The 64449-nt window shown below is 44.0% G+C and overlaps 1 protein-coding gene, 4 non-coding genes and 1 pseudogene across 5 annotated transcripts; 2 read left to right on the top strand and 4 right to left on the bottom strand.

The window, feature by feature from the left end:
* Positions 1 to 5448: 5448 nt before the first annotated feature.
* PRSS16 (serine protease 16) lies at positions 5449 to 12879 on the bottom strand. The gene is given in 13 exon segments (XM_017859978.1): positions 5449 to 5648; positions 5651 to 5660; positions 5765 to 5910; positions 6024 to 6203; positions 7943 to 8084; positions 8256 to 8543; positions 9024 to 9071; positions 9171 to 9248; positions 9480 to 9603; positions 11388 to 11517; positions 11667 to 11766; positions 12569 to 12735; positions 12810 to 12879. Coding segments are annotated over 13 exon segments (1683 nt in total).
* An 18594-nt stretch (positions 12880 to 31473) lies between these two features.
* Positions 31474 to 31556, bottom strand: TRNAL-UAA (transfer RNA leucine (anticodon UAA)). The gene has a single exon. It is a non-coding gene; the product is annotated as a tRNA-Leu (tRNA).
* A 4530-nt stretch (positions 31557 to 36086) lies between these two features.
* On the top strand, positions 36087 to 36161 carry TRNAV-AAC (transfer RNA valine (anticodon AAC)). The gene has a single exon. It is a non-coding gene; the product is annotated as a tRNA-Val (tRNA).
* Positions 36162 to 52676: 16515 nt separating this feature from the next.
* TRNAR-ACG (transfer RNA arginine (anticodon ACG)) lies at positions 52677 to 52749 on the top strand. Its single transcript has one exon. It is a non-coding gene; the product is annotated as a tRNA-Arg (tRNA).
* Positions 52750 to 55719: 2970 nt separating this feature from the next.
* On the bottom strand, positions 55720 to 56167 carry LOC108520550 (60S ribosomal protein L10-like; annotated as a pseudogene).
* Positions 56168 to 56225: 58 nt separating this feature from the next.
* TRNAS-UGA (transfer RNA serine (anticodon UGA)) lies at positions 56226 to 56309 on the bottom strand. The gene has a single exon. It is a non-coding gene; the product is annotated as a tRNA-Ser (tRNA).
* Positions 56310 to 64449: the final 8140 nt, after the last annotated feature.

The following is a 64449-nucleotide window of genomic DNA, read 5'->3' on the forward strand; positions in this document are numbered from 1 at the left end:
CTCTTCTTTCCTTGCAGGGAAGAATAATCCCCAAACGTGAAACAACCAAAAACAATTTTTAAAAATCTTCACATTCTTCCTATTGCATTCTCTTCATCAAGCACATAGGAAAAAGGAGAGAGAAAAGCTCAACATTTGGCCCAAAGAACCCTACTTCTTACGTGGAAAAGTAGTCTTTCTTAAACAGCCAATTCTTGACTGGGTGCGGTGGCTCACTTGGTCTCAAACAACTACTACCACTACCACTACCACTACCACTACCACTACCACTACCAACCACTACCACTACCACTACCACTACCTGATTCTGACCCGAAAAACTTCAAGTTCCCACGCAGGCTTCCTTCTCCCATCAGGGGAAGGCCCGGGAGCAAACGCCAAGCTGCTCCAACCCTGAGACTATGGCAAGTGGATCCGGGAAGCAACCACGAAGCCACCGCAGGGTTCAAAGGACTCGGCTCCCTTGGGCAGGGTGCAGGTTCCTTTTTACTTTTGGAGACCCTTACCCGGCAGGTGGGCTCTTTCCTGAGGCCTCAGAACCAGGGAATTTGCAGCCTCTCGCCGCCTGGCCTCTGGGTGGTTCTCCAGTCATCACGACCCTGAATGGTCCTACATGGGTGGGTTTTGTTTTTATTTATGTGTTTATTTTTTGAGACAGATTTTTGCTCTTGTTGCCCAGGCTGGAGTGCAATGGTGCGATCTGGCTCACTGCAATCTCTGCCTCCCGGGTTCAAGCAATTCTCCCCTTTCAGACTCCTGAGTAGCTGGGATTACAGGTGTCCACCACCGTGACCGGCTAATTTTCGTATTTTTAGTAGAGATGGGGTTTCACCATGTTGGCCAGGTTGGTCCTGAACTCCTGACCTCAGGTAATCCAGAGGGTGGAGTTTTAAAAACTGTATGGGACGGCCTGTCTCCAGAACTCTGAGTTCTCCCCATCTCCGGGCACAACCTAGACTCCCAAATCAATGCCATGAAGAACTCGAGGCCAAGGTGCATCCAGAGTCGGGGCATTTCCCTTGAGAGAAACATCAAAATTTGGGAAAAGCTGCAGGCATTGAGACTTAAGTTGGGTAAATTCACAGGAGGCAGGCAGGAGACACCTTGGCCCTGCCAGGTGCGGAGCAGCCTGGCCTTTTTCATTGACTATGGAGATAATGTTTAAAACTGCCCCCAGGCCAGGCGCGGTGGCTCACGCCTGTAATCCCAGCACTTTGGGAGGCCGAGGTGGGTGGATTACGAGGTCCAGGAGTTCAAGACCAGCCTGGTCAACAAGGTGAAATCCCATCTCTACTAAAAAATGCAAAAATTACCTGGGCGTGGTGGCAGGCACCTGTAATCCCAGCTACTCGGGAGGCTGAGGCAGGAGAATTGCTTGAACCCGGGCGGCAGAGATTGCAGTGACCTGAGATCCACTACTGCCCTCCAGCCTAGGTGACAGAGTGAGACTCTGTCTGAAAAAACAAAAACAAAACTGCCCCCCTGGGATGGTTGGAGGTGACTTCCAGTCACTGCAGAAAACTGTTTAATTCAGGAAGGATGTGTGTGTGTGTGTGTGTTTGTGTGTATAATTTTAATTTTAATGAATTTGATGTTAACAAAGGCATATACCACCAGGCAGGTTTCCTTAGGAAAAATGATAGTCTTGAATTTGGTTGGCAGAAGCATTAGTTAGGAATTTTAATTTTTGAGAGTGCTTGATCCAGTATCAAAAACTTCCTCCAACCTCTTTGTCCAACACACACACATATGCACACACATACATGCCATGTGTTCCAGGCCACATTATAGCCCTGGTAGTGAAATAAAAGCTTTGAACATAAATTTAGATGAGTAGGTTTAAATATGAGTTTTATTGCCTTTGTTTCTGTGAGATGCTCGATCATCTCTTGAGATTTCATTGTTCTCATCTGCAAACTATAAGAGTCTAGTTTTGTTTTTTTTTTTTTTTTAAGAAGGGGTTTCACTCTTGTTGCCCAGGCTGGAGTGCAGTGGTGTGGTCTCAGCTCACTGTAACTTCCACCTCCTGGGTTCAAGCAATTCTCCTGCCTCAGCCTCCCAAGTAGCTGGGATTACAGAGCTGGCCACTACACCTGGCTAATTTTCTGTTTGTAGTAGAGAGGGGGTTTCACCATGTTGGCCAGGCTGGTCTTGAACTCCTGACCTCAGGTGGTCTGCCCACCTTGGCCTCCCAAAGTGTTAGGATTACAGGCATGAGCTACCATGCCTGGCCAAGATCTTCTTGTTTTAACTGTGCTGTTTACTTAAAAATACACCAGACTCTATCTTAAAAGTAATTTCCCACATTCTACAAGTGCAGTACCTCACTTATCCCAGGTACAGGTAGGATTTTCATTTAAAGTCTCTGGAAATTGACCAAATTTCTACAGTGTATTGAAAATCACTTACTGAGTATTGGTAGAGACCATGAAAGTCTGTGGCACTTAAGCCAGGGTTTGTGCTCATCTCTCCCCTTTCCAACATGTTGTAGAAGTCCCACTCTAGACATGAAGGGTCGTCTGTGAGGACCAGTAACTCCCATTGCTCCTGTGAGCCCCACTCCTACTCCTTGACAAGGAAGTTCTGCTCCAACAGGGCCAGAGTAGGCCATGAGGACAGGAAGGACTGGTGGCTCCTATTCCCACTTCCCTAAAGCTTCAACTCTGTGTTAAAGAGGTTCTGCCCTAGTAGGTATGGCAAACCTTGATGACTGGCTGCTCAGGGCCCCTGTGTGAAGGGGTTGACTTTATTTGGAGCAGAACATGGAAAAATCCGGCCCAAGGGCAAGGTTGAAAACAATAGAGGTCACAGTGAAGAGTAATCAGGGAAAACTGACAGCTCAAGGATACTAACAGAAGCATACAAGTTAATATGTTTAATTTAGAAATCTACCAGAAATTTAAAAATGACATCTAGGTATGACCGAAGGGCACCCTACCCTTGTGCATGTGCACAGTCATCCAGACCACCCACTCATCTCTGGTGGTCTGGAAGACTGTACACATGCACAAGGGTGGGCTTGCTCAGAAAAGACCAGAAAGGATACTGTCTCTGGCTGAATGCACAGTAGACTTGTAAACTCCCTGAACTAGAGAGCAATCCCCAAGCCATATGAGATCCAAGATAAAAAGTTTGAGAGATTGAATATACAAATGGATAATGGCCAAACTAAAAGTAAAAATAGACCTCTGACCTACAACCTGCAGTAACCAGCCCAGAAAGCCAACCTACTATTATAGTAACCAGTCCAGGAAGTCAAGCTACTATCTGTAGCAAACAGTAGGAGAAGACAAACAATAATACCCCTGTTCCAGTTGGCTCCAAATGGCTAGCACTTAGTAAATATAATAACTCACAATTCCCTAATTTTTGACCTTGCTTTCAACTTAGGACCAATGAAGGAAAGCCATACATGTACTCCCAACCAATCACATATGATGCCCCTCTTCTAGTTACCCTGCCCACAGCTTCCCCATGCCATAGCCTCTAGTTAAGGCATACCAAGAACCTTCTCTTTTTTCCACTATAGTGCTTTCCCACTCCTCTGTCTGTTGTGAATCGCTGCCAAACACAAATAATGGTGGTGGATTGTCTTGGTACAGCAAGTTCTGAATACATAGCCTTCACTTGTTATCATTTGGGTGGTGTTATGGGTTGAACTGTGTCCCACCTTCTCCCCAAAAAAGATACAATGAACTCCTCACCCCCAGTACCTCAGTCTGTGACCATATTTGGAATCAGGGTCTTCACAGAGGTAACCAACTTAAAATCAGATCAATAGGCTGGGTCTAGCCCAAGATAGCTGGTATTCTCATAAAAGGGGAAATTTGGACATACGGATAGGCGCGTGCAGAAGGAAGGTGATGTGAAGGCACACAGGGAAAATGGTCATGTGACTGGAGTAATGCATCTACAGGCCAAGGAACACAGGAGTGCTGGCAAACACCAGAAGCCAGAAGAGGCACGGAAGCATTCTCTATTTGTCTTTCTAATCTCCTTCTGTTTCTCTGAATATCTTCATTTCTATCTCTGTGTTTTTGTCTCTTTCTCTGTTTGTCTTTCTGTTCTTCAATCTGTAATTTTATTTTTGACTCTCCGTCAGTGTCTTTGTCTCCCCTCTCTCTCTTGCTCTGCCCTGGCTATTTCCACTGCTCTATTTCTGACTCTCATTTTTGGTCAAGGAAGGATTAGAAGGCAAGGAAGGATTCTATCCTAGAGCTGTGAGAAAGAGAATGGCTCTGCTGACACCTTGATTTCAAACTTCTAGACACAAAAACATATAGTATATACTGCATGTTTCCATTTATATAAAGAACTAATCAGTAGTGGAGATTGACTCTGGTATGATAGCATGAGGAGGCTGCCTCTTACCAACAAGGAAAAATGAAACTGGGTAAAACTCTAAAACTACCATCTCTGTGCATACAAAGATGTACAAAAAGCTGAGAAGTATTTATTGTTCAAAACAATTGCTCTTTAGGAAAGAACAGTGCAAATCTATGGCAGGTTCTTGTCACAGCTAACATAGCCTAAGCAGGCACCCTTAGGATTAGCCCTATCCTCCCAGGCCCTGGAAGAAGGAGTCTCCACCAGAATGATGAATTCCTAGGGTTGGAAGCTGGAAGTACCAGGGAGTGATATTTGATTGTGGGAAGAGATGGTGAGCGAAGGGTGAAGGGTGTGGAAGGAAGACTAAATGAGAGAGATAGAGAAGGACAAAGATTAAGTGACAGGAAAAGAAATAGAGATACAGAAGAAGAGCATCAGAGACAGAAACAGAGCCTCAGGAAGACAAACAGATTGAGGACACAGCAGAGAGGACACAGCAGAGGAGAGAGAGAAATCATAGACAGAGAGTACAGTGAGAGAGAAATGTGGACTAGGAGACACACAGAGAACAAAAGATGAGAGTCAGAATAGAAAAGTGGGAAATAGCAGGGAGCGCAAGAGACGAGAGGTGAACAAAGACAGCTGAACAGAGAGTCAGAGGACAAAAAACACAGATTGAAGCAACAAAGGAAAAACAGAGAAATAGACCAAAAAACACAGACATAGAAATGAATGATATTGCAGAGAAACAGGAGATTAGAAGAGACCAAATAAGTGACAGGGGAAAGAGCGAGAGGAGAGGACGAGGGAAAGGGGGTTACAGTGAGGATAAACTGCGAAGCGAAGACACGGTTCAGGATCTAAAGTGCCAGAAAGGAGAAACTTACAGCAGAAGCCCCCCTAACCCAGGAGCCCTGGTAGTGGGAATTTGGAACCAGAACCCGTGATCTGATCAGCAGGGGGAGGACACCAGCATGAGGAGTCACAATTTGTTTGACATTTAACATTCAAGATACAATATTTACAATGAGAATAATCAGCTTAGCTTATATTTCCATAACTCTCTCGAGGATAAGCACTGAATTGGGGACTACAGATATGGTTGCGATAAAGGCCAGCTTACAGTGCAGGAACAGGTTCTGAATCCCATTTGGGAGTTTCTTCTTTCGAAAACAAGGTGCTTTTCTTTTGTTCAGTGAGTAAGTTGTCCAGGAAACGAGGGGCCAGGTGCCCATGCAGGGAGGTGGAAAGGGTATGAGGTTCAGACTCACCCTTCACCTGCGCGTGCCCCTTTGCGTGCCTTGACAGGGTCTGTAGCGCTGAAAGATTTTCTGGAGAATTTTGAAAGTCAGATTTCAGCACCAGCAAAAGGAAGGAACATGCAAGTGATTATTCAAATGAGAATGCAAATTATTCAGAGATGTTTTTGTCTTACCTGGCGCCCTAGGCGGAGGCTGGGGGAGTCTGAGGGCCTCTCAGGTGCCATGTCCAAGCAGTGGGAGCCAGTGCGGATAAGAAGAGCTGATTCTGAGGATCCTAAAGCCTGCGTTACACTTAGCACATGCCAGGGGTCTGTGTCCCCTGGAAAGAAAGGAGAGGATGGGGCTAGGTAGATGGGGGCTGGGAGAGGATGGGGCTATGTTGAGCTGGGGCTAGGTGGAGGCTTAGGAGACAGGTTTTGATATCATGCTCACCATTAACAAACAGCACTTGGCTAGCCCCAGGGGTCTGGCCACCGTAGTAGGAGTTTGTCTGAGCCACAGCCTGGGCTACTGACAAGGCTGAGAGCCCGAACACCTTCTCACATAGGTCTAGCTGGGAGGGCAGTGCAGGGAGTTGGGAGAAAGGACATCTGGGATTCTCACAGGTGACATCTGTGTAGGGAGATACCTGTAAGTGTGGGTATACAGCCAGCCCACTACTCTCCTTTAATAATCATTTTCAGAGCTTTCCTCAGTGATGACCAGAACATCTGTAATACTCCCTTCAAGGAGCTCACAGTCCTGGCAGAAAGACTCACACAGTCCCCCAACAGTGACAGCCCAGAGTGATCAGGGCTATGAAGGAAAAAGGCCAGACGGCAGGGATCCCAGAGGAAACATGATGGGCTCAGGGAAAGCATCCTGCAAAGGATAAGACCTTGAGAAATGAGTAGGACTGAGCCAAACAAAGATAGAGAGAGAAGGCATAATAAATAGAGGAAATAGCATGTGCAAAGGTCTGGAATGCTCAGAGCTCAAATTGCATTATGTCTCCCCTGCTTAAAATCCATAGCTCACTGTGCTTTCAGGGTAAAGCTAACCCATAACATCAGATTAATTCATCCCTTCCCTCCCTATTTGTTGACCACCTACCATGTGCTCAGATAAATGTTGTACACTATTGGACACACGGTGGCAATCAAGACAGCTCCAGGTTCTGCTGTCACAGGACTCAATCCAGGGGGGAAGACAGGCAATAAAAAATGTATGATGACAGGCTGTGTAAAATGCTAAAGAGAACACAGAGCTATCGAAGTCGGAGGTGGGAAGGCTGACTTATCTTGAGGGATCATGGCTTCCTGAGGGAGGGCATCCTGTTGAGACTTGAAGATGAATAATCTAAGCAAAGTAAACAGCATGTACATAGATGTTAAGGTGTTAGGAAGACTAATGTATTAAGAGGGTTAAAATATGTAAAGCCTTATAATAATAACAATAGCAAGGGTTTATGGAATACTTACTGTAGACCTGCATTATTCTTAGAATGTTACAAATATTACCTCTTTTAGTTCTTGAAACAACCCTGTGAGAGAAGTACTGTTTGTATTCCCACTTTATAGATGTGGAAACAGGCATAGAGAAGTAAGTCACTTGCTCAAGTTTGCCCAAGATCACGAGTAGAAAATGGAGCTGGAATTTGAACATTTAATTTTACCATATGTAGTATTTGGGAGATGCTTATACTAAAAAAAAATCTGTTGTATATCTGAAATTCAAATTTAACTGGGCATCCTGTATTGTATCTGGCAACCTTACCCTGGGGTCTTTGAGGAGCTGTGGTTTTGAGTAGAGGAGAGACAAGGTTATATTTACAAGGATCTCTGTGGATGCTATGAGAAAGCTGGATTGTAGAGATGAAGTGAAAACCATGAGACCAGAGTGGAGGCTGGGAAGGGATCCAGGCAAGAAAGGATGGAGGTTCCTAGCAGGACAGCAGAGGTAGGCGTAGAAAGCAGACGGGATGGACTACAGAGTTGTCCATGCAGAGTGAGGAGGACTCAGTAATTGACAGGCTAGCTAGAAAATGGGAAGGAAGCAACTAAAACAAGGCTCAAGTTTCTAGTCTGGTGGCTGGGGAAAGGGGGGCATCCCTGGAATGGGGACACAGAGAAAGAACAGGCTGAAGGGAAGATCACTCAAGTGGAGACCTCGGTGTGTGCGTGAAGGCATGTGAGGGCCAAGCACATGCGCACACTAGCATGGCTTCTACCTTCTCCAGCCCAACATCTACAGGTTACCCAATGCCTGAGAGCCGGGTCGAAATGAGTCCAGACCACCTGTAAGATGACTTCTCTGGGCACAGTAAAAACGTTGTTTGAGGGGACAAAGTTAGGGTTAGGCCAGTCACTTACAGAAGCCGAACTCGGTACATGTCTGGTACAACCACTGCCGGTCACCCACACCGGACAGTTGAGGTTCTGTGCTCCTCAGTTGTGCCACTGTCTCTGCTCGGGAAAAGCTTAAACACTTCTGGCCCAGGCTGTGCAAGACAATCTAGGGAACAATGTACATACATTAAGACATAAATTCCTCCTCTCTTCCCAGCAAGCCAGGGCCCAAAGGCGTATGTCCCCAGAGGTCAAAAGCCAGAAACAGAAGGATGAGTTCCTGAGTTCTCCTGGGAGTCAGTGCACAGTGGGTGGACGCCTGGGTCCTTGGGCTCACCTGCACCGCCCGACGAAGACCGCAGTAGGGCGTGGAGTGGGTGCGGTTGCCCCCGCCCCGGAGAAGTCCGCAGAGCTGTCGCACGCTTAGCGGCGCTCCCGCCTGCCCATCATACTGCACTGCACCTCCCACCAGTGCCTGCAGCGCCCCCAGCAGCTCTGCCTGGTTTTCAGCGCTGCCCAGGATACCACACGCGCTCAGCTCAGTACGCAACGCTGCTTGAGCCGCTCCACCCAAGCGCAGCCGCCGCTCCACTTCCGCGAAGGCGGCGGACACCGCCGCCCGGCACTGTGGGAAGCAAGAGGCGATGTCCGCCAATACTTAGGCTGGGCCTCGGCTTTCCCTTCCCAGGACCTGCCTCCTCCTTGGGTTCCCCACTTTCCTGCAACGAGACTCAGAGGGTGCAGACCCAGCTCTTGGCCCAGTCCCCGGCCCCAAGCCCCGCCCCAGACCTTGGACCCGCAGCCCTCCTCCTCGGGTGGTCCCTGCAGGCCCCGCCCTCCGATGTGGCCCGCCCCACCTTGAGCCTCACCTCCGGATAGGATCGTCCCTGCCAAACCCCGCCCTCTCTGGGGAGCGCTTCTTTTCTTGGTGCCCCGCCTCTTCGTCAGCTCACGCCTTCTTCCAAAACCTGCCTATTCTCCCGATCTCCGACCTTCCTTAGACCTCGCCACGTTGCAGGTTTCACCCTTCTGTGGCCTTCTGTTCCCTGGCATCCGAGGCCTCTTTTCCCTCCCAGTCCCCCTCGGACTAGGCCCCACCTCCTACCTCCAGGGACCCGCCGATCGCCGTGCTCATTAGGCTTCTGGATACCACCTGTGGTCGGACCGCAGAAGAAGGTATCGGAAGTGTCAAGGGTCTCTGTCCACTGGGACCCCCCCCCCACCCTCCGCACCTGCTGCCCTCCATCCTTACGTCATTATACTCGGAGAAATCCAGCACGGCCCGCACCGGGGCGGAGGAGGCAACGGACGCGAAAATGAGATGGGGGAACTAAGGAAGGAGAAGCCGTCAGCCTGCGGGCTGAGGGACTGGAATCGCATATCTTCCTGCCTCTGTGTCACTCCCTCGCTGTGTGATCTCGGGCTTTTGTGAGAACAGCTTGTGCAAAATTCTTGGGGGGGCGGGAGGAAGGTAGTGGTGGGAGGGTATTTCTATTATCTGAGACTGGGGCCCTGGAGTCCGAGTTCCCTCCCCCCAGCCCACCCGCAGGAGTCGCAGGACCTTCAGCCGGGCCCAGGCGGCCAAGGAGCCGGCATAGGAGCCTCCGAAGCAAATCCAGGGGCTGGAGGAGGAGACGTTAAAGAGGCGGGAAAGTGCCAGGCGGGCAGAGACCACATCAGCCAGCCTAGGGTCAGAGGGGGGACTCGGTCGGTCCTCATCGCTGAGAATCCCTGAAGATTTCCCCATTCTGGGGGAAACCCGGATCCAGATACATGAATGGGTGAATCTGGCCAGAAGCCAGGGCTGTTTTCTCATGATGTGTTTTCAAGGGTTCTCAAAGCCACATACACTTCCCAGAACGTGTGTGCCTAGGCCAAGGGAGACCCTGTCCTCGTCCACTTTCTAGAAAGCCTCCACCCTCTTTCCCTTCTCGTTTTAGGTAAGAGAGGAAAAATTTCCAAGTCAGTTTAGATGAAAACCTGATAAATGTAGGGAAGGGTTGAGGGCACTCAAGGAGGGTTACTCAGAGGAGAAGGAGGGATCCTAACCTAATGAGTTACAAGGTATTGGGAGAGGGAACAGACACAAAGAGAAATGGAAAGTGAAGTTTGGCTATGTCTAACATCCTCTTTCTCCTCCCAAAAGCTTTCTTTCTTCCCTAACATTTCTGAAATGGCCTGCAGTTGGTGCCATCCTGCTGTAGTTAGAAAACCGTGCCGGGCGCGGTGGCTCAAGCCTGTAATCCCAGCACTTTGGGAGGCCGAGACGGGCGGATCACGAGGTCAGGAGATTGAGACCATCCTGGCTAACACGGTGAAACCCCGTCTCTACTAAAAAATACAAAAAACTAGCCGGGCGAGGTGGCGGGCGCCTGTAGTCCCAGCTACTCGGCAGGCTGAGGCAGGAGAATGGCGTAAACCCGGGAGGTGGAGCTTGCAGTGAGCTGAGATCCGGCCACTGCACTCCAGCCTGGGCGACAGAGCGAAAATCCGTCTCAAAAAAAAAAAAAAAAAAAAAAAAAAAAAAAAAAAAAAAAAAAAAAAAAACAGAAAACCATTTAGCTTGTAGAAAAGATTAAGATGCAGAGAGAGACAGAGATAGAGACAAAGAGGCACATATGTAGATACAGAGACGGAGAAAATGAGACAGACAGGCAAAGAGACTGTTACAGACAGAAACAGACAGAGACACCAATGAGGAAAGAAAAAGCTAAGTGCTGTAAGAATAAAGCAGATGAAAGAAACAAAAAGCAGGTGAAGTAAAGTTGGGGGAAAAGTGGTGGGAGTTGTTAATAGGAGTGAGATGCACTGAAGGAGGCTAGGGTGGGAGCCATACAAATATCTGGGGGAAGGTCACACCATGCAGAGGGATGAGTTCAAAGGCTCAAGGCAGGAATGTGCCTGTAAGTCTGGAGGACAGTGAGGACCTCAGTGTAGCTGGAGCCCAGTGAATGTGAGAGAGTGGAGGTCAGAGTTAACTAGAGGCCAAAACCCATTGGACCCCATGGCCACTGTAAAAGCTTTGACCTTACTCCGAGCAATGCAGAAGACGTCTGAGGGACTTAAGCCAGGGAGGATCACGACCTGGTTTATGCTCTAACAGAATTACTCTGATTTTCACCTGGAAGTCAAGGGCAGAGCAGGGAAAATGGTGAAAATGGTGAGAATGCTGTGGCTGTAATCCAGGTAAGAAATGCTGGTGGTCTGCACAGTGATACAGTGGCTTACTTCAGACAGAGACACAGAAACAGAAAGAATACAGGATAAGAGAAAGACAGATAGGGAGAGACAGAGACCCAGAAATGGAAAGAGAAAAAACAAGACATTATGAAAGACAGAAGAAAATAGAGGGAACCAGAGACTCAGAGGTTGACTTCAGACAGTGGAGGAGAGAGACACAGATGCAGAGATGCCAAAGCACAGACATTCCTGTCCTTTGACCATAAATACTTTCCCTTCCTCCACTCACGCATGGCGGCTGGACAAGAAGCGGAGCTGGGCCATTTCCAGGCCTCCAGCAGGTATACTCAGGCCATAAAATCTGTGTTCCAGGCTTATCACCAAGGCACCCCAGGCTGGGGCCAGGGCTGCGGGATGGCCTGTGAAGAGTGTATGGGTGGGGGGGTGTGAGATGCAAGTTGAGTTTAAGTCCTTGCACCCCTCAGGTCTCAGCATTGCAATATGCAGCTCCCCTTCCTGGTCCCCACCAGCATCCCAACTCCTTCTTTCCCCCAACCTTGCCTCTTACCTCTCATCACTGAGCCAGGCCCAAGGCTGCCCTCACCCCCCAGATGCAGGAATATGGGTCCATCCTCGCCAACCCAATGTTGGTCATTCACCCAGTAACGCTAAGAGGCGGGATGGGGAAGAAGAAATGGCATTGTGAGTGAGAGTCCTGACTTATTCTCGATTCCTCGTTTGTTCCAGTCTCTCTCCCTAATGGATCTTTCCTTATGTACTTAACCGTATCTGAAATGAGCTTGTTTATTTACTTGCTCACTTTTCTCCCGTTCATCTCATCTAGAATGCAAAATCTACAAAAGCAAATTTTGGCCTGCTTTTCACTCTTATATCCCCAGAACTGAGGGAGTGGCTCTCACATTGAAGGAACTTGCTATTTCTTGAAGTAATAATTGTAGAATAAAACATAAATGCAGATGGATTTAGGAATAAGATCCAAGTGGAATGATCTTTGGAGACTAAATACAGAGGAAGCACTGAAAAATGGTGAATTTGTTCCTTCTTTTGGTAGATATCTTTGAGTGCCTGTTGTGAGCTAGGTCTGAGTCCAAAGCTGGTTCAAATTTCTGCTACCTACTGAGACCTGGTTGTAGGTTTTGTGTCCAGTCTGGACAGGAAGAAGTGGGTAGGGAGGAGCAGTGAGAGAATGAATGTGAATGACAGAGAGAAAGAAATGGTGAAAGGCAAGATCTGAGAGACAAAAAGAGTGGGACCCCGGGGAGAGGGGAGCATAAGGCCAAATCTAAAAAACAGGGAAGGAAAAGGGATACAGACAGAAGGCATAGATTCAAGCAGAGGGATGGGGAGAACTGAGATGTGGAGAGGGAAAAAAGTGCAGACTGAGGAAGAGATGAGGGAGACTGAGGAGAGGGCAGGATGGGCAGTGGACTCCCCTTCTCCTGGCCTCACCTGCAGGAAGGATCACCTGTCAGACATGTTGAAGGGGTCCAGCAGTTGCTCCAGCCACCCCACTTTTGGGAGGGCCGCAGCACCTGGCCCCAGGCTCAGGCCCAGGCCTTGGGCAGAGCTCTCCTGAAACTGCTGAATGTGCTCACCCAGGCGCCTAAGAAGGGAGGCTGTGGGACATGGAGGGGAGGAAATCAGGCTGGGCCCCTTAGGATGCCCTGCTTGACCCTCAGCCTCCTCTTACCTGGAGCCGAGAGTCCCCAGAGGGAAACCAAGAGCAGAGGGCCCAGCCACTGGGCAAGCCAGGCAGTCATGGTGTTCGGGACTCTGGTCTCCCCCAGGAGGACCTTTATCTTATCCTCAGCAGCCAGGCTTTAAATCCATCACCTTTCAGCAGAGGCTCAGGTTTCTTTCCTTTCCTGGCAGGTCAAGCGTCTGTAGGAACTGCTGAAGCGGGGCAGGGACGCTAGAGTCTGTACCCAGAGGCTGCTGATGTGGCATCGGAACTCCCAGTTCCTTCTCTCTGGGCCTCTCGGTCTGTTCTTCCCTCAGCTCTCAGTAGCCCTCACTGTCTCAGTCTCCTTCTCTCCACCCTTCAGTCTACCCTTTCTTTATCTCAGATTCCTCCTTTGCATGCCTTACTGTCCTTCAATGTCTGTCTCTCCCACCTCAGCACCTCTTCTGGAACCCCAGTTGCCCACTTATTCTCTTTTTTTTCCGCCCCTCAGCATATCTTCAGTACCCTTCAGTTGTTCCCACACTCAGTCTCTCTCTCTCTTTGTCCTCAGCACCCCCATCTCTTTTTCAGTCTTTCTCTCCATCCTCCAGTCTCTCTGTCCCCCAATCTCACCTTGTCTGTTTTCCAGCCCCCTCACTTTCTGCTCCTCTTCACTGCCCCGAACCTCTCTGACCCACAATCTCACACTGTTCATAGATTTCTTATAGTTCTTTGAACATACCAGGCTTTCTTCTGCCTTAGGGTTCTTATTCTTGTTGTTCCCTGTGGATTTTGATTTCCCCATATATCCACATGACTTGCTCCCTCACTTCAATCAGATCTTTATTCAAAGGTCATTCATTCAGAAAGGTCTTCCATGGTCATCTTTTTAAAAATTGCCAAACCTATGGTCCTCTTCTATTCCTTTTCAAACTTTATTCCTAATTCTTTTCCCTTTCCCTTCCTTCCCTTCTCCTTCCTTACCTTCATCCCTCCCTCCTCCTCCCTCCCTCCCTCCCTCCCTCTCTATCCTCTCTCTCTTTCTTTCTTTCTTTCTTCTTCTTTCTTTCTTTCTTTCTTCTTTCTTTCTCTCTTCCTTCCTTCTCCTCCCTCCCTCCCCCCCCTCTTTTCCTCCTCTTTCTTTCTTTCTTTCTTTCTTTCTTCTTCTTTCTTCTTTCTTTCTTTCTTTCTTTCTTTTCTTTCTTCTTCTTCTTTCTTCTTCTTTCTCTTCATGTACTGTCTTTTATTGAGAGTCTAGCTCTTTTGCCCAGGCTAGAGTGCCAGTGTGTGGATCTTGGCTACTGCAAACTCTGTCTCCCGAGTTCAAGCGATTCTCCGTGCCTCAGCCTCCCGAGTAGCTGGGACTACAGGCGACCACCATTACGCCTGGCAATTTTTTTTTTTTTTTTTGTATTTTTTAGTAGAAACGGGGTTTCACCATGTTAGCAAGACTGGTCTCTATCTCCTGACCTCATGATCCACCCACCTCGGCCTCCCAAAGTGCTGGGATTACAGGTGTGAGCCACCGTGCCCGGCCCCTAATTCTTTTTCAAAGGACTTGTCAGTATGAGAAATGTTGTACATTTAAAAAATTATTCCCATAAATTTAAAAAATATATCCAGAATCTGATGACTTCTCACTACCTTCAGTGCTACCTCTGCTGAGCCACCATCATCTCTCTCTTGGGATATCACGGAAGCCTTTTAGCTGGTCTACCTGTTTCTGCCTCATGATTTATTCTACACTCAGCAGACAGAGAGATATAATTAAATATTAGCTCAGTCATTCACAATCATTCACTCCCTGGTTCAGAACACTTCCCTGGTGCCTCATCTTACTCAAAGTAAATCTAAAGTTTTGAAAACAGTTTTTAAAACTCTGTATGACCTGGCCCCCTGTTATATATACTGTCATGATTTCATCTCCTACCCCTCCTGGGTTCACTGCTCCAGCTGCATTGGGCTATTTTATATTTCACAAGACACACTCCTTCCTTAGAATTTTTGCTCTCATTGGATGCTTTTCCTCCAAATATCTGCAAGTCTTATTTATCACTTCCTGTAGTTCTCCATTCATATATTGTATCTTACCAAATAGGTTTTACCTGATCACCCTTATAAAATGGCACAACCCCTGACACCCTTCCCCTGATCCTTCTGTTGTCACTCCCTGATGGTGATGATATTTTATTGCATTTCTCTTCCAAACCATTCCCCAGGAAGTAAGCTTATTGTGGGAAGAAATTTTGTCTGTTTTGTTCACTGGTGTACTCATAACATCTAAACTGCTTCAAGGCACTTGATAGGTTCTCAACGAATATGCAATGAGCAAAAGGCTATATGGATAAATTGATTAATTAATGAATTAGTTTTCTGCTCAGGAAAGAATTCCCTAAGAATGTGACCTAAGAGCTGAGGCAAGGGAGTGAGTGGGGAGGAAGGAAGGCAGGGAAAAAAATATCTGAGGCAAGAATGAGGAGCTGTGGGGAGCATGAAGTTATCTGGAGTCAGAGGGTTTCTGGCCCAAGCAAAAGCAGGTGCAAAGACTCTGAGTCACAAACCTGCTTGGCACCTCCAAGGAACATCAACAGTTAGTGGGCTGGAAAGTCAATGAAGGAATTTGAATTAGATGAGAAGAGAGAAGTAATCAGAGATTCAACCCTGCTGGCAAGCCATAGAAAGGGCTTTGGTTTTTATTTAAAGACTTATATATGGCCAGGTGCAGTTGCTCACGCTTGTAATCCCAGCACTTTGGAAGGCCGAGGCAGGCGGATCACAAGGTCATGAGTTCGAGACCAGCCTGGTTGATATGGTGAAACCCTGTCTCTAGTAAAATTACAAACATTAGCGGGGCCTGGTGGTGGGGGCGCCTGTAATCCCATCTACTCAGGAGGCTGAGGCAGGAGAATCGCTTGAACCTGGGAGGCGGAGCTTGCAGTGAGCTGAGATCAGGCCGCTGCACTCCAGCCTGGGCAACAGAGCTAGACTCCATCTCAAAAAAAAAAAAAAAAAAAGACTGATATGTTGCCATAAGGGTCCCTTTAACAAATTAATACATAAGTAAATTTAAAGTTGGGTGTGGTGGTGCATGTCTGTATTCTCAGCTACTTGGGAGGCTGGGGTGGGAGGGCTGGGAGTTCAAAGCTGCAGTGCACTGTGATCGAGCCTGTGAATAGCCACTGCACTTCATATTGGGCAACACAGTAAGAACCCATCTTTTAAAAAATGTATTAGTAAATTTCTAAATTTATTTTTTGATAAATACCAATTTACGTAGTTATTTTAATTGCTAGACTGGAAAGACAGGGATCTTTATCCCAACTCAACAATAAGACAAATAGCACAATTGGAAAGTGAAAAGGGGTTTGAATAGGTATTTCTCCAAAGAAAATATACCAGTGGCCAATAAGCACATGACAAGATGCTCAACATCATTAGTCATTATTAAAATGCAATTTTTTTTTTTTTTTTTGAGACAGAGTCTCACTCTGTCGCCCAGGCTGAAATGCAGTGGTGTGATCTTGGCTCACTACAACCTCCACCTCCTAGATTCAAGTGATTCTCCTGCCTCAGGCTCCCGAGCAGCTGGAATTACAGGTGCACACCACCACGCCTGGCTATTTTGCATTTTTAGTAGAGACGGGGTTTCACCATTTGGCCAGGCTGGTCTCGAACTCCTGAACTCAAGAGATCTACCCACCTCAGGCTCCCAAAGTACTGGGATTACAGGCGCGAGCCACTGCACCCAGCCACTAAAACGCAAGTGAAAACTATGAGATAATCCTTCATACTGACAAAAAATGGCTCTGATACAGATAGGCAATACAAGCATTGGAAATGTAAAAGGAAACAGCCACTGTAGAAGACTCTTGAACTCATTTTTTTTTAAATCACTTTTGTTAGGTATAATTTACATACCATAAAACTCACCTGTTTTTAAGTGTACAATTTAATGTTTTTTAGTAGATTTACAGATTTGTGCAACTATTAGCAGAGTCCAGTTTTAGAACATTTTCAGTAACCCCCAAAAAGTCTTTTCATGCCTATTTGCAGTGAATTCCCATTTCTATCCTTGGCCTCAGACAATCGTTAATTTATTTTCTCTATGTATTTATTTGCCTTTTTTAAACATTCCATATAAAAGGAATTCTACGATATATGCTTTTTTATGTCTGGTTTCTTTCACTTAGCATAATGTTTTTGAGGTTCATCCATGTTGTAGCAGGTATCAGCATTTCATTTCCTTTTATGGCTGAATAATATTCTCTTTTATGGATATACTGTATTTGAGTTATCTGTTAATCAGTTAATGAGCATTTGGGTTATTTCCTCTTTTTGCTATTGTGACTAATGCCACTATGAACATTTGTGCACTAGTCTTTTTGTTGAGATATATTTTCATTTCTATTCGGTAGATACCTAGATGTGGAATTACCAGAGCATATATTAAAATAAAATTTAGCTTTTAAAGAAATTGAACTGAACTGTTTTCCAAAGTGGCTGTACCATTTGTTCATGTAATTTCTTAGACTCCAGAAACCTGAACCAAACAGGTAGAAAGCCCCCAATTTCAAACATGAACACGCTGGAAAAGTGAGAACTGAAAGACGGCAGGAAAAATCATTGAATAGAGAGGACCAGAGGCTGCCAGATTATCCCTTCAGGCATGAAACTGAATCTTTTTATTGTGGGAAGAGGTGCCTGCTGCCTGAAGTTCAGCACGTCAGACCCCTGGCGAGCATAGACATGATATCCTTCAGGAGGGTCAGAAATTTCCGTAGATTCCCCAGTCAGAAGCTCCAGGTTTGAAAACGTCTGCATCCTTTATCTACTCCATGAGTAGGATTTAAAACCAAAGTTTGTTTGTTTTAATCAAAATAGATTATTCTTTTATTGAGGCAGGGGTGGAAGGTGGGAAGGGACTTCTTTCCGGTCTAAGATTATCTACAAGAGGAATGTTGATGAAGTTAATGTTTTCAAAGCAAAGACCAGTCAGTGGAATGATTGGTAGCTTAGTTGGGCTCGAGTGTGGTCCTAGCACCCACAAAATTGTGGGTTTGCTTCCAGTACCTGTACCTTCTCTGTGGTTTTTGTTCCTCTGAACTGTTCTTACCAGAAGTCATCTCAATTTGAGCAGTAAAATGGGATAAATTATGATGCTCTAGGAAGCTTTAAATCCATCCCCTAGATTGCTTTGCCTTTTTAAACCATTCGCAGCCCAACAGATTCGTGATCATCCGCAGGCAGAACTACTAGCGCTCTCACTCATTTCAATCCCCCGTGCCCCATCCAGCACGCTTTCATGAACGTCTATTAACCGTTATAAACTATTTTTGAAATCCACCTGATAACTAAGGACATCTTTTGATTTGTGTGAACGACTTTCCATGTGATCTTGATTTCCTCTCAGTCCTTCACTCTGTCTCAAGCGTCTGGAGTTCCTGGCCCTACACAGAGAAAGGAGACCCATCTGTTTAAAGTGACACTGTCCAAAATGTATTTCCCATATCTTCCCTCCACCCTTGCCTTTTCCTTTGGGAGTTTAACTTTTTTCAGAGATCTCCTGCCCTCTCCTTGGGGACACTTTCTTAGTTACTCCCTTTTGCTTTGAAGCCATTGCCTTCTTCTTCTCCAGAACCTCAGGCACTAGTGGAAGGAATTTGAATTCAATAAACTCCTAATTATCTTGCAATTTCTGGTCTGCATCTTTCTCGGTCCTACAAGTGACCTGAAAAGGAATCAAGACTCCCCAAAATGAACCTTGAAACTCTCATGATGTCTCTGCTATGTTAGCTTCTGTCTGGGAGAGACTGTGAGGTCGAGACAGGTCTAGGTGTGCAGGTGGTAATGACGGGTACTGGGGCCATGCAATGAATGCCCAGTGAGGATAGAAGAGGTCTTTAAATGCCTTTCTGTTCTGGGTCAGTCATGTTTTTTTTCAGGTCTATGCTATATATATGAAAATTTCCTTTTTGATGAATTTTGAAAATTCATTATTGATTAATCTGGTTTTAAAATTTAAAAATATAGTTGACTCGCCAGGCATGGTGGCTCACGCCTGTGATCCCAGCACTTTGGGAGGCCTAGGTGGGTAGATCACGAGGTTAAGAGATCGAGACCATTCTGGCCAACATGGTGAAACTACTAAAATACTACTAAAATACATGTCTCTACTAAAAATACAAAAATTAGCTGGGCGTGGTGGTATGCACCTGTAGTCCCAGCTACTCAGGAGGCTGAGGCGGAATTGCTTGAACCCAGGAGGCGGAGGTTGCAGTGAGCCGAGATCATGCCACTGCACTCCAGCCTGGCGACAGAGTGAGACTCCATCTCAAAAAAAGTTATATATATAAATATATATATATATACACATAATATATAAATATTATATTTTATATATATGTGTGTGTGTATATATATATGTGTGTGTGTATATATATATATAGTCCCAAATTAACTGACATGCATTACTGTCCTTTTTCTTCTAAAATGTCTAGCTAGAAGTGAGCTCCATTTTCTTGCTTCTAACTGAAACTTTTTTTCATGGCAAGGCAGACGCTTACAAAGGTGCTCAGAAGTAAGACCTTTTTTTCCCCCACAAATTAGAAATGATTTGGGATGTTATGAAAAGCCTTTTCACATGAACACTGTATATGTGCCGGGTCCAACCTGCAGACCCTGACCGAAGGTCGGATGAAAACATGCACTCAGACACAGATATCCAGTGAAAGAGTGGGCTAGGGGACCGGGCGTTCACAGAAGGAGTTGTTGCAGTCTGCTTGCACACACCAAGGAGGGTGTTCTAAACAGTATGCAGCCACGGCCCTGACAAGCTAGCCCTGCAGGCATTTATTCAGTACAGATTTAATGGCAAAGGCTTTGAGTCAACACACCTGTGGATAATTAATATGGTCACCCTCCCCAAAGAGAGCAGTCCTGCCGGTGACTAAAGGCCAGGGTCAGAGGCCTAAGTAAACTAACTTTTCTAGATCAGTTTCTTTACATCCCCTTGTTATTTGCTTTTTACTGTTAGCTCAAGGTAAGAGGATCAGGCTGCCTTCAGCCATAAGCCTTTCCTAAAGCTTTTACAAAACCTCCCAGCGTTCCAAGAAGGTTTGTGTTTTTCCTGTAATTTTCTCTTACAACTTCTCCCACCACCCTGACCGAAATCCTACATATATGTGGTTCATATAGCAAGTTTCCTTTACCCTGTTAATGCACATGCTTAATGTATTTCCTAGTGTTACTCGGAGTTTAGTTACATCTGTCCCACTCTCTCCACTGATTACAAAGGCACAAATTCAAACATGTTTCAATTCTGACTTCCAAAGGCAATAAAGCGATGACTTTCATATGCCTTGGCTACTTATTAACCAAGTGCCATGGTGAAATTATTGAAACACTCAATAATACCTATCCTTTAGGAGTATGGGTACCACAAAGTAGTGGGACATGATAGATGGTGGAGATCTACTCTTTTCAGAGAATGAGGTCCAGTGGTCTACTGCAGCAGTTATCAAACTAGGGTAATTTTACCCTTGGGAACACAAGAGGACCTAATTTTAAAAAGTGCAAGATCCGGCCGGGCATGGTGGCTCATGCTTGTAATCCCAGTACTTTGGGAGGCCAAGACAGGTGGATCACAAGGCCAGGAGTTCGAGATCAGCCTGACGAACACAGTGAAACCCCGTCTCTATGAAACACACACACACACACAATTAGCTGGGCATGGTAGCACATGCCTGTAATCCCAGCTACTCAAGGAGCTGAGGCAGGAGAATTGCTTGAACCCGGGAGGCAGAGGTTGCATAAGCCAAGATCGTACCACTGTGCTATCATCAACCACCATATAGATTTTTTCTAAAATTGATCTGTCTGAGAACACTCCTGATATCAAGGTGTGCATTTTCTCAATGGCCTTTCTTATATTAAAAAACAAAACAAATAACAACAAAAACAAAACAAACAAACAAACAAACAAACCCATGTTTCTCTCACTCTTCTCAATATGACCAAGGTTCTTTAGCTCAAAGTGCGAAACACTCTGGGCTTCAACACAGGCACCATTGGAAAGACCTGGGTGGGAAGAGTCTTTCCCTGGTAATTGAATTGTTCTAATTGCTATGTAACTATCCTTTAGCAAGTCAGGAAGTTTCCAAATATTTGATTTAAGCAAATTAAGGGAGAATCTAGTCAAGTTCTCAACTAGAATAGAGTGTAAAATGTAATTATTTATTGTAGGTTACTATGTGATTTTTGGTAAATAACTTAGTGTTAAATAATTCTGAGACATTTGTGTAACAAAACCTGATCTATTTTCACTTATTTGTATACTAAAATACATTTTCTCAGTAGTTTTAAGTTGGGCATAAAACTGATGTTGAAATGACTTATCATGGCAATGTGTACATTTATCAATAATCACATGAACTAATTATAAAAGCCCAATTGTGTCATTTAGATAAATATCCAATTAGTTTCACCTTTATACTTACTGATTAGTTTCCAAATTCATATTTTTATTGTTATGCTTGATTGTATATAAGTAATAATTTTAGTGATAATTCAACTCAGAGGAACTCATAAAAATGAAAGCCGGCCGGGCACAGTGGCTCATGCTTGTAATCCCAACACTTTGGGAGGCTGAGGCGGGTGGATCACGAGGTCAGAAGTTTGAGACCAACCTGACCAACATAGTGAAACCCCGTCTCCATTAAAAATACAAAAATTAGTCGGGCATGGTAGCGCACACCTGTAATCCTAACTACTCAGGAGGCTGAGGCAGGAGAATCGCTTGAACCCGGGAGGCAGAGGTTGCAGTGAGCTGAGATCATGTCATTGCACTCCAGCCTGGATGACAGAGCCAGACTCTGTCAAAAAAAAAAAAAGAAAGAAAGAAAGAAAGAAAGCCTGTGCCATCCCCCAAATTGATTGTAATGTACATATGTATTTTTGTTGTTGTTGCAAGTAAGTAGGCTATGGAAAACTTAAAATAATTTTAAGCATAACATTATTACATTATTCAAAATTTATAATCTTCAACGTATTCAAGAATTATGCAACACTTTAATTTTTTAAAATGTCAATAATTATAATACAAAGAAAAGCATCTGCTTAATCTTAAGATACATATTACTTTATCAAAAATGTGTGTGGGGATGTACATAGTTTTAAAAAATTGTGGAGGACGGTGGGTAACAATATTTTGAAGCCTAAGGGCCCAGCTTGGCTAACCACTATGCTCTGTTAAATCTTCAGTTTTTATCTTGTGTCTATTGGAAACAGCCTCCAAATCCAAAGAGGCCCACTCAGTCCAGATATTACAACATGGCCTCCCTCAAATTCTTGAAGTTTTCCTAGATACTCAGCAGGGTCATGGAGGCTAACGTTATCCTCTTTGTCCTCAAAATAGAAATCCAAGAAACCTGAAAGTGACCTGAAAATTTAGAGCCCTCGCTCGTGGATGCCATTGTCACTCCAGAAATGGTCTGAATTCCTCTTTCCACTCGAAATTTATTTGCTGGCCAGCAAACTAGAGTTGGACTCCAAACTAGACCTGAGCCACACTCTTAATTCCTGGGAAATTGTCCAGGAAAATGAGCTGCCTGTTCAGGATCTTTGCGAGGACTCTAGGGCGCAGACTTGTCTATTTCAACACATGCATACCTGAACCAACTCAACCTGTTTGCATCGCCAGTGTGTTCCCTGTCTGAAAAGAACTGGGTGCTGAGCTTGTTGAACTTGAGAACCCTTAGGCTGCCCGAGGCGCAGCGAATGTGTACCAGGAACAGTACTTCCTGCGCCCGGACGGGAAGAGGCGCGGAAGCCTAGCTGAGTGGAAGTCCTTAGTCTTCCAATAGCCATAGTGGCGGGAGTTGGGAAGGAAAAGGTACGCACAAAGTCCTTTGTCGGAGAAGACCTCCGAACTGTTATTAAAGGACAGCTTTCTGCACCATCTTCCCATTCCACCACCAATGAAGAGGTAAATTGATTTCCGTTGAAAATATTTTTTGGAGGGGGGAAGACGTTGAGACTCCTAAAGACGTTTGCCTGATGCCTAGAGGATCCTCGTGCTCCACTTTGAAGAATTGAAGTCTTGATAATCAGCAGAAATGACCTCTGCACACCTTTTCCCCATTCATTAAACTATCGAGCAGCCTACCATTCTGTGCGGGCACCCGAGGTACCAGGAGAATGAAGAACAAGATAGCACAAAGAGTAACACAAGCAGTTAATTATAATAACGTGTAGCGGAGCAACAGACATAACCACCTGGCATTTTGAGGGGGCCACAGAGAAGGAGTACCTCCCCAGTCCTTAAGAACTCGCGAGGCATATCTGCCGGAGATTTTCTTCCTTCCAGTATGGAGCGGATTCCTCATGCCGCTAACCAAATCCACCAGCCATTCCGCAGGGTGAGTCAATTTCATAATCAAACCATTTGGACGGAAAACTCAGAACGACCAACTTCTGCTTCTAGATCGTTCCCTGGGTCTCTGGACCCTTCCCAGGATCAGAAGGAAGGAAGCCCCTCTCGTGAATGGTTCTCTGTAGTATTTTCTCCGGGCAGAATAGGTGAGTTTGAGAAAATATCATTTCCCACGGGAGAGGCGAAGTTCCTTTCTGCTGGAGGTGGAGTTTTTGGTCTTGTCCTTGTTTTCGTTTTCCTTCTTCCCTGCGGGAGTACGGGAAGGGAAAATGTAAAACACCAACAGAAGTTTGAAGAAACAATATTACATAGTCGCAATTAAAATTATTTTAAAAGACATCTCTTTGAGGAGAGGAAAAGAATTTCCTTTAGTTTTAAAGAAACACAAGAACAACAAACTTTTTGCTCTCGTAAAATTAAGAAAAAAAAGATTGTTTCTGGGATGGCTGGTTAGTTCAGTTGGTTAGAGCGTGATACTAATAACGCTAAAGTCGCGGGTTAGATCCCCGTACAGGCCGGAAGGATTGTCACCTTTTCAATTTTGCGGCAGTCACTTCACATCCAGCTACACGTTGAAAATAACAACCTCTTCAACTTAAAGTCGGAATTAAATGTTGATGTCATTTCTTCTTCAGCAGTGACACCTACCCGTTTGATTCTTGCCCTCCTCTAAACGGGCTTGGGAAAGAAAAAAATCTTATGAAACAAGAGACCTGACACCCTAAGACATTTTAGTGAAGAAAATGAGGGTGTTAGAGAGGGGGTAGCACTGGGCTTGTATGTGTGTCTGATGCCCGCTGTCCATCTGAACTCCATGTTTTTTCGGTCCCTTTCTCAGGATCCAGCCTATCGCGTCTGCTTGTGGCTGTCACATGCTTCCTCCACCTGATGGTCTCCTCAACCCTTACGCTATCTTTTCAACACTGTTGAAATTGATATTTTGTATTAAGATAACCACAATGGGAAACCATGCATACTTATTTTGCTTTCTTTTTTTTCATATTAAATTCTCAGTCGGTTCTCATCAGAATTTTTGTCTTTGAGGACAGAATTTTTTCTTTTTTCTTCTAGATAGCCAAGTCTCAGAATGGCTCTGAAGACAGAGTAGGCATTCGGTAAATATTTGTGGAGTGACAGTTGAAGACTCGCCATTAGAGTGTGTTTTCAAACATTGGGATTTTGTTTGCCTAGTCTGACTGATAAACATATGTAAAGGAGCAAAAGCCTGCCAAGGTCTACATTTACAGCAAAACAATGTGGTTGTAAAGACCGTTTCATTTTATAGAATACACAGAATTACAGATGTGAAAATAAATGGTAAAATAATCCCAGCAAGAAACGAAACTTAGACATTTCGGATTTGACAAAGGGGCATTTTCAAAGGATGATGAAACCACCGCTCAATACTTTAAAAAGACAAAATCAAAGCTCATTCAAGGGAGAGGTATACTGTAAACCACAGTCCCTGAAAACAGAACAGATTGCTGATCTTTTTTCATTAGGTTGTTATAATCTACGGGAGCATGGTTACTTGTCAGAGACTGCCATTGTTTGGTCGGCACTCAGAGGTACGTTTATTGGAGTGAGTCCATCCCTGATCAGCTAACTTTCAGAAGCCAGGAGCAGACACTGATTAGTTTTCAAAAGTGTGCTCACAGAAGTGATTGTTACTGACAGATTGTACTGATTGAAAACCGGTTCTGGGCCGGGCGCCCGTGGCTCACGGCTATAATCCCAGCACTTTGGGAGGCTGAGACGGGCAGATCACCTGAGGTCAGGAGTTGAAGACCAGCCTGACCAACATGGAGAAACCCCATCTCAACTAAAAATACAAAATTAGCTGGGCATGGTGACGCATGCCTGTAATCCCAGCTACTCCAGAGGCTGAGGCAGGAGAATCGCTTGAACCCGGGAAACGGAGGTTATGGTGAGCCGAGATCACGCCACTGCACTCCAACCTGGGCAACAAGAGTAAAACTCCGTCTCAAAACAAACAAACAAACAAACCCCAACCATGCTCCCTTCCCTTTTGTTGGGAGCAAGCGCCCCAAAATCTGGCCATAAACTGGCCCCAAAACTAGCCATAAACAAAATCTCTGTAGCACTGTGACATGTTCATAATGGCCCTAATGCCCAAGCTGGAAGGTTGTGGGTTTATGGGAATGAAGGCAAGGAACACCTGGCCCGCCCAGGGCGGAAAGCCACTTAAAGGCATTCTTAAGCCACAAACAATAGCATGAGCGATCTGTGCCTTAAGGGCATGTTAAGTAGCACAACCTATTCCTTTACTTTGGCCCATCCCTTCGTTTCCCATAAGGGATACTTTTAGTTAATTTCATATCTATAGAAACAATGCTAATGACTGGTTTGCTGTTAATAAATATGTGGGTAAATCTCTGTTCGGGGCTCTCAGCTCTGAAGGCTGTGAGACCCCTGATTTCCCACTTCACACCTCTATATTTCTGTGTGTGTGTCTTTAATTCCTCTAGTGCCCCTGGGTTAGGGTCTCCCCGACCAAGCTGGTCTCCGCACCTTTACCCATGCTGTTCTTCAGGTGACCTTGTAGTGTTCTTCCACTCTTTCTTTAAGCTGAGCATCATGACTTTGGGACGTTAGCAAATATGACAAAGAAGTTTTTATTTTTTATTTTTTATTTTGTTTTGAGACGAAGTCTCGCTCTGTCGCTAGGCTGGAGTGCAGTGGCGCTATCTGGGCTCACTGCAAGTTCTGCCTCCTGGGTTCACGTCATTCTCCTGCCTCAGCCTCCCGAGTAGCTGGGACTACAGGGGCCCGCCACCACGCCTGGCTAATTTTTTGTATTTTTAGTAGAGGCGGGGTTTCACCGTGTTAGCCAGGATAGTCTGTTCTCCTGACCCCGTGATCCGGCCTCCTCGGCCTCCCAAAGTGCTGGGATTACAGGCGTGAGCCACCGCGCATGGCCTCGACAAAGAAGATTCTTGAGTAAGCCCTTTGCTCTTTCTGCTTGCTTTTTTTTTTTTTTTTTTGTTTTTAAATAGACTTTATTTTTTAGAGCAGTTTTAGGTTCACAGCAAAATTGGATGAAAGAGTACAGGGAGAGTTTTCATATATATTCTGCCTAATCCTCCTCCTCAACCTCCCCACTATCAACAAGCCACACTGGAGTGGCACATTTGTACATATGAATCTGCATAGACACATCATTATCCCCCAAAATCCATAGTTTACATTAGGGTTCACTCTTAGAGTTGTACATTCTATGGGTTTGGAAAAATATATAATGCAATATGGAGATTGATTGATTATTGTGCCCCAGCTGGGACACAAACTGTCTGGTCAATCCCAACTTATCAGCTATGAACTAGTGAGCTAAATAGATCTGAATTTTTTTTTAAGCTATTGAGGTGGTTTATTAAAAAGTATATTTGTAGCAATAGATAACTGATATGTACACTAAAATATCATTCATTCTACATCAGCAAAGTTAGCTTTTTTGCTACTATTCTAATAATAAGAGAAACACATCAAGGTCTTTGTGGGCATGATTTCCTATGTTTGGAATGACTTTACCTAGATATCCCCATGGCTAATTCATTTTCTTTCTTGATAGTTTTGCTCAAATATAACATTTACTCCATTTAGAAATTGAAAATAAAAACTCAACCCTAATGTCCATCCTTGATTAACTTTTCTCTTTAGCATTTGTCATCACATCATGTATTTTATATACACTGTCTTTTTTTTTTTTTTTTTTTTTTTTTTTTGAGATGGAGTCTCACTGTTGCCCAGGCTGGAGTGCATTGGCAGGATCTTGGCTCACTGCAACCTGTGCTGCCCGGGTTCAAGCGATTCTCCTGCCTCAGCCTCCTAAGTAGCTGGAATTACAGGCGTCTGCCACCACACCTGGCTAATTTTTGTATTTTTAGTAGAGATAGGGTTTCACCATCTTGGCCAGACTGGCCTTGAACTCCTGACCTCGTGATCCACCTGCCTCAGCCTCCCAAAGTGTTGGGATTACAGGTGTGAGCCACCTCGCCTGGCCTATGCTTTACTTTTCTAAAAAAGCACGTTAACCCTGCCATTAGAAAGGAAAGATTTCTTTCTATTTTGTTCATTGGTGTTACCCCAGTGCTTAATACAGTATGTGACACATAGTATGCATTTAATAAATACTTCTTGTGAATGAATGAGTGATCAGATTCTTTGTCTAAAGAAAAGAGGACACATGCTTGAAGAGAGGTTGGGAGAGAGGAGCAAAGATTACCTTAGGCCTGGGACTTCAGATATGTTGTGTCATTAGAACTGGAACAACCTATTTTCCTTTTCTGAAAGTTCATAGCAGGACCTACCTGGTGTAAGCTCTCTCCATCCATCTCCTGTCCCTCCTTCTAATAACTGGAAGCTAGGTGTGATTGGAGTTACCCACACTGGGTTTTAGCAATAAGGTCATCTATATTCCAGCTCAAAGTATCTCTTAATTTATTAAGATCTATGGAAAGTCTAGATTATCTCAACCCCACTGAAGGGCAGTAATTCATTGATCTATATTCTATCAATTGGGGATGAATGTGAATCAATAAATCTTTCAGTGTCATCTTCTCTTTGAATCTATTATGTCTGTCTACTATCTGATTATCTTTAGTTTTTCCAGTTTCAATGTACCCTTTAAGAATCCATGTGGAGTACCTATCTAAATACTTGAATCCCTTTTGGGAAGAGCTTTTGTTTTTATTTATTTATTTGTTTTAACTGAAGGTCTCATAGATCTCCTCACAGATTACTTGATAGCCAATGGATTAACTGCCTTTACAAAAGGCAAATTACATATGGCCTGAGCTTGAGAGTCAGCATTACATGTTAGAAAATATGGACACTTCTGAAGAATATAGATCACTTTTGTGATAGGCTGGAGGTGGAGCAGTGTTCATTAAATGACACCAATGACATGGCAAACTAGTGGATTGCCAAGTCTGTTGCTCCATAGTTGACTTCTCATGATTCCTTCCACTACTTTAAATTTTAGCGTAGCTATTCTAGAATGAGTCTCCATGTATCTTTATCTTGAAAACAAAAAATAACAGAAGAGAAGCATGAAATCAAAATTTACTGGTGACCTGTTGTGTTAGACAGAATTGAAAAATTCCTTATTCTCCTGAAGGGAAAGTAGTTTTCCCATACTCCCATCAGTGAATTACTAATGACATAAAGAGAATTTTATCTACATTGAACTCAGCAATTTTCTCCTAGCTTTTGGATTATTCCTATGAACATTTAAATATGACATTTGACCCCTATCTTTTTTTTTTTTTTTTGGCGGAGTTTTGCTCTTGTTACCCAGGCTGGAGGGCAGTGGCACGATTTTGGCTCACTGCAACCTCTGCCTCCCAGGTTCAAGCAATTCTCTGCCTCAGCCTCCCGAGTAGCTGGGATTACAGGCTTGCGCCACCATGCGCAGCTAATTTTTGTATTTTTAGTAGAGTCAGAGTTTCACCATGTTGGCCAGGCTGTGGCTCACGCCTGTAATCCCAATACTTTGGAAGGCCAAAACTGGTGGATTACCTGAGGTCAGGAGTTTGACCTCTATCGTAAAAAAAGCTTCTCTTGGCTCAACATTTTTCTCTAGTTAGTGCCCCATTTCTCAGATGACTTTATTTAAAAATTTCCTATATTCAGTTATTCAGATTTACAATCTGCAGTTTCTCTCTTCCCTTTCTTTTGGAAACCCACCACCTTTAGGTTTTTTGGTATCAGCACTTCATGGAAACTTCTGGTCAAAATCATGAATGACCTTTACATGTCTAAAATTAATGATCACTCCCAAGTCCTTATCTTTCTTGACTTCTCAGGGCCAATAGGCACATTATTCTTCTTAAAACATTTTATTTGATTTCCAAGACACTGCTCTCCTGATTTTCTGTCTTTCTCACTGGCTCTTCCTTCTCAACAGGCTTTGTTTCCCCTCTTCCCACAGGACTCCAAAAAAAAAAAAAAAAGACTGTAAGTCAAAAATGCGTTTAGTACCCTCCCCCCAAAAAAACCATCAAAAAGTTTAGAAAATTTAAGGCAAACCATGGTAAGTCAGTTACCGTATTAGAAATGAACAATTAGGGCCAGGCGCCATAACTCACGCCTGTAATCCCGGCTGGATCATCTGAGATCAGGAGTTTGAGACCAGCCCGGCCAACATGGCAAACTCCGTCCTACTAAAAATGCAAAAAAATTAGACAGGTGTGGTGGCAGGCGCCTGTAATCCCAGCTACTCAGGAGGCTGAGGTAGGAGAATCGCTTGAACCTGGGAGGCAGAGGTTGCAGTGAGCTGAGATTGCGCCATTGCACTCCAGCCTGGGTGACAGAGCGAGACTCCGTCTCAAAAACAAACAAACAAACAAACAAAAAAACTACATATCTGATTATTGTGGTTTGTTCAGAAAATATAAGGAGCTCTCAGAACTCAAAAACAAGAAAACCAAATAATAACGAATATTTAAGCACACACTTTGCCAAAGATTATATATGGCCAACAGATAAACACATATACTTTATGAAAATATACTTTAATATTTAGGGAAATGCAAATCAAAATCACAGTAAGATACTAATATATTTTTGCTAGAATGGCTAAAAAATTAAAAGATAATTGAAAACAAGCATTGGTGAGAATGAGGGGGAACATAAACTCTAATATATATGGTTCCTGGGAATTTAAAACGGTATGAATTGTTGCTGGAAATTTAAGACAGTATGACTGCTTTGGAAAGCAAGTCAGCAGTTTCTCATGAAACTTGTAATACAAAAGTGATAAACACTACATGAAGGTCCAATATTACTGTGAAGAAGGACAGGAGAGAATTTAAAAAACAGCAGAACTCAAACAACAATTGGTTGCAGTCATGGGATGCAAGGATAGTCTCTCACTAAGTATATACAGCAGTCGGATTACACATATTTTTCTTTTACAAAACTATAACCACACCGAGGATCATTTCCTTTCATTTTCTTTTCAATATTGATTTAGGTTGGCCAATTATCTCTTGCTCGTTGAAGTAAATTTAAAAGCACATTATTTACTTATTGATGTTTTCCTATAATGTCTTAGCTGAACATTTCTAGTCTGAAAGACTACTTACATTCGACAATCTTGCTCGCATTTGGGATAATTTCTCCTACCTGAGTCTGAATTTTGTAAGGAATATTGAGAGCCTTAACCTTAGTGGAGTTGGGCTTCTCTGAGTCCCGCTCTCTGGCAACAAAAAGAAGCAGTGCATGTAGGATTCACTTTTGCCTGCCTCAGTGACAAAGAGAACCTAAAAGCAAAATATTTCACAATTTCCTTTCTTTTGGAACTGAATCGCCTGCAGAATTCAGGTCTGTTTAGGCAGAACATCCACTTAGGCTCTCCTCTTCCCACAATTCCTTTTTTTTTTTTTTTGAGACAGAGTCTCACTCTGTTGCCGAGGCTGGAGTGCAGTGCCGCGATCTCAGTCACTGCAACCTCCGCCTCCTCCCCGGTTCCGGCGATTCTCATGTCTCAGCCTGCGGAGTAGCTGGGCTTGCAGGAGCTCACCACCACATTCCGCTGATCGATCTTCCTATCTTCCTTTCCTTCCTTCCTTCCTTCCTTCCTTCCTTCCTTCCTTCCTTCCTTCCTTCCTTCCTTCCTTCCTTCCTTCCTTCCTTCCTCTTATCTTTTCTTTCTTTCTTTCTTCTCTCTCTCTCTTCTTTTTTTTTTTGAGAGGGAGTTTCGCTCTTGTCGCTTGGGCTGGAGCGCAATGGTGCGATCTTGGCTCACTGCAACCTTCACTTCCCGGGTTTAAGCAATTCTCCTGCCTCAGCCTCCCGAGTAGCTGGGATTACAGGCGCCCGCCACTACCCTCGGTTAATTTTTGTATTATTAGTAGAGACAGGGTTTCGCTATGTTGGCCAGGCTGGTGTTGAACTCCTGACCTCAAGTGATCCGCTCGCCTCAGCCTCCCAAAGTGCTAGGATTACAGGCGTGTCAATGTACTTGGAATACATTCCACAGTGATAGGAATGTATTCAGGACTTGAAGACACTGTGCTGTTAGGCTATAGGAATTGTGGGAAGAGGCGCCTCCTACTTAATACTGCGCAGGAAGCAATTTCTTTGAAGATAAAAAAAATGTTGTGTTGGGGAGAATGTTGTTTAATAATCCTCGTTATGTTTTGAAGCATTTACACTCAAAGTGAGAAGGTTGTCATACTAGCATACCTAGCTTCCAACTTTGCGCCAGAAATCGCAAACGTCAAAACATGCACCAATACCTACCGGGAGTGGGGCTCGAACCCACGCGGACACATGTCCATTGGATCTTAAGTCCAACGCCTTAACCACTCGGCCATCCCGGTGATAAGGTGCAGTATCCTTGTCGATGTTTACTAGGCTAGAATTTGTAGTTTCTGGAAGATTATGAATAATTTTATATCCGTGAAAACTAGGACCATGTTTAAAAGAGTGTACAAAGTTAATAAATCTTTCTAATATTGCTTGGAAATAAACAAATGAAAAGATGTATTTCCAAAAGTATGCTTAATCACTAATTTGTGACAGGCACTATACTAGGTGTTAGGGGAAAGACGAACCATCCCTGATTCCTTAGACTTCCACTAAAATGAGCCATGTTGAGGGAAATCCACGCCTGTCAATGCTGGGATCAGAGCTGAATTCTAAAGATTCAGCAACCTCCGCCTCCCGGGTTCAGGCGATTGCTGGGTGCAGGAAAGAACACGTCGGAGAAAAGAGTCTCCCATACATTGACATACAGAAGAGTTTTTAATTATTCTATCGTTGTGATTTTTTAAACATGCACTATACAGTATAATCATCTGTGGATTTTGTAAAATATACTTATCAAGATAGTTTAAATGCCTACATATGACTGATAAAAAATAATAGAAACATATGTAGAAAAATAGCATTATTATCTAGGGGACAGAAGAACATTAAACAAACGAACAAACAAAACTAAAAACACAAACAATAGGCCGAGCGTGGTGGCTCACGCCTGTAATTCCAGCACTTTGGGAGGCCGAGGCGGGCGGATCACCTGAGGTCAAGAGTTTGAGACCAGTCTGGTCAACATGGCGAAACCCTGTCTCTACTAAAAAATACAAAAACTAGCCGGGGGTGGTGGCATGTGCCTATAACCCCAGCTACTCGGGAGGCTGAGGCAGGAGAATCGCTTGAACCTGGGAGGCGGAGGTTGCAGTGAGCCGAGATCGTGCCACTGCACTCCAGCCTGAGCAACAGAACAAGACTCCGTCTCAACACACACACACACACACACACACACACACACACACACACACACACACACAGTAAACCAAAACACTGATATAGTCTGCTGCACCCAAATCAAAGAAAACCACAATGGAAAAGTAAATAGACAAATACAACCAAAGTAGAAGATACTTGAAATATTTACAAATGAAAACAACTTAATCTACATGATATAGTAAGAAGCCATTAAAATCAGCAAGATCAAACAGCAGACTCAATAGAAAATGTGTAAAGAAGCTAGGCGCGGTGGCTCACGCCTGTAATCCTAGCACTTTGGGAGACCGAGGCTGGCGGGTCACAAGGTCAGGAATTCGAAACCAGCCTGGCCAATATGGGGAAACTCCGTCTCTACTAAAAATACAGAAATTAGCAGGGCGTGGTGGCGGGAGCCTGTAGTCTCAGCTACTCGGGAGACTGAGGCAGCAGAATTGCTTGAATCCAAGAGGCAGAGGTTGCAGTGAGCTGAGATCACACTACTGCACTCCAGTCTGGGTGACAGAGTGAGACTCTGTCTCAAAAAAAGAAAGAAAAAAAAAATGTGTAAAGAGTAGGGACAGGGTCCTCATCAAACCCATGATAAGAAGAACCCGAAAAGATTAACATTTTAAATACTTAATATTATTATTAATTTATAAAATGCAAGATAAAATAAGTTATTACTCAACCTACATTAGACTGGAAGAATTAGAAAGCTTAATGTGTCCACTATTGCAGAAATGGGGATATGGAAGCCCTCATATCCTGCTAGTGGAAGTTTATATTAATGCAGCCATTTTGGAAAGCAGTCTAATACTTTTTACTCAAGTTAAGATTGTCTTGTCCAATGACCTAGGTATTCGGCTCCTAGGTATATATTCCCCCTCATGTCACAAAGATACAGATTGTATCATATATGGATGTTAATTGCCTCACTATTTTTCCTCTTCCAGAATCAGATTCAGCCTTGAAGCCAATGTTGAACAGTAGATAGGTGAAGTGTGGTAAACACATAATATTAAATATTATGCAACTATGAGATGTGCTAGAGTTATTGTTAATGTACCAACCTTCCTTTTTTTTTTTTTTTTTTTTTAGATGGAGTCTCACTCTGTTGCCCAGGATGGAATGCAATGGGGTGATCTTGGCTCACTGCAACCTCCACCTCCCTGGTTCAAGCAATTCCCCTGCCTCAGCCTCCTGAGTAGCCGGGATTACAGGCACAAGCCACCATGCCCAGCTAATTTGGAAATGAGGTTTCACCATATTGGCCAGGGTGGTCTCGAACTCCTGACCTTGTGATCTGCCTGCCTTGGCCTCCCAAAGTGCTGGGATTACAGGCATGAGCCACAGTGCCTGGCCGCATGTACCAATCTTAAAAAGTAATTTCTTTAAAAAACATACTTAACACCAAAAGATTTTCCCTTATATTAACGCTAATCATTCTGCTCTCTGGCATTCAAAATCTTGCTACTTGCTACTGCTCTTCATTTTCTCATCTTTTCGTCCCTGTGTATTTATGTTTTTAAACACCCTTAATGCTTTGTATAAATGTAGTTTGGAATAAAGATAAAACAAAAGCTGTGCTTAATTTACCATCATTATAACTAGGTCTATCTGTGACTTACTATGTTTTTTTTTATTACCGTGGAATCCTAAGGATTGGTAAAATAGTGCATGGAGATAGAGAACCATCATTTTATTGGGGTCAAATACCAAAGAGTCTAGAAAATAAATTTTTACGTCAAAATTTCTTTCTCTCATTTCACCACTTCAATCTATTGAGGTTAAGTTGAAAGAACAAATATCGTATCCAGGACAGAACCTCATTTGCAAGCTACTTGCTATTTTTTTGACCACTCTTCCTAAGTTCTGACAAATGCTGGCTCAGTTACTACTATTCTGCCTTCCTTACTGCTCCAGCTTTTCAGAATGTAGAGCTAAAAGCCAGACCCACATGAGCTCCCCTAGAAAGACACAAATGCCTTTCTATCCTGGGCATTTTCTATTCCTGGGGTTCTGGACTCAAGGCCTTCTCAGGCTATCTGAATCCCTGGCCTTCTCTTTGTTGGCTGAAGCTGGCATCTTTCTACATTTTCACAGCTTCCACCATAGTCTCAGAAATCAGCTGTTAATTCTGTATTCTGAATGTCTGGCAATTGTAAGCACTTGGGCTTTGTAGAAAATGCTTTTAGAGGGCTCTTTATGGAGGCAGGAAAAAAATAAGACAATGTTAGCCAGCCCCCAGAACCCTGTAGTCTGGTGGAAAAGGCAACCAGATGGTAACAATTGTAAAACAATTCCTTGGTCTGTCTATTAAGAAATGGAAAAAGCAGGATAAAGGGATCAGTCCTTGGTTTATTCTGGATCTCCTGCGGAGCAAAACCATGATCTTCTGCATATAACACATAGTGATAATCACTACACTAACACAAAATGTCATGGCTGATGACAGGTACAAATGCTGGAAAAAAAATTAGCTACAGTAAAATCCAGGGATAGTCTCACTACAAGATAAAGAGAGTGTTTTAAGTGCTAAACAATTCTAGATGCATCTCAACTGGCACAAGTCTGAAAGACCCATCAATTAGAATACACTGAGAAAAGGTAAGTTTAGATATCCAAAACGGAACTATTGATTGTTACTTGTTCTCATTTATTCATTCATTCATTCACGAAAGGAATGTTAATTAATTCTCTACTAAAAGTCCTAAGCCAGAGACTATTAAGTAGCTGTGAGTAAAGCAGTGAACACAACAAACAAAATATCCTTTTTATCATGAAATTTATGTTTTAATTCCTATCAATAGCAGTGAATGATCAAATACGCTATCTTTTGATGAAAATTTTTACCATAGTTAGCAGAACTCTTTACCACTTCTTCAGGATTTATAAAATCTGGCCTCCTAGATACTTTTCACTGTGCTAAGGATGAGATAATTATGGATGAGGAAGCTTATCCTCATGTTCATATATATATATATAAAACAGCAAATATACATAGTGTGAGAAGCATATATACATATGTGTAAATATATATATTACCAATTACCATGTATAATATATAGATATTTGCTCATTGGTAACTGGTTCTAATGAATACAGTTGTTCTGTCTTGATTTTAAACTTCCCCATACATACCCAAGCTATTTATTTCTTTTTATATGCCTTTTCATGAACACTGTCTCTGCCTTTTGTTTCAAACCTCAAGAAAGAGTCTCATTTAGGAGTAAGCGGGACTTTGAATGAATCTGACAGGCTGCTAGCATGAAGAAAAAAATACTCAACGGCACTAATGTCCTGCCTAATTTTCAGTCATCGGGGAGATGAACATTAGAGCGTCTTATGAGAGCAGAGAGCATAGAACATACCAAAAAAAATGAATTGAAATAAAATTTCCCAAGAGACTGCCTATTTCCCTGCCCTGTGCTGCTGAAGGAATTGAAGCTTCGGGAGAAGCATTTGCTTGATTGCGAATTGTCGGATTTTAAAGTACGGATTCTAAGAATTAGAACGTGTAGGGGAAAATATTATCCCTCTGCCAAAGATATACCCTGAAGGAACGGATAAATTTAAAGTTCATTGTAATTAATTTGAAAGTGAAATACACTCGTGTCAAGAAAGTTTCCGTGGTGTTCAGTGGTTATCACATTCGCCTAACACGCGAAGGGTTCCCGCTTCGAAACCGGGCGGAAACAGCGTGCGGTTTTGTTCTTGAAACGGAGTCTCACTGTCGCCAGGCTGGAGTGCAATGGCGCTATCTCGGCGCACTGCAACCTCCGACTCCCTGGTTCAAGCGATTCTCCTGCCTCAGCCTACCTAGTAGCTGGGATTAGAGATACGTGCCACGACGCCCAACTCATTTTTGTATTTTTAGTAGAGACGGAGTTTCACCATGTTGGCAAGGATGGTCTCGAACTCCTGACCTGGTGATCCACCCGCCTCGGCCTCCCAGAGTGCTGGGATTACAGGCGTGAGCCAGCTTGCCCGGCCCATAGTTGTTCTGTAAAATTCTGAATCTGTTTACTTATATGTGTGGATCTGTGTATACACACACATTTTATACATATATAAACATGTATGCGTGTATATATATATATATATTTTGAGACGGATTTTCGCTCTTGTTGCCCAGCCTGGAGTGCAATGGCACGATCTCGGCTCACCACAACCTCCACCTCCCTGTTTCAAGCGATTCTCCTGCCTCAGCCTCCCTAGTAGCTGGGATTACAGGTATGAGTCACCACGCCTGGCTATTTTGTATTTTTAGTACAGGCGAGGTTTCTCCATGTTGGTCAGGCTGGTCTTGAACTCCCTACCTCAGGTGATCCGCCCGCCTTGGCCTCCCAAAGTGCTGGGATTACGGCGTGAGCAACCGCGCCCTGTCAGTCAGAACTTTCAATTAAAATAATAGTAATATAACAAGAGCAGAGCTAAGACTCACTTTCTCACCCAGCCCTCTCACCCCGCCCTCAACAGATACTCGAGTTCACGTAGTACCTGTTCCATTAAAGATACTATGCCTTGGCCGGGCGTGGTGGTTCACGCACTTAATCCCAGCACTTGGGAGGCCTAGGCGGGTTAATCATCTGTAGGCAGATGTTCGAGACCAGCCCGGCCAACATGGTGAAATCCCATCTCTACTAAAAATACAAAAATTAGCTGGGCTTGGTGGCGCTGAAGCAGCAGAATCACTTGAACCTGAGAGATGGAGGTTGCAGTGAGTCGAGATCCCACTGCACTCCAGACTGGACGACTGAGGGAGACTGTCTCACAAAAAATAAAAATAAAGATAAACATAAAAAAGAGATACTGCGCCCGGCTGGCGTTGGCCTTCTCTAGGAAGAGATGCAGTACTCTTCTGCTGAGGGCAGGGAGAGTTAGTGCAGTAACTTAAGTTTTTAAAAGCTCTTTCTAGCCAGGCGAGGTGGCGGGCGCCTGTAGTCCCAGCTACTCGGGAGGCTGAGGCAGGAGAATGGCGTAAACCCGGGAGGCAGAGTTTGCAGTGAGCCGAGATCCGGCCACTGCACTCCAGCCTGGGCGACAGAGCAGATTCTGTCTCAAAAAAAGAAAAAAAAAAAAAAGAAGGTCTTTCGACAGTTTAGTGGAGGTTATTTTGTAGAGAGAAAATAATGGATTTAAGGAGATCTGTTAAGTTCCTTTCATCAGAGATGACTGTGACCCGAACAGTATGGTGGCAGTAGAGGTGGTGGGAAGTAGTCAGAGTCTGGTTATATTTTAAAGATAGAACCAAGAGGAATTTCAGAGAACATGGACGTGAAGAGTGGAGTAATAGAATTGGTGATAACTCTGAAGGTTTTTTTTTTTTTTTTTTTTTTTTTTTTGGTTAAAAAAAATGAAAGGATGTAATTGCCATTAACTGAAAAAGAGAAGACTGGGTGCAGCAGGATTATTACGAGAAAAAAATGAGAGTCCTGTTTTAGACATGCTAACTGGTATAGCATAAAACATTTAAGTGTAATGCTGAGGAATCACTTGAATACACAAATCTGGAGTTTAATGGAGTGGTCTAGATTGCAGATTCAAATTTATGAGTGGTAGTCATATAAACATTATGTATGCCATGAAAATAGATCAGTGAGTGTATATANTTAAAAAAAATGAAAGGATGTAATTGCCATTAACTGAAAAGAGAAGACTGGGTGCAGCAGGATTATTACGAGAAAAAAATGAGAGTCCTGTTTTAGACATGCTAACTGGTATAGCATAAAACATTTAAGTGTAATGCTGAGGAATCACTTGAATACACAAATCTGGAGTTTAATGGAGTGGTCTAGATTGCAGATTCAAATTTATGAGTGGTAGTCATATAAACATTATGTATGCCATGAAAATAGATCAGTGAGTGTATATAGGAAAGAAGTCCAAGGACCAAGCCCTGAGGTATCCCATTATAAAGCAGGCTTTATGCCCAGGCTTGAGTGCAGTGGCGTGATCTTGGCTCACTGCAAGCTCCGCCTCCCGGGTTCAAGCCATTCTCCTGTCTCAGCCTCCGGAGTAGCTGGGACCATAGGCGCCCGCGACTACGCCCGGCTAATTCTTTTGTGTTTATAGTAGAGGCGGGGTTTCACCGTATTAGCCAGGATGGCCTCGATCTGCTGACCTCGTGATCCACCCGCCTCGGCCTCCCAAAGTGCTAGGATTACAGGCGTGAGCCACTGCGCCCGGCCTTGACTTACATGCTTAACTTGAAATAGGTTCGCTGGAATGTAACCCCACCATAAGTGGAGGTACCTCTGCACCTAGAAATACAATAGATTTTTATTTATTTACTTTTTGTCTCACAGTCTTACTACATTCTTTTATTATTCTATTTTAGTTATTTTATTATTTTTAGGTTATATTTATTTATATTTATTTTGGGTTATATTTATTTTTTATTTTAGATTCTTTTGCATTTTCTGTATAGACAATCATGTTGCTTATGACTAGAAAGAGTTTTATTTATTCCTTTACAATCTAAACTGTGTGTTTTTATTTATTTGTCTTGTGTAATTACGTTAAATAGGACTTCTAGAACAATGTTGAATAAGAGTGGTAAGAGGCCGGGCGCGGTGGCTCATGCCTGTAATCGCAGCACTTTGGAGGCCGAAAAGGGTGGATCACGAGGTCAGCAGATCGAGACCATCCTGGCTAACACAGTGAAACCCCGTATCTACTAAAAATACCAAAAAATTAGCCGGGCGTTGTGGTGGGCACCTGTGGTCCCAGCTACGGGAGGCAGGAGAATGGCGTGAACCCGAGAGGCGGAGTTTGCAGTGAGCCGAGATCATGCCACTGCACTCCAGCTTGGGCGACAGAGGGAGACTCCGTCTCAAAAAAAAAAAAAAAAAAAAAAAGAGTGGTAAGAGCAGATATTCTTGTCAGACATTCCCTATATTGAGAAGTCATTCAGTCTTTTACCATTAAGTATGATATTACATTTTTTTTGCAGATGCTTTTTATCAAGTTGAAGAAGCTCATCTCTATTCCCAGTTTACTGAATTTTTTTAAAATCATAAATGGGTGTTGAATGTTATTGAATGTTTTCCTATGTCTGTTGAGATGATCATGTGGTTGAACCTTCTGGCCACCAGAATCATGAGCCAAATAAGTCTCTTTTCTTTATAAATCACACAGGCTTAGGTATTCTGTTATAGCAACCCAAAACAGACTGAGACAGGCAGAGTCCGTGATCAGGGTCTATGAGGTTGGACTTTCTTAGTCATTCTGCCTGCTCCCAGAAGTTGACATTCTCTAATATTCTATACCTAATACTCCTTTAAAGTAGAATTTTTCATTCTTTTTTACTTTCTTGAGCTCCTATGAATTTTCTGCTCTCTGGATGTAACCATGTTTGCTGCTACTCCCTAAGTGTTTAAGCTTGCTTTCTTTAGGGACAGGCTACTCTCTCTGTCAGCCCTGTTCCACTGAAAGGGGCTTTCTCTGATCCCTAGCCCTGCTCCGTCATTTGTTATGAGCACGGGTTCTACATCTGTAGACTCAACCAATCAAGGATCAAAAATATTTGAAAAAAATAAAAACAACAATGCAACAGTAAAAAAAAAAAAGTATAGCAACTATTTACATAGGATTTACATTATATTTGGTATTATAAATAATCTAGAGATGATTTAAAGTATACAGGAAGATGTGCATAGGTTATTTTATATAAGGGACTTGAGCATCAGTGGATTTTGGTATTCTTGGGGGTCCTGGAACCAATTCTCCCGGAACATGGAGGGCAGTAGTTCTTTGAGAATTGTAAAGAGAAGCCTGCAAAAGTGTGAAAACTCTTTTTTTGTACTTGATCCTAGGGGTTCTAGAATTTCCTTCTCAGTCATAGATACTTAGACTAAATTTTGCAAGTCATAAGATACTGAATTTTTGCTGAATTTTTCTTAACCTCTCTCATGGAGGCCTCATCATCATCCTATTGCTATAGATGAGCCAGTATTCATTTCCCATTTCTACTTGGGAGCGCCTATTTTTCCATAGATTTCAGGCTACGTGGTTGCTCTGAGACCTCAACTCTTTCATGGGTTCAAGGAAAATTATGCTTTTCTAGACTATCTGGACTTTTTCTTTCTTTTTTCTTTTCTTTTTCTTTCTTTTTTTTTTTTTGAAACAGAGTGTCACTCTTATTGCACAAGCTGGAGTGTAATGGCTTGATCTCGGCTCATTGCAACTTCCACCTCCCGAGTTCAAGCAATTCTCCTGCCTCAGCCTCCTGACTAGCTGGGATTACAGGCGTGCACCACCATGCCTGGCTAGTTTTTTTGTATCTTTAGTAGAGACAGGGTTTCACCATGTTAGCCAAGCTGGTCTCGAACTCTTGACCTCAGGTGATAGGTGATCCGCCCACTTCAGCCTCCCAAAATGCTGGATTACAGGCGTGAGCCACCATGCCTGGTCTATCTGGACTTTTTCATTGTTAGATTAGGAGCAGTATTTTTTCCAACTTTCTACATTCTAGGTAGAGGCTGGAGTCCCTTTAGGATTTTAATCTGAGCATAAAGGATAGCATCCTCTTCATTGTCTACTGTATTATTTTGCTAATCCTCTGAATATCAAGCATTATGAAAAATCATAGTAAGTTAGAAATAGACCTGTTTACAATAATGGCATATTGAAGACAGGCATCTGACGTTTTCTAGCCAAAATTCAGAGACAGAGAGAGAGGAAGGAAAGAAGAAAAGAAAGAAAGAAAAAAAGGAGAGAGAGCCGTTCATAAGTACAGAAGGACAATAATGGGAAAGGAGAAAGCAGTAGCAAAATTCTGAAAACTAAATAGTAGAAGGGCTAGTGTGATACACAAGGAAAGTTTCACTTTAAGCCAGAATTGGGAAAAGCCAAAGAAGAATATAATTTACCTTGTGAAAGCCAACCCCCAAAATTTCAGGAATTGGTAGTGTTTGTGTACATGTAGTGAACAGGAGATTGAAAATAGATCTCGTTTTAATGCCATTTTGAGGAAATTTAGAGTTATATAACCCCTTGCTCAGTTTCAGAATATGGAGGAAATTTATAGCAGAATATTTAGAAGACGATTCTATTAAGTGAGTAACATGGACGCTCACTAGCCTGGAGGAGACTAACAAATTTGATAGGTGTACAACATCCTACAAAGTAATGGAACTTTACCTTATTTTGTCTCCAATTCATTTTTAGGACTATGATCTCCTGGTTGACTGGAAGTTGATTTCTGGAAATCTGCTCAACCCTCTTACTGATCCTTACTGATTTCCTGACAGTGGAGGTTTCTCCCAACCACAGTGTTCCAGCCACGTAAATCAAAAGTTATTTTTTCCTTTAAGAACCACACTCAAGTGCTCTGAGCTTCTGATCAGGCCTGGGTTAGCAGGTGTGAAGGTGGACAGTGATACTACCAAATGAGGATAAACATCTCAGTTCCACACTTGGCCTTCTCTGAAACCACCTCAGCTGCTGGTCAAAGGTAAGAGTTTGGGCTCCTGACTGGGCCTTTCAGGTGGGGAATGAGGGAGTAGGGGTATTGGAGTTCAGCGTTTTCTGCAGTGTTCTGTTGGAATAGAGAATTATTGTCTACAAGTTTTCTGTCTTGCTAGGCTGCTCTTTTCCTTGTCATTTGGTTAGAGAAAGCTGGCTTTCTTGTGGCCTTTTTGTCTGTATTAACAGGTTGTTGGCTTCTCCGCACTCAGTCCAGGATACATGAAATTAAAAACAAAAAAAATTAGAAAATGTACCACCGTCTCTTTCCTCTAGTTGAAAGGTCTCCCACCAGTTTGCCTTCTCTCCATTTTTCGAAGTCTTCCTATGTTTGTTTTATACATGATGTCCAGGGTTTTTAATTGTGTTTGGTGGGAATGATAGGAACAATATGACTATATTGTCTTCTCAATCAGCATTTTATTTTATTTTATTTTAATTCTTTTGAGACAGAGTCTCACGCTGTCGCCCAGGCTGGAGTGCAGTGGTAGGATCTCAGCTCACTGCAACCTCCGTCTCCCAGGGTTCAAGCAATTCTCTTGCCTCAGCTTCCTGAGTAGCTGGGATTACAGGCACGTGCCACCAGAACCGGCTAATTTTTGTTTGTTTGTTTGTTTGGTATTTTTAGTAGGGGCGGGATTTCTCCATGTTGGCCAGGCTGGTCTCAAACTCCTGGCCTCAAGTGATATCCCCACCTTGGCCTCCCAAGTGTTGGGATTGCAGGCGTGAGCCACCACACCCAGCCTCAATCAGCATTTTAGTCTCCTATTCTTAAATATATGTGTCAAAGATTAATTTGTGTCCTCCCCTCTTTACCAAATTCATATGTTGAAGTCCTAACACTTACTAATTGAGAACGTGACTATCTTTGGAGATGGGGCCTTTGAATGAGGTATTTAGAATTGGCCATAATCCAGTATGACATGTCTTTGCAAGAAAAGATTAGGACACAGACACACCCAGAAGGAAGACGATATTAGGACATGGAGGAGATGGCTATCTGCAAACCAGGGAGAGAAGCATAAAACAAACAAACAAACAAACAAATCTTGTTGACACCATAATCTCTGACCTCTAGCCTCCAGAAATGTAAGAAAATAAATGTCTGTTGTTTAAATCACATGATCTGTGGTACTTTGTTATGGCAGTGATAACAAACTAATACAACGTGTATAGTGCAAGGATCACCAAAGATATATATAGAGAGAGGTGGGGAGAGAAAGAGAGAGATGGAGGGAGGGAGGAAGAATACAAAAAGAGATTTTTAAAATACAATTTAAGGACACAGACTGCAGCAAAAACTTTACACCATATATCATATTATATCATATCTCACTAATATCTTCAGAAGGGAGAGAAACAATACTGTATCCAATAACAAGGACTAGGATCCAATGAAGAAAAACTTCCATAAAACCAAAAAAAAGCATGGGCGCGGTGGCTCACGCCTGTAATCCCAGCACTTTGGGAGGCTGAGGTGAGCGGATCACCTGAGGTCAGGAGTTTGAGACCAGCCTGACCAACATCGAGAAATCCCGTTTCTACTAAAAATACAAAACAGCCCAGCATGGTGGCACATGCCTGTAATCCCAGCTACTTAGGAGGCCGAGGCAGGAGAATCGCTTGAATCTGGGAGGCAGAGGTTGCGGTGGGCCGAGATCGCGCCATTGCACTCCAGCCTGGGCAACAAGAGCGAAACTCTGTCTCAGAAAAAAAAAAACCAAAAAAAAAAAAAAAAAAACAAAAAAAGAGGTTTTGGAACTCAAAATTATGTTAATAGGAAATAACTTAAATATGAAGTAAATGTATTTGATGATAGAGTATACAAAAACTGCATGTGGTGTTTCAGGTTCAGTCAGATTGGCAACTTTAAAGGACATGTATGTGGCTTAGCCCAAAAAAAAGAGAACTAGAGGAGGAGAGGATAAACCAATCATCCAGAAATACCTAAAGTGCGTTGAAAAGAGGCTGGGTGCAGTGGCTCATGCCTGTAATCCCAGCACTTTGGGAGGCTGGGGCAGGCAGATCATTTGAGGTCAGGAGTTCTACACCAGCCTGGCCAACAAAGTGAAACCCCATCTCTACTAAAAATACAAAAATTAGCCAGGCCTGGTGGTGGGCACCTGTAATCCCAGCTACTTGGGAGGCTGAGGCAGGAGAATTGCTTGAACCCAGGATGTGGAGGTTGCAGTGAGCCGAGACTGCGCCATTGCACTTCAGCCTGGAAGACAAGAGCAAAACTGCATCTCAAAACAAACCAACAAACAGCAACAACAAAAAAGACACAAAAGAACAAGCGGGGTGCAGTCACTCACCCCTGTAATCCCAGCACTTTGGGAGGCCAAGGCAGGTGGATCACCTGAGGTCAGGAATTCAAGACCAGCCTGGCTAACATACAGTGAAACCCCGTCTCTACTAAAAAAAACACAAAAATTAGCTGGCCGTGGTGGCAGGCGCCTGTAATCCCAGCCACTTGGGAAGCTGAGGCAGGAGAATCACTTGAATCAGAAAGACGGAGATTGCAGTGAGGTGAGATGCTGCCACTGCACTCCAGCCTGGGGGACAGAGCAAGACTCCGTCTCTCAAAAACAAACAAACAAAACCAAAAAACCCAAAAGAACAGAAGAAAAAGACAAGAGCACATATATGGATCACTCACTATTTAAATGTGCATAATTGATGGTATCTGCTTAGCAGTTTTCAGGTGTTATGAGTTGGAAGATACTGTTTGGGGGCACTGCTCTGGGACCCTGCTCATTATGGAGCCATCTGTGCCAATGATTGCTTTTATTACGTCTCAACTTGCAATTCATCCTTTTAGACTGCTTTTTGAAACGGGATCTGGGCCCTTTAATTTTCTTTTTCTTGTGCCAGCTGGCACTGAATTTTGTCAGTTGTGGGTGCTGGAGAGACTTTGTAGGAAGAAGAGAGTTTTGCTTTCTGGTTCCAGCAGCTCCTGCGGACCTCTCAACTTCTGCAGTGTCCAGCTCTATTCTATTGACTTCCACGGAAGTGGAGAAAAGAAAGTGGAGACGGGCGCGGTGGCTCACGCCTGTAATCCTAGCATTTTGGGAGACCGAGGTAAGTGGATCAGCCAAGGACAGGAGTTCCAGACTAGCCTGACCAACATGGCAAAACCCCATCTCTACTAAAAACAGAAAAAAAAAAAAAAAAAAAATTAACCAGGTATGGTGGCGGGCACCTGTAATCCCAGCTACTTGGGAGGCTGAGACAGGAGAATCATTTGAACCCGGGAGGTGGAGGTTGGGTGAGCCAAAGTTGTGCCATTGCACTCCAGGCTGGGCAACAAGAGTGAAACTCCATCTCAAAAAAAGAAAATTGTGGAGATCATACAAAATTGAAAATGTTGATTTCCAGTAACTACTGGAGTTCTTATTGCATGTTCTCAAATGGTAAAGTCATAAATAAAAGACAAAATAGTCAATGATTGCAAAAGAAATCATTGATAATCTTGTATTATTGTATAGACAAGAAATTGTCATCAGATGAAAACACTAATTTTTTTTTTTTTTTTTTTTTTTGGAGACAGAGCCTTGCTCCCAGGCTGGAGTGCAGTGGCTGCCATCTCAGCTCACTACAACCTCTGCCTCCCAGGTTCAAGTGATTCTCCTGCCTCAGCCTCCCGAGTAGCTTGGGATTACAGGTGCCCGCCACCACGCCTGGTTAATTTTTGTGTTTTTAGTAGAGACAGGGTTTCACCATTTTGGCCAGGCTAGTCACGAACTCCTGACCTCAAGTGATCCACCCGCCTCGGCCTCCCAAAGTGCTGGGGTTCTAGTCATGAGCCACCGCGGCAGACCTGAAAATTCTAAAGTTTTTTTTGTTCCTAATAAATAATTGATAATGCTTTAGTCACACCATGTAGGGAGTGATTGTTCACATGGCTTCCATCATGTAGCATATTCCATCCAGTCTTTCCCCCTTTTTTCCTTGAAGACTTCTTGCCACCCTCAAAAACTAAATTGATGAACTAGACCTCAGGCTTTTTAGTTTTCCACACCATATAACAAATGAATAACACAGATGTCATCAATAATAAATTCCTTAAACTGTATTCTACAAAGATACAGCTACACTTGTAAAAATTACAAAGCCTATAGAAAGCCCTACCAATTTGAAATCCAGGATCTTCAGTTTACTAAGCAAGCTCTTTAACTAGCCAACCCATACAGCTCTCTTGAATGAAAAAAGAAAAGCAGGAAAAGAAATTTAGTATGAGGAGTTTACCATTTTTACACACTAGAAATTGGTGTAAGAGAGGCCAGACGCAGTGGCTCACTTCTGTAATCCCAGCACTTTGGGAAGCTGAGGCGAGTGGATCACATGAGGCCAGGAGTTCGAGACCAGCCTTATCAACATGGTGAAACCCCATCTCTACTAAAAAACACAAAAATTAACTGGGCATGGTGACAGGCGCCTGTAATCCCAGCTAGTCAGGAGGCTGAGGCAGGAGAACTTCTTGAACCTGGGAGGCAGAGGTCGCAGTGAGCTAAGATTTCACCATGGAGTGCCTAGGCAACAGAGCAAGACTCCGTCTCCGTCTCTCTCTCTCTTTCTCTCTCTCTCTCTCTCTCTCTCTCTCTCTCTCTCTCTCACACACACACACACACACACACACACACACACAAAGAAAAAAAAAAGAAATTGGTTTAAGAGAAGAAAATATGTATTTATTGATGAGAAACAAATGCAATACAACAGCATTATAGAGTCTGGAGTCTGCTCAAAGGGACTGTGCCCCTGGTAAATTGATAGCACTTTACTGATGTTACCACATCAATAACCACAAGAAGATGTGAGAATTAACATACAATATCATATAGTGGGTAATTTTAAGTTTTCTAGTAATATAAGAAAGTAGAGTTAAGCAAGTGAAATTAATTTCAATTTTTTTTTTAAGAGAAGGGAGCTCATTGTATTGCCTGCGATGGTCTCAAACTCCCAGGTTCAGGAAATCCCCCTTTCCACAACCTCTGGAATAGCTGGGATTACAAGAGCATACCACTGCACCCAGGTACTTCTAATATATTTTAACTCCTAATATTATCATTTAAACATGTTATCAAGAAAATATGAGATTTCTTCTTTTTTCTGTTTTTGTGCTACGTTTTTGAAATATGTGTGAGCAGCTGTTGTGGACAGTGCTGTGCTAGAATACTCAGGGGAAAATAAAGTATTTTAACTTCAAGTACAATATCTGTAGTTTTTCAGTGGAGTGGGATGGGGGCCCAATGTGCTTATCATATCGAAGGTCAAAGGCTTCTTTTCCTTAGTATAATATTTTCAATGTTCATTCATGTTGTAGCCTGTATTAGAATTTCATTTCTTTTTATAGTCGAGTAATACTTTTTTTTTTTGAGATGGAGTTTCACTCTTATCGCCCAGGCTGGAATGCAATGGGGCCATCTCGGCTCACTGCAACCTCCGCCTCCCAGGTTCAAATGATTCTCCTGCCTCAACCTCCCCAGTAGCTGGGATTACAGGTGACCACCACTACACTAGGCTAATTTTTGTATTGTTAGTAGAGACGGGGTTTCACCATGTTGGCCAGGTTGGTCTGGAACTCCTGACCTCAGGCGATCCACCTGCCTCGGCCTCCCAAAGTGCTCGTATTACAGGCGTGAGCCATCGCACCGGGTCGAATAATACTCTCTATTTGATTTTTTTTTTAGTTGTCTTTCCAGAGATCTCTTTCAGCCAACCTCTTTCTCAGTGTCAGTAAAAGACAGGAGATTAAGAGAATGCAATTTCAGAAGAGAACATTTTGTTTAAGGGGAGATGTCTTTTTCAAAAAATTTATTTATTTGATTAGAGACAAGGGTCTCTAATACTCTCTATTTGATCAGAATTTGACCCAGTTTTCTGGGACTTACCTCCAGTGATTCTAGGTGGATTCTTTGATGAGGCCCATTAATTTTTAGCTGGGTGATGCCGAGCAGACTGTAAGCAGCACTGTATTCGTGCGTTTTCTTTTATCATCCACTTTTTGCAACTAACACTAACAGAGAACTTCCACGGTAGAAGGCGAAAAATTGAGTGTCTACCAGGGGTGAGACTCACATCTTATATCACTGGGCTTTAACCAACAGAGGTAATTCCCTTCTACTTTCAAGATTTTTATTTTTGTTTTCGTTTTTAATAACTTGTATGTTTCGTCGCATTGTTTTGTTCTGTTCTGTGGTGGCTTTATCATAGAAAGACAACACCAACCTGGGCGTGGTGGTGTGACCCTGTAACTATACCCAGCTACTCAGGAGGCTGAGGTGGAAGGATCGCTTAAGGCCGGGAACAGAAGGCCAGCTTGGACAACTGGGTATAATACTCCTTCTCAGGGATTCTCCAGCACGCTAAAGTTTGAGTAGCATTTTACGGAGCTCAGAATGCTTTGGACCGTCCCCCACACCCACCGCTTTTTTACCAGCTCACAGCCAAGAGAAAGTGGATCCAATGAGGTCTAGGCGCGTGAAGAGTTCGTTGAGTTCCCAGCACCCATCACATCGCACATTGTCCATCTTCGATACACTTCTGTAAGATAAATATTGAGAATACCACAAATTAAGGTGTCTTTTGCTTGTGCGTATTCTCTTTCCTGCGACACCTTGATTTCCTTTGCAAGTTCCTCCACAATGCCCCAGGCGTCGGGGATCAAATTCAGAAACACCTGGAAAGGAGAGACATCTGTTTTATCAGACACCGCCCCAAGAATGTCTCTTCCTTACACCCTCTCCCTCTTGTTGCATGTTTAACGTTTGTCTGGGATCCCTTTCAAATCTGGTTTCTTAGTGTCAGTCTGTAGCAGGGAGGCTCGCACGCTCTTCTTGGTGCGATCATGGGGCGGGACCGGGAGATCGAGGCTGAATCGCGTTCGCAGGCATGGGACAGGGCATTACCAAGATCGCCGAACTGAGGGCCTAAGGGAGACACTGATACCTATTCTTCACAGCCGCGCCTTTCTTGATGCAATATTTCTCCAGGCGATGTCCCTTCTTTTTCGTCCAGGACCTATGTTCAGGGACAAAGTTGTGCAGGAAAGGGTCTGAAGAGTGGAAGCCTGCCCAAGGCGGGGGAAAATCAATGAAGAAATTGTCTGGGTAAGCATAGGCACAGAACAAACAAACAAACAAACAAACAAACAAAAAGATATTCGATTTAAAATAGCAAAAAAAGTGGTCGGGCGCGGCGGCTCACGCCTGTAATCCCAGCACTTTGGGAGGCCGAGGCGGACGGATCACCTGAGGTCAGGAGTTCGAGACCAGTGTGGCCAAAATGGCGAAACCCCATCTCTACTAAATATATCCCCCAACCAAAAAAAAAAAAAAATAGCCGGACGTAGTGGCATGCTCCTGTAATCCCAGCTACCCAGGACGCTGAGGCAAGAGAATCGCTGAAACTCGGGAGGCAGAGGCTGCAGTGAGTCGACATCGCGCTACTGCACTCCAGCCTGGGCAACAGGGCAACACTCCGTCTCAAACAAAACAAAACAAAACAAAACAAAACAAAACAAAACACAAAACAATAAAACAATAAAACAAAACAAAAGAATAAAAAAAAAAAAAAAGTCTGTCGGTCGCGGTAGTTTACGCCTGTAATCCCGGCACTTTGGGAGGCTGAGGCGGGCAGATCAGTTCAGTTCAGGAATTCAAGACTCACCTGGCCAACATGGCGAAACCCCGTCTCTACTAAAAATTCTTTTCCTTCCTTCCTTCCCTCCTTCCCTCCTTCCTTTTTTTGGTTTTGTTTTGGCGAGTTTCGCTCTTGGGGGTCGAGCTGGAGTGCAGTGGTGCGATCTCGGCTCCCTGCAACCTCTGCCTCCCGGGTTCAAGCGATTCTCCTGCCTCAGCCTCCCGAGTAGCTGGAATTACAGGCGCCCACCACTACGCTCGGCTAATTTTTGTATTTTTAATAGAGACGGGGTTTCACCATGTTGGCCAGGTCTGTCTCAAACTCCTGACCTCAAGTGATCCGCCCGCCTCGGCCTCCCAGAGTGCTGGGATTATAGGCGTGAGCCACCGCGCCCCTCCTAAAAACACAAAAATTAGCCAGGGCTGGCGGCGGGCACCTGCAGTCCCAGCTATTCCGGAGGCTGAGACACAAGAATGACTTAAACTTGGAGGCGGACGTTGCGGTGAGCCGAGATGGCGCCACTGCACTCCAGCCTAGGCGACAAAGGGAGATCCAGACTCAAAAGAAAAGAAGAAAAGTCGGTCGGTCAATACTTGTTTTTAATTTGGATTTTAAAAATTAAGATATAATTAACATAACATAAAATCCAACTTTTGAAAGTGTAAAATTCACTGCTTTTTAGTGTATTCACAGACGTGTGCAACTATCACCATTATCTAATTTCAAACCATTCTCATCATCCCAAACAAACTTTGTACTCATTCCCCTCTTTCTCCAGCCCCTGGCAAATATTAACACTTTCTTTCTTTACATATTTGTCTATTCTGGACATTTTCTATAAATGGAATCATACAATATGTAGCTTTTCGTGTTTGGCTTCCTTAGCATAATATGTTCAAGGTTCATTCACTTTGTAGCACGTATTGTAACTTTATTTTATTTTATTTTATTTATTTTGAGACAGTGTCTTGCTCTACAGCCCAGGCTGGAGTGCAGTGGTGCCATCTCGGCTAACTACAACCTCCGCCTGCCAGGTTCAAGCGATTCTCCTGCCTCAACCTTAGGAGTAGCTGGGATTGCAGATGGCTAGTTTTAGTATTTTTAGTAGAGCCATGTTTAGTAGAGCCGTGTTGGCCAGTCTGGTCTCGAACTCCTGACCTCAGCGGCCTCTCAAAGTGCTGGGATTACAGACGTGAGCCACCACGCCTGACCTAGAACTTTATTTCTTTTTTTCGTTGAATGTTTGAATTTTTTGAGTTGTCTTTCCAGGGATCTCTTTGAGCCAACCCATTTCTCAGTATCAGTTTGGGGAGGAAAAAGGGAGAGATTTAAAAAAATGCAATTTCCAGGCCGGACGCGGTGGCTCAAGCTTGTAGACCCAGCGCTTTGAGAGGCCAAGGCGGGCGAATTGCCTGAGCCCAGGAGTTTGCGACCAGCCTGGGCAACACGGTGAAACCCCCGTCTCTACTAAAATACAAAAAATTAGCTGAGCCTGGCCGCGTCCGCCTGTAGTACCAGCTATTTGGGAGGCTGAGGCAGGATAATTGCTTGAACCGGGGAGGCAGAGGTTGCAGAGTGCCGAGATGCAGCCACTGCGCTCCAGCCTGGGCGACAGAGCGATACTCCGTCTCAAAAAAAAAAAAAAAAAAAAAAAGCCAAAATTAGCCCTCGAGCCAACCAGGAGTCGAACCCAGAGTCTTCTGATTCGTAGTTAGACGCGTTATCTATGGCGCCACTGGCCCACGACTCTGCCTGCGATTACTAGCCCCTCAGTCTGCGTCTGTTGATTATCGCTGGTGTGTCCGCTGCTCTTGCTCCGTCCCCTTCTCCCCCACCCTCTTCCCCTTCCCATTCTTTCTTCCTCCTCCTCCTCCTCCTCCTCCTCCTCCTCCTCCTCCTCCTCCCCTCCTCCTCTTCCCCTCCTCCTCCTCCCCTCCTCCTCCTCCTCTCCCTCCTCCCTCTTCTTCTTCTTCTTCTTCTTCTTCTCCTTCTTCTTCTTCTTCTCCTTCTTCTCCTTCTTCTCCTTCTCCTCCTCCTCAGTCTATTGAGTAGTTGGGATTACAGGCGCGCGCGACCACTCCCGGCTAATTTTTGTATTTTTAGTAGAGATGGGGTTTCATCATGTTGGCCAGGCTGGTCTCCAACTCCGGACCTCGGGTGATCCGCCCGCCTCGGCCTCCCAAAGTGAGGGAATTACAAACGTGAGCCACCGCCCCCTTGTGTCTATTGTACTTGTGAAAGCTTCATTAATTTATGCATTCGGTTCATCTGCTCACGCATTAAATAATTTCATTTTTAAAAAACATACTTGTGTTGGATACCGATGCTTCGTGTGGAACAGTAGTCAGAGATGCAAATACTTTTAAATTTTGAGATAATGAAAAAGAAAATGGAATACTTTACTGAGTTATACATCGTATGTTTTCCATTTCATTCTCCAAAGAACCATAACAAAAGAAACTCAACCAAAGAATCATTACAGAGGAAATAATTTCATACTTTATGCAACAGAAAAGACATTAAGAAACATCTCCCAGGCCGCGTGCCGTGGCTTACACCTGTAACCCCAACACTTTGGAAGGCAGAGGCAGATTGATCACTTGAGGTCAGGAGTTCGACACCAGCCTGGCCAACATGGTGAAACCCTGCCTCTACTAAAAACACAAAAAATTAACCTGGCGTGGTGGCTCGCGCCTGTGATCCCAGCTCCTCGAGAGGCTGAGGCAGGAGAATCGCTTGAACCGGGGAGGCGGAGATTGCAGTGAGCCGAGATCGTGCCACTGCACTCCAGCCTAAGTGACAGAAGGAGACTCCGTCTCATAAAGAAAAAAAAACAGAAAAGAAAAAAAGAAAGAAGCGGGCACATCAACGAAAAAAATGTGAACGACAGTAATTCTATTACGTACATGATGTTCCAAAGCAGAAAATTTCTTTATAGATATAAATTCTGAAGTCAGTGAAACTTGTTTAAATTGACCACAAAGAAAATCGCACTTTGCCAGAATCCGCAGTCTTGTTCAATGTCCGCCTGGTTGCATTGCAAATCTACTATTTTCTTAGGGATCCTAATGAAGAATAGATAGTCGACATTGTTCGTCGACGGGCCAGTGGCGCAATGGATAACGCGTCTGACTACGGATCAGAAGATTCTAGGTTCGACTCCTGGCTGGCTCGGAGACAACTTATTTTCCCCCCAACCAGACGAAGTCTCGCACTGTCTCCCAGGCTGTGTAGTGCAATGACGCAATTTCGGCTCACTGCAACTTCCGCCTCCCGGGTTCAAGCAATTCTCTTGCCTCAGCCTCCCCAGTAGCTGGGATTACAGGCGCCTTCCACCACGCTCGTATAATTTTTGTATTTTAAGTAGAGACGGGGTTTCACCATTTTGGCCAGGCTGGTCTCGAATTCCTGAGCTCAGGTGATCTGCCTGCCTGGGCTTCCCAAGTGCTGGGATTACAGGCGTGAGCCACCGCGCCCGGCGTTTTTTTGTTTTGTTTTGTTTTTTTAAAGAAAAATATATTCCTGTGTGTTTTCTTTTTTTCCTTTTTTCTTTGAAATGGAGTTTTGCTCTTGATGACCAGGCTGGAGTGCAATGGGGCGATCTAGGCTCACTGCAACCTCCGTCTCCTGGGGTCAAGCGATTCTCCTGACTCAGCCTCCCGAGTAGCTGGGATTACAGGCATGCGCCACCCACGCCTGTCTAATTTTGTATTTTTGGTAGAAACAGGGTTTCTCCATGTTGGTCAGGCCGGATTCGAACTCCCGACCTCAGGTGATCCGCCCACTTCAGCCTCTCAAAGCGCTGGGATTACAGGCGTGAGTCACCGCGCCTGGCCTTTCTGTGTGTTTTCTAATTAAAGACAGAAACAGGGCCAGGCGTGGTGGCTCACGCCTGTAATCCCAGCACTTGGGGAGGCCGAGGCAGGCGTATTATGAGATTAGGAGATGGAGACCATCCTGGCTAACACGGTGAAACCCCGTCTCTACTGAAAATACAAAAAATTAGCCCAGCGTGGTGGCGGGCGCCTGTAGTCCCAGCTACTTGGGAGACTGAGGCAGGAGAATGGCGTGAACCTGGGAGGCTGAGTTTGTAGTGAGCCGAGATCACGCCACTGCACTCCAGCCTGGGCGACAGAGCAAGACTCCGTCTCCAAAAAAGACAGAAACAGGTTCTTAATGTCTTCTTAATGTCCTTTGGAAGAAAATTGATCTGATTTGGCTCTTCACCTTGAGCCGTACTGCTGCACAGCACAATCCTGAACTTTAAGTCTGATTTAACGTTAAGCATCAAACTGAAATTTGAGAGACCTTAAGTCTCTTCGGAAATTGCTTTTTTTTTTTTTTTTTTCTTGAGCCGCACCCTGGCACTGTCTCCCAGGCTGGAGTGCAGTGGCGCCATCTCAGCTCACTGCAACCTCCACCTCCCGGGTTCAAGTGATTCTTCCATCTCAGCCTCCCGAGTAGCTGGGATTACAGGCGCAGGCCACTATTCCCGGCTAATTTTTGTATTTTTAGTAGAAACGGGGTTTCGCCATGTTGGCCAGGCTGGTTTCAAACTTCTGGCCTCAGGTGATCCGCCTGTGTCGGCCTCCCAAAGTGCTGGGATAATAAGCGTGAGCCACCGCCCCATTGTGTCTATTGCACTTGTGAAAGTTTCATTAATTTATGCAGTCGGTTCATCTGTTCATTCATTAAATAATTTCAGTTTTTAATATACTTGTGTTGGATACTGATGCTTCGTGTGGAACAGTAGTCAGAGACCCAAATACTTTTAAATTTTGAGATAATGAAAAAGAAAATGGAATAAAATACATTCTTGGGGTATACATCATATGTTTTCCATCTCATTCTCCAAAGAATGATAACAAAAGAACCATAACCACAAAACCATTACAGAGGAAATAATTTCAGACTCTATGCAACAGAAAAGATTTTAAGAAACATCTCCCAGTCTGGGCGCAGTGGCTCACGCCTGTAATCCCAGCACTCTGGGAGGCCGAGGCGGGCGGATCACCTGAGGTCAGGAGTTCGACACTCAGCCTGGCCAACATGGTGAAGCCACGTCTCTACTAAAAACACAAAAAAAATTAGCCAGGCGTGGTGGCACATGTCTGTAATCCAGCTCGGGAGGCTGACGCAGGAGAATCGCTTGAACCCGGGAGGCGGAGTTTGCAGTGAGCCTAGATAGCGCCATTGCTCTCCAGCCTGGGCAACAAGAGTGATATTCCGTCTCAAAAAAAAAAAAAAAAAAAAAAAAAAAAAAAAAAAAAAAAAAAAAAAAAAGAAAGAAAGAAAAGAAAAAAGAAAGAAAAGAAACATCCCCCTTCTCCAAATTAGGTAAAATTGATGTAGCAATTCAATAAAGGTAAACATTTTGACTGGGCACAGCGGCTCACGCCTGTAATCCCAGCACTTTGGGAGGCCTAGGCGGGAGGATCGCTTAAGCCCAGGACTTCGAGAACAGCCTGGGCAACATGGCGAGACACGGTGCTGTCCCCCCGCCCTGCCAGTCTCAAAAGGAAAAAAAAAAAAAGGTAAACATTTTAAGAACAAAATTCATTTAACAACCTAGAAACTTGGAGTTAATATAATTATGAAGTTAAATTATAACAGTCATCATTAAATTGGCTAAATATTATTTAAGGACTCAATGTAGGTGAAATAGGCACGTGAAAATGCAAAAGTATTTATAAACGGGGGTGGGTGGTCCTCTCCTCTGAAAGTGAGAAGCTCAGCAGTTTTGGGCCCCATTGCAGCCACAGTGCACAGCGCCTTTATCCCGACTCTTTCCTTGTAGCCTTGGCCAAGTTGTGTATCCTCCTTTTGTCTCAATTTCCTCATTTCTACTCACTGCTTTGTTTGTTTGTTTGTTTGTTTGTTTGTTTGTTTTTTTGGACAGAAAGTAGGATTTATGGTGAGTATTAAGAGGAGGCAGCACAGTGGAAGCCCTCATGAGTACAAGGCGCACCCTTGTCCAGAGGGCCAAGATCCGGATGTAACTGACCCCACAACCATCTGGGATGAGCCGCTTCTCAGCCACCATGTCTTCAAACTCATTCGCATTGAACTTGGTGAAACCCCTCCTTCTTTGAAATGTGGACCTTCTGGCGGCCAGGGAACTTGAACTTGGCCCTGCTTAGGGCCTCAATCACATGCTCCTTGTTCTGCAGCTTGGTGCGGATGGACATGATAACTTGGCCAATGCGAATCCTGGCCACAGTGCCCTGCGGACTTTCCAAAGGCACCTCCCATACCTGTTTGGAGCCTGTTAGTCCCAGCACAGGACATCTTGTTGATGCAGATGACGTGGAAGGGGTGCAGCCGCCCTCGGATATGAAAGTCATTTTTGCCACAACTTTTTGCCATGTACTTACTGACACAAATTTGGGCAGCCACCAGGGCTTCAGAGGAGAGCTGCTCATATTCATCTGACACCATGTGCCCACAGAGCGGAAACTCATCCCACTTTTGCTTGCTTCCTCCCCAGGTCAGAGATGCGAATATTGGCCTTAGGGTCTCCTCAGCAAAAGCAAGACTTTGGGTACCGCTTGTTTTTACAATACTGGTAACAACCGGCGGGACGGCGGCCCATGGCGACACCAGAAAGACTGAGAGTCACAGCAGTTTGTGATTCAGAAAAAGAATAGAAGCGCTGTAAGCAGGACTATGAACCTGCGTGGGGAAGACCCCACTGGATTTCAAGTCCAACACCTTAACCACTCGGCCATCACAGCCCTCTAAGAGGCTATTTATGCATCAAAAACACAAATGCGTAGGGCCCTGCACGCTGTAATTCTCGCTGCTAGCCTGTCTTGTTTATTTGTATGTGGGGCTGTAGGGCTGCAACTGTTTACTTTCAAGTGATGCCTGCATATTGTACAGAACATCTATATACCATTCTTGAGTTTTTTCTTCTTCAGTCAACTGGTCATTTAGAACTCTTATGAGGCCATAGATGTAGATGCACACACACACACACACACACACACACACAGAAAAGGCAATGTAGCAAGAGTAGATGCCATGAACATCTGTGCCACTTCCTCATGCAACCTGTTTGTGCCTTTAGGACCTGCTCAAGCTTTATCGAATACATCCCATTTCCATTTGATAATGAAATGCTGCTGTGCATTCTAAATTTATGTCTTGGTAACACATACTACCCAGTTCAAGATCTGCACCTGATCTGAGGCCATATGGTAATGTGGTGGCATGTGGCCAAGCATTCAAACTGTATTAAGAACCTGGTAGCAAACTAAAAGCTATTTGTCGAAAGAAGAGTAGTTACCCACAGAGGATGGCATAACTTTGCTCTGAAATTCTGAAGTTCTGTGCTGTGATTCACCTGTAGAAATTTGCCAAAGCCTCCAGATAACATCCCTCTTCTTCGACACTAAGCAAGATCAACTCTTCTGGTTCTTATGGTCCCAGTGGCAGAGTCACATGAGCTGCAACGTGGTCCTGTAGCAGAACGTTCTAGGGCCCCCACTCAAAACTGGGATAACTCAAAACTGGGATATTTTCAGGTTACTTGATAAATCCTTTGGTGTAGCGTGTCCAAATGTTGCCTCCCAAATCCAAAGAGTTCTACTCAGTATTGTACCACTTTCTTTTTTTTTATTTTTTAATTTTAATTTTAATTTTTTTTTGAGACGAAGTCTGGCTCTGTCGCTAGGCTGGAGTGCAGTGGCGCAATCTCGGCTCACTGCAAGCTCCGCCTCCCAGGTTCATGCCATTCTCCTGCCTCAGCCTCCCGAGTAGCTGGGACTACAGGCGCCCGCCACTACGCCCGGCTAATTTTTTTGTATTTTTTTTTAGTAGAGACAGGGTTTCACTCTGTTAGCCAGGATGGTCTCTATCTCCTGACCTTGTGATCCGCCCGCCTCGGCCTCCCAAAGTGTTGGGATTACAGGCGTGAGCCACCGCGCCCCGCCACCACTTTCTTAATAAGGAAAGGTATCAGATGCAGCAACTCATAATGCTTCAGACAACTGGACCCCTAGAAATTTCACTGAGGTAGTAAGGCTCTGATTTTTTGTGAGGTTTATATCCCGCCGTCTGGCATACAAATGTCTTACCAATGTCATAGAGTAGTTGCTACCTTTTTGTCACTAAAAATATAATTAATGTAAGAGACCAGTATGGTGTTCTATAGAACGGTAAGGTGATAAAGGTCCCTGTGGACTAGTTGGTGACATGGGGTTAGACACTCAATATACCCCCGAGATAGTGAGACAGTCAGGTGGGAGGGGGTTCCTGGATTCCAACCAGCCTGCCCACTGAGGTGGAGCCTCAGAAAGTTCATGACGTTTGCAGCCGGGAGGAGCCTGACCCCTCCTCTTCCTATGTGGAACCTGAGATTCCAACTGCTGGGCGGGAAGTGGAAGCGCTCTAGTGGAGGGACTCTGGCCTCGCTAGAGTCCCTGTTTTCCAGCTTTTCCCTTTTCACCCAATAAAACCCTGTCTTACTCACTAATTTTCATGGCCGTGGAACAAAGAACCCCATCTTTAGCTGAACTAAGGAAAAGTCCTGCAACAGTAGGGCAGATAAGGTGTACTGCTGGCCTTGCCAGCTAAAAGACCACTGCTTCTGATGGTCTTAATGTTTAAGTATAAAGAAAAAAGATCTAACCATATCAATAACAGCATAGCAGGTACCAGGAGATGTGTTAATATTTCCACTAATGAAACTAAGGGAGGAGACCACTACTACTCCTGCTGCCCTCCTTCCCCCACCTTGCCTAGTTCAAAGACAGGAGAAAAGAGAGAAAGAAACAAAAGTAAGATAAATAGCCAGACAACCTTGGCACCACCACCCGGCCCTAGGAGTTAAACAAAGTAATAATAATAACATCAACCCCTGGCCTAAACTACTTGTGTTATCTGTAAATTCCAGACACTGTATGAAAAAAGCATTGTAAAACTTTTTGTTCTGTTAGCTGATGCATGTAGCCCCCCAGTCACGTTTCCCACGCTTGCTTGATTTATCATGACCCTTTCACGTGGACCTCTTAAAGTTGTAAGCCTTTAAAAAGGCCGAGTATTTCTTTCTCGGGGAGCTCGGCTCTTAAGACGCCAGTCTGCCGACCCTCCCGGCCGAATAAAAAACCTCTTCCTTCTTTAATCCGGTGTCTGAGTTTTGTCTGCGGCTCGTCCTGCTACAAAACAACATTTGGAATAGCAGATGCAATTGGAATATTTACCTGGCCAAATTTTCTTTTTTTTTTTTTTTTTTTTTGAGACGGAGTCTCGCTCTGTCGCCCAGGCTGGAGTGCAGTGGCGCAATCTCGGCTCACTGCAAGCTCCACCTCCCGGGTTCACGCCATTCTCCTGCCTCAGCCTCCCGAGAAGCTGGGACTACAGGTGCCCGCCACTATGCCCGGATAATTTTTTGTGTTTTTAGTAGAGACAGGGTTTCACCGTGTTAGCCAGGATGGTCTGGATCTCCTGACCTCGTGATCCGCCCGCCTCGGCCTCCCAAAGTGCTGGGATTACAGGCGTGAGCCACCGCGCCCGGCCATATCTGGCCAAATTTTCAATAACTCACTGTCATTCTCCATAATCCATTTGTCTTCTGCAGTTGAATAATGAGTTGAATAGAGATATGGTAAGAGTCACCATTCCTGCATCTTTCAAGTCCTTGATGGTCCCATCCTTTCTGCAGTCCCTCTAGGAGTACAATATTGCTTTTGGTTTATAATTGTCATAGGTAGAGGAATTTCCAGTGGCTTCCACTTGACCATTTATATCATAATAGCCTGCAATCTATCACTCATGGCAACAATATAAATATTCTGTCTGGAATTGGGAAAATAACTACAGAGTAGGTTCAGGGATCTGCTGTTCCTACAGTGAAATGGGCCAGAGGCAAAATTTCATTGACTGACCTCTCTGAGTCCCTAACTTGCCAGGTGGACAATAGTGATGCTTAGTATCTCCAGGAATTAATGTCAGTTCAGGATCTTTGTTTAGTAATTCCTGATATGCCTGCCTATTTCCCCTTTCCCAATGCACAGTCACTCTGGTAAATGGACACAGGCCCCTTTAGAGAAGGGAGGAAGAATAACAGTATAAATTTGTACTAAGCTATGAGTATTCTTTCTCAAGGGAAGCTGGCCTTCTCCTCAGTCAAAGCTGGCTCATATCTGGGAATTGGTTGGGAGGCCATGATTCTCTGTTTTGCTGATTCAGGTCAGACTTCTATCTACTAGACTTTTCTGCTTATATAGATCAAGTAAGATATTAATAAGTTGCACATTTATTTTAATTCTAGGGACATTATATAGTATCCTCATCAATGTCAAAGATCTCTGAGTGAGACTATTCTGATTACTGCTTTTATTCGTTATAGTAAACACACCTGTATTTGTAAACTTGAGCTGCCATAAGATACCACAGACTGGGTGGATTGAATAAAAATTATTTTCTCACAGTTCTGAGGCTAGAACTCCAAGATGACTTAAAATATTTTGCCTTAATATAATGTGTCCAATACAATTTTGCTAGAAAGAGCATGAGATTCAAAAGTTAGATGAATTATAATCTTGTTTTGATTCTTGTCTGCAATGGGTATATCTTTGGGCAATAAGACAATAGAAAAAATATACCATCATGACCTTATAAGGAAGACATTACTAGATTCTGATTTCCTTGGGGGCAAAGACTGTATGTCTTTGCATTTGCATTCTGTGGCAGAGTTGGTGGTGTTCTCTACATGTTTCATCTACTTCCCAATATTTCCCAGAAGCCATGACTACTTCTAGTTAATTGACTGCAAACAAAATGATGAGAGCAGCTGTGGCAGAAAGTGCTGATGGCCTCCAATCATCTCCTGGTCTCAGGTCATTCATGGTTTTCCCAAAAGTCACCAAGATATGACTATCCGGGTGGGTTGTGCAGATAAAGTAACGTGCATAGACAGCATAGGGAGGTCTTGAAATAAAATTCTCCAGCATTCTGTTCTAGCTTTCCATGTTTGAAATTTGTGCGGGAATTGGAGTCCTGGGGAAGCTTGGTTATGAACTGCTTTTGTTTTCGAAAACAGTAAAAGGAGAGAACTGCACCACGACGATCATTTTCTAGACACACATATAAGGAACAGTCCAGGCCCTGCAGCAAAGCCCTCTTAGTTGAGAATGGGTAGAACCCTCGCAGAGATTGTTTCCGTAGTGTAGTGGTTATCACGTTCGCTTCACACGCGTAAAGTCCCTGGCCCATAAACCGGGCGGACTGTTTGGTCGCAAAGATTTTTCTACTCCAAAAAATATGTATGGTCACTTTGAAAAACAGGAAATGTCCGTACGGCCGAGTGGTTTCGCCTCTGTAAAACAGCTTTCCCCCTCTCCCTATCACTTCTGCGGGGCTTCCTCTTGGTCTAAAAGGGGTCATTGGAAGAGTGTCACAGAAAGGAGCGGGGTCACGAACAATGGTTGTTACTTACTTTCGGAACCTGGATTTCTAACAACAGCTCCGCCTTTAAGCGAAGTGGCGACTACCTGGGCGGTGACTAGCCCGCCATCCGGCAATTTATCTCTTGCTAGATAAATTTTTTCTTTTTTCTTTTTCTTTTTTTTTTTGAGACGAAGTCGCGCTCTGTCGCCCAGGCTGGAGTGCAGTGGCCGGATCTCAGGTCACTGCAAGCTCCGCCTCCCAGGTTGACTCCATTCTCCTGCCTCAGCCTCCCGAGTAGCTGGGACTACAGGCGCCCGCCACCTCGCCCGGCTAGTTTTTTGTATTTTTTAGTAGAGACGGGGTTTCACCGTGCTCACCAGGATGGTCTCGATCTCCTGACCTCGTGATCCGCCCGTCTCGGCCTCCCAAAGTGCTGGGATTACAGGCTTGAGTCACCGTGCCTGGCCCTAGATAAATATTTTCAACCAAAATCTACTTGCCGCCTGCATGGTGAGAGGGGAATGTTTCAGTGGGCGGGAGAGTGCTGGAGGATAATGCAAAGCACCTGTCCTTAAGAACTGACAAGGACCTCGGCAGGTAACAAGAAGTCTGTTTAGCCGGAATCCCCCTTATCCTTGATGCTTCCTCTTAGCCCAGGACGCAGGTGGCAGCGGGCTGCGATCTGAGGCTCTTCGCTTAAGGACACTTACTAAATCATGGTGAGAGAGACTTTATTCAGGACCATCATGGTAGGTAATAGGGTCCACAAAGGAGTCTTGCAGTAGAGAAGAGATAGGGCTCGAATCTGAATACTGCATGGACAAGTGGGAATTTATAGCCAAGGATCAGGGTGGTGGGTGGTCAGTGGATGGAAAACTACTAAGAGGAAGCATCAGGGATAAGGGGATTCTGGCTAAACAGACTTAGTAGGATTCTTGCTGAAGACAGGCCAGGGCCATCAGACCTTACCTGGGGAATGGTGGAGGATGAGGAACCTGATCAGATATCGAGCGGGAGCAGATATCAAAGGTAGGGGATCCTTGCTAAACTGATTTATCAGGATTCTTGCTAAAACTGGTTTTACAAGGAATAGCACAGATGGGCCCAGAAGACAGTTCAGGAGCCTGACTAAAGTTTGACCAAACAAATAATCTTTGTCAACCTCCACAACTGTGTGAACCTATGCCTTAAAATAAATATCTTTCTGTATATACACACCTCCTATTGGTTCTCTTTCTCTGGAGAATCCTGATTAATACAACTGTTATTATTTTTTAAAAGTAGCTCTTTAAGAGATAGTAAATATCACCCAATGCAATTTCAACAGCAGCATTCCAATCTAAGTGGTTTAAAAAGAGTTTCGGCCGGGCGCCTTGGCTCACACCTGTAATCCCAGCACGTTGGGAGGCCCAGATGGGTGGATCACCTGAGGCCAGGAGTTCGAGACCAGCCTGACCAACATGGTGAAACCCTGTCTCTACTAAAAATACAAAAAATCAGCCGAGCGTCGTAGCGCGTGCCTGTAATCCTACCTACACAGGAACGCTGAGGCAGGAGAATCGCTTGAACCTGAGGGACAGAGGTTGCAATGAGCCGAGATCGAGCCACTACACTCTTTAGCCTAGGTGACAGAGCAAGATGCTGTCTCAAAAAGAAAAAAAAAAGAAGAGTTTTGAACCTGCAATTTTTTGAGAAGAGTGTCCAATGAAGAAGACTATGACAAGTATCAGAGGAATAGAAAGAAAGTCAGGACAACTGATGTCACAGAAGCCAAAGGAGTGGTTTTGGAATAAACAATAGTAGAGGTAATTCAAGCAAACGGTCAGAAATGCAAACACTACATAGGAATTTGTGGCAAAAAGCTCTGGATCTACAGTTATGAATAAAACAGAGTTCCTGTTTTGGGAAGCTTTGAAGCTTTCTTGCAACCACCAAGCAAATAACTAAATAAGATAATTCAGATGATGGGGTTCAGAACATGCTACCCCAAGATATGACATCTTGACATTTGACAAAACCACAGAAGCAAGTAGTTCACTCTCATCTTTCCCTAGCCCTTCTCCCCTAAAGCAGGTCATGAAATCTTCATTCCAAAGGTGTACTTCCTATAACTGAAGGAAAGGAACATGTTTTTCTCTGAAGACACAGGGACACACAGAAGAACCTGAACAAGTAAGCCTTGCTAAGTTCCTCCAGTTTATTGTCATTACATCTTACCCTCTTTGTATAATTACACTTCTGCATAACTATCTTCTTTTTGTCAACCTATCATAAAACTACAAATGTTTCCCTGTTTCTTTGGGTCTTCATTTCTAGTCTCTCATATCACACAAAACTTATGTTAAATACACTTGTATGCTTTCCTCCTGTTTAATCTGTATTTTGTTATAGGGGCCTCCTCCATGAACTTGGTGAGAAAAGATGTTGTTTTTCTCCCCTGCATAGGCCATAAGGATAATATTTTAAAACCCGATAGCTTGCAGAGGATGAAGTTTAGCCGTCTTTCCTTCTGGCAGCTGTATACTAACTTTGCAGGGTGAAGGAAGAGTGGGCTTCCTTTGCTAAACGACTCTGTGGGCTTATTAAAAATGTTTTAAAGGCCAGGCACGGTGGCTCACGCCTGCAATCTCAGCACTTTGGGAGACCGAGGCAGGTGGATCACCTGAGGTCAGGAGTTCAAGACCAGCCTGGCTGGCCAGCATGATGAAACCTTGTCCTTAATTAAAATACAAAAATTAGCTGGATGTGGTGGTAGATGCCTGTAATCCCAGCTACTCAGGAGGCTGAGGCTAAAGAATCGCTTGAACCTGGGAGGTGGAGGTTGCAGTGAGATGAGATTATGACACTGTACTCCAGCCTAGGCGACAGAGCGAGACTCCATCTCAAAAAATAAAAATTAAAATTAAAATGTTGTAAGTACTTTGACCTTAAAATAAAAAGCTATAAGTGTCTATGTGTTTCCACTAGTTTTGATCCTGCTAATTTCTGGATTGTATAAATGGATAAGTATAAGAGAAAAATCCCCACAATCTTCTGACAAATAACTGTCTTCAGAAATGACTCACAAAAGGAGTAATCAGCATTACGGACCAACAAAATAAGAAAGAAAAAACTGCTTAAGATGTCTTCTTTTGTGTGATAAATGTTTTGCCTAAAAATTAGAAAACTGGGCAAATGTAAAATGTAAAATACATTTGAAAATATGTCTTCAAGGCTGGGCATGATGATTTACACCTATAATCCCAGCACTTTGGAAGTCAAGGCTGGCAGATCGTTTGAGCTCAGGAGTTTAACACCAGCCTGAGCAACATGGCGAAACCCTATCTCTACAAAAAATTAGCTGGGTGTGGTGGTGTGCCCCTGTAGTCCCAGCTACTTGGGAGGCTGAGGGGGAAAGATCACTTAAACCTGGGAGTTGGAGGTTGCGGTGAGCCGAGATCACTCCACTGCACTCCAGCCTGGGTGACAGAATAAGACTGGGGG

Source organism: Rhinopithecus bieti, unplaced genomic scaffold, assembly GCF_001698545.2.
Source record: "Rhinopithecus bieti isolate Rb0 unplaced genomic scaffold, ASM169854v2 scaffold_51227, whole genome shotgun sequence".
Taxonomy (NCBI): Eukaryota; Metazoa; Chordata; class Mammalia; order Primates; family Cercopithecidae; genus Rhinopithecus; species Rhinopithecus bieti.